Source organism: Hylobates moloch, unplaced genomic scaffold (genome assembly GCF_009828535.3).
Source record: "Hylobates moloch isolate HMO894 unplaced genomic scaffold, HMol_V3 SCAFFOLD_7, whole genome shotgun sequence".
NCBI classification, from domain to species: domain Eukaryota; kingdom Metazoa; phylum Chordata; class Mammalia; order Primates; family Hylobatidae; genus Hylobates; species Hylobates moloch.
The window spans coordinates 45,253,572-45,318,659 of NW_026652282.1; the positions used below are offsets into that span (position 1 = coordinate 45,253,572).

Below are 65,088 nucleotides of genomic sequence, written 5' to 3' on the forward strand. Positions count from 1 at the left end.
GAACCAACCGCAATTGGGTTAGACCTGCTCTGATCTTCAGGCTAGTGAGGCTGGTACAATGCCCATTTCTAAGTGCTGGGAGCAGTGAATCTTCTTACCTAGGCATGGCAAAGGAGGCACTTTTTGTCTTGGGGCTGCTAAAATCTTTAGAGATTGAGAGAGTCACAAGGGCTTCTTAATACAGGCAATATTAATTTTTTTTTCTACATGGGATTGAAAGAATTGAGGAATGTGGTTGTTTCAGACTTTCCTACACTTCAAAACTCAGAAGAGCTTTCTCTAAGGATACATTACAACATATTCAACAAGAGTCTGCCCATCAGCCTAGATTTCTGAAAGAATGATAAGCTCCTACTGCAACCATTTGTTCAACAAATATTTATTGAGCACCTACAATAATTAATAAAATAGGCATGATCTTTGACTTCACAGAACTTAGATTTTCGTGCCATGTTCAGAAATCTCTGTGGGATTATTTTACAGGGGAAATGTGTTTTCTTAAGGTGCCAAATGCTCATTGGCAGCTTATATAGCAACTAATAGGGCACAAGAAGGGTCAGCCTTCCTGGGGTCCAAATCCTAGTGGATTCTACCATTTGAGAGCTGTGCTACTACCTTGGGCAGGTTACCTTTTCTTATTTTCAATTTTCTCACCTGTAAATGAGAATAATAATTCTTTAACCTCATAGAGTTGATATAAAGATTAAACAAAGTATAATATGTAAAAGAATGTAGCCTAGTGCCAAATCAATAAATACTTTTATATAATACAACATACCCTTTTGTTTTATGGAAAATGAAAATTATTTTTAAGATAAAATTTATCTAGGAAATAGGTCCATTTCTCAGGAACTCAGAATAGTAATCAGAGGAAATGCCATGGCTATGGGAAATGTTTCCTATCTATTATGTCCTGATCCAGGTTGTTATTTTCTTGAGATAGAAACCTTTATCTTGGTGTCTGCCAACCAACCCCAGTGCCTAGCATAGTGCCTGGGAGCACTGCAGATAGAGGACTTGTCCTGTTAATTTCTGTACTCTTACGGACTGGTATAGTGTCTAGAACAAAGTATGCATATTATTCGGTTGGTGCAAAAGTAAGTGCAGTTTTTGCCATTACTTTCAATGGCAAAACTTAATAGCTATATAAGCTTACTTTTGCGCCAACTTAATAGCTGTATAAACTTATTTCATTCTCACAACAACCCTCTAAAATGATGCTATTATTATCCTTATTATCAGATGAGGAAGCTAAGACACAGACAGATTAAGTCAATTGCCCTAAATTACCAAGCTAAGAGTGATAGAGCTGGAATTTAAACCAAGCAGCCTAGCTCTTAGCCTGCATGGTACACCCAACACAATCAGATAGGAAGTGATTACTAGATATTTGTTGAAGAAATGCAATTGCAAGAAAATGTAAATTATGATCACTTAAAGGAAGAAGTCTATTATACATGTGTGCTTAATACAATAGCCATATTCTGAAAAGTTAGATAAAAATCAATTCTTTGTAAATTTCATGCATTTCACTAGTGTGCCCAGCACATTGTAGTTTGAAAAGGTAACCCATACTGAGCTTTAAGGGTTCCTGCTATTCAGAGTAAATTGTGGTGATCCATTTTGTTGTGTCCTTTTGTCAAGTCAGTAATCACCTCCTAAATTGTCTGATTTATAATTAGTTTTTTTTCACATACTGGCTTTTTCTAAAGCAGGAAGGGCTGGTATATATCCTTTTGTAGATCTTGTTCCGATCACCTATTAAACGGCCCCTCCCTACCCCCCGTCAACTGGAAGGCTAGAGAGACAGCTGGTGCCCTCTTCTGGGGGTTTAGGGCTGTTGCATACATTGGGCCCACCACGGGGCATTTCCAGAAAACAATTATGTCAACTACTTTTCAAGTCTGATGATAAGAATAGGGTTGGATTTTTATTCTTTCTTTGAAATAAGAAATTATATCTTTCCGAAAATAAGAAAGTTGACTGTAGTGTCCAGAACAAAGTATGCATATTACATGCATAAGCTTATTTCATTCTCACAACAACCCTCTAAAATGGTGCTATTAATATCCATTTTAGAAAATGAATAGATAGGAGACTCAGCCAGGCGAGTCTCCTGAAGCCCTGTTGGGTAGAGAGATGGAATTCCACTGTGGTGCTGAGAAGACGCTTCCTTCAGTCAGATATATTTTATGTATTTGTTTATTTATTCATTTATTTATTTATTTTGAGACAGAGTCTCACTCTGTCGCCCAGGCTGGAGGGAGGTGGCTCGAACTCAGCTCACTGCAACCTCCGCCTCCCAGATTCAAGCAATTCTCCTGCCTCAGCCTCCCGAGTAGCTGGGATTACAGGCATGTACCATCATGTCCGGCTAATTTTTTGTATTTTTAGTAGAGACAGGGTTTCACCATGTTGCCCAGGCTAGTCTCAAACTCCTGGCCTCAAGTGATCCACCTGCCACGGCCTCCCAAAGTGTTGGGATTACAGGCCTGAGCCACCGCACTCGGCCTCAGTCAGATATATTTTATGTATACTTTAAAATCGCATGCTATTAATGATAAAATTGAGCGCTTGAGGATTATCTACGTGCTAGATACTTTAGATACGTTATCTCATTTAACAGAAGTGCAAACAATATCCCCAATTTACAGTTAAGAAAACTGACAAGCAGAGAGGTTAAGCATTGGCCAAAAAATAACAGAACCAGGAATTTAAACCCAAATCATGCTCTTTCCAGTGTAATATGTTTTCTCTTTCTACTTCTTATGATCCTGTATCAAAATCCCACTACTAGAAGAGATGGCAAGGAAATGTCCTTGACATATGTAAACCCAAGCCAACATCACTGAAACATCAAAGAGAACCACGCCCCAAACCTCTATATGGACCTCTTGCTGGTTGTTCTGACATCTTGGTTTTTTTTATTTGTTTTTATGTAGTTGTGTTGAATTCTTTTTTAATATAGTTGTTTTGAATAGAAAGATAGGAAGTGGGCCGGGCGCGGTGGCTCACGTCTATAATCCCAGCACTTTGGGAGGCCGAGGCAGACGGATCACCTGAGGTCGGGAGGTCGAGATCAACCCGACCAACATGGAGAAACCCCGTCTCTACTAAAAATACAAAATTAGCTGGGCGTGGTGGCACGTGCCTGTAATCCCAGCTACTCGGAAGGCTGAGGCAGGACAATCGCTTGAACCAGGGAGCCAGAGGTTGCGGTGAGACGAGATCGCGCCATTGCACTCCAGCCTGGGCAACAAGAGCGAAACTCCGTCTCAAATAAAATAAATAAATAAATATAGATAGGAAGTGGTGTTCGCTCTCCAACACCACTGCCGCCTCTCGCTTGCCGAGCTCCAGCCGAAGCAGAAGGGGGATAACTAAGGAGGTCTCCATACCATGGCTCGTACAAAGCGGACTGCCCGCAAATCTACCGGTGGTATAGCACCAAGGAAGCAACTGGCTACAAAAGCCACTCGTAAGAGTGCACCCTCTACTGGAGGGGTGAAGAAACCTCATCGTTACCGACCTGGTACTGTGGCACTCCGTGAAATTAGACATTATCAGAAGTCCACTGAACTTCTGATTCGCAAACTTCCCTTCCAGCGTCTGGTGCGAGAAATTGCTCAGGACTTTAAAACAGATCTGCGCTTCCAGAGCACAGCTATCGGTACTTGTAGGAGGCAAGTGAGGCCTATCTAGTTGGCCTTTTTGAAGACACCAACCTGTGTGCTATCCATGCCACACGTGTAACAATTATGCCAAAAGACATCCAGCTAGCACACCACACACGTGGAGAACGTGTTTCAGAATACACTATGATGTGAAACATTGCATTCTCAAAAAAAAAAAAAAAAATTATCTTCTTCCTCTTATTGGTAGTTCTGAACGTTAGATATTTTTTTTCCATGGGGTCAAAATCTACCTAACTGTATGATTGCGAGTGGAAAAATAGGAGACAGAAATCAGGTATTGACAGTTTTTCCATTTTCATTTGTGTTTGAATTTTTAATATAAATGTGGAGACATAAAGCATTAATGCAAGTTAAAATGTTTCAGTGAACAAGTTTCAGCGGTTCAACTTTATAATAATTATAAATAAACCTGTTAAATTTTTCTGGACAATGCCAGCATTTGGATTTTTTTTAAACAAGTTAATTTCTTATCGACAGCAACTAAATGGTGTTTGTAGCATTTTTTATCACACAGTAGATTCCATCCATTCACTATACTTTTCTAACTGAGTTGTCCTACATGCAAGCACATGTTTTGAATGTTGTCTGTCTTCTGTGCTTTTCCTGTAAGTTAGCTATTAAAATACATTAAACTATCAAAAAAGAAAGATAGGAAGTTTAAACTGGTAACAGACAGAGGTTAAAGAACAAAGAAAATGTTGGGAAGCAGGGAAGGGGTTAGGAAAGGAGGGAGTTGTGTGGAAATAGAGTACAGCGTCTTCTTGGCTGCCGCTCTACAACTCCTGAGCCTAGAAGTGGCATATCAGGTTGAGCCCCAGCTTTCTGGGGAATTCAGCTTGCATCAAATGTAATAATAACTAACCTACATCTAGTACTTACTTTGTGCCAGGCACTCTTTTAAGTGCTTTACATCTATTAACTCATTTAATCCTCACAAAAATCCTATTTTACACGTTAGAACATTGTAGCAGAGAGAGGCTATGATTTTCATTTCACAGATGAGGAAACTGAGGCACAGAGAAGTTGAGTAGTTTATCCAAGGTCAAGCTAACAAGCGGTGGAGTTGGAGTTTAAATTTAGGATTCTGCCTCCAGAGCTGTGTTCTCACCCGCCATGATATGGAGTTAACCCTTGAACAACAAGAGTTTGAACTGCAGATATTTTTCCATAAATATATTAGAACATTTTTGGAGATTTTCAACAATTGGTAAAAATTGCAGATGAACTGTGTAGCCTAGAAATATCAAAAAACTTAAGAAAAAGTTACATATGTTATGAATGTATAAATATATGTATAGACTAGTCTATTTTATTATTTTCTAACATAAATTACACACAAATCTGTTATAAAAAGTTAAAATGTATCAAAATTTACACATCCACAGACCATACATGGTGCCATTCACAGTCAAGGGAAATATAAACAAATGTAAAGATTCAGTATCAAATCATAACTGCATGAAATTATGTACCCACCTCGTCTTGCCATGGTGGTGAGCTCAAGTGTTGAGAGTATTGGCTTAAAATGCCACCATGTGATGCTAATCATCTCCCCTTGAGTGGTCCTCTTTAACAATAAATTGCATATGGAGATAAAAAGTGATCTCTCTTGAGGCTGCAGTGAGCCGTGAGCATGCCACTGCATTCCAGCTTGGGCAAAAGAGTGAGATTCTGGCTCAAAAAAGAAAAAAAGCCACCTGTGGTAGTTCTCCTGTACGTTTCACCGTGTACGTTTCATCGTGTTTAGTGCAATACTGTAAACCATGAATAACACCATGGGACTCACATGAAGTGCCACTACTGCTTCCAGAAGTGCTCCTAAAAAGCAAAGTCATGACATTCCAACAAAAAGTTGAATTGGTTAATATGTATCATAGATTGAGATCTGCAGCTGTGGTTACCTGCCATTTCAGACAGACGATGTAAAACTTAGAGTATTGATAAATACAGTACAATACTGTAAATGTATTTTATGTTTTTAAATCATTTTTTTGAGACAGGGTCCTACTCTGTCACCCAGGCTGGCTGGAGTTCAGTGATGCCATTACAGTTCAAGCAATCCTCCCACCTCAGCCTTCTGAGTAGCTAGGACCACAGGTACATGCACCATCCTGGCTAATTTTTGTATTTTTCATAAAGACGTTTCAGCATGTTGCCCAGGCTGATCTCGAACTCCTGGGCTCAAGCAATCCTCCCTCCTTGGCCTCCCAAAGTGCTGGGATTACAGATGTGAGCCACTGCCCCTGGCCTTAAAATCATTTTCTTTTCTGTGGCTTACTTCATTGTAGGAATACAGCATATAAAACATACGACATACAAAATATGTTAATTGATTGTTATCCATAAGACTTCTAGCCAACAGTGGGCTATTAGTATAGTCATCCCTCCTCTCTGTAGACATGAGAGATTGATTCCAGGACCTCCTGCAGATACCAAAGTCTGCACATATTCAAGTCACGTGCAGTCTATTTTTCAAAACCCACACATACAAAAAGTCAGTCCTCCATGTAAGTGGGTTTTGCATCCTGAGAATACTGTATTTTTGATCCATGTTTGGTGGAAAAAAACATACGTGTTTAAGTGGGCTCGTGAAGTTCAAACCCATGTTGTTCAAGGTTGAAGTGTAGTTAAGTTTTTGGGGAGTCAAGTTATACCAAACTCTGACTGCATGGGAGATGGGGGGGATTAGCACCCCTAACCCCCATATTGTTCAAGGGTCAACTGTATTGCCTCTTCCAATATGTTGTAAGAATAAGTATTGTTTCAGAAAAGATTTACTTCAAGGTATATATGGGTGTGTGCTTGTGTTTGTAATGGGTAGCAATGTAAAATGTATTCATTTTTGTAAGTCACAGACAAAAGTATCTAAAAGCGCTACTGCTTTAGCAATAGCATTGCTGAATTGTATATCTTCAGCCTTAACAGAGATAATGCCAGATTGCTCTCCAAAATTATTATACCAAATCACACTCTCAACAGCAGTGTGAGATGTTCCATATCTCTCTATATAGATATTCTATATATTATACCTATGTTCCATATTCTCACCTGAACTTAATAGTGCCAGACTTTTAATGTGCTATCAATTCATTTAATGTGCTATCAATACTGGGTGTTGAATAGTATCTTAATGTTGTTTTCAGTTGCGTTTTTCTGATTTCCAGTACATCTTTTCATACATTTGACCATCTAAATTTTGCCTATTGTAAATCATCTGTTTATATCCCTTACTTGTATATTATACAATACAACCCTTACAACAGCTGTCTGAAGGAGCCAGCAGTATAGATGAAGAAACTAAGTCTGGGAGAAACGTTGCTTAAAGTAACCCAGCTAATGAGTTTTTGAGCTGAAATTTGAGTCCAGACGTAGAGGACCCCTAAGCCTATGCCTTTTGTTTTACACTATATGCCAGGGCCCAAGGTCATGTTAGAAAAAAAAAGAGGAAGAGAACAAATAAATTTGAACATGTAACCCTATGTCTTGCGTCTAATTAGGCTTTGTGCAATTAACGTAGATTATTTCCTTGCATCCTCACAACCTGTGAGGTAAAACGTGTTATCTCCATTCTACAGATGAGAAAACTAAGGTGTAGAGAAGTGAATAAATTTGCCTTGGAAGGGTTAAATTACAGCTAGAAATTTGCCTTGGAAAGGTTAAATTACAGCTAGGGACAGCATTGCAACTCAAACACAGATCTGCCTGATTACCAAGTCCATGCCTGTTCCACAATAATGTCTGTCCATAGATATTCCTGGTGTAAGGTAAAGGCCTGCCACAAATCAAGCCTGACTCATCATCTCCTAGAGCCAGGTCTTGACCTGCTTCCCCAGTTTCTCTCCAGATCCCCATATGTTTCTACTTCGGTACGGCCAGGACTATACCTACTATCTTTCTGCAGAATAATGGTCTGAGGCAGCCTTAAAACAGGCCGAGCCCTGCTGCTTCACATTAACCATCTGGGCTAGGTTAGCTCCCATAGATTACTCTTCCACTTCCTCAGGCTTCTCTAATGAAGCCCAATAAGGATCTCAACACCTTCCAGGGTAAACCAGAAAATTGTAAGTCAGAGTCCTTAAACGTGGCTGCACATTAAAATCACTTGTGAACTTAAAAAAATCCTGATGCACTAGTTACAACCCAGGCCCATTACATCAGAATGGTCACCCAGGCATTCAGAATAGTTAAAACTTCCCAGATGATTCCAATCTACAGCCAAGATTGAGAACCACTGTTACGGGATGTTCTTCAAGCTCCAGCAGCCATACGCAGTAGTTTCCACATTTTAGGTTTTCATAGGAACTTCTTGGAGCACTTGTAAAGACCCAGCTTTCTGGACGCCACCCCAGAGAATCCTGGTTCAGACCCAGGAGTCTACATTCTTAATAATCACCCCAGATAGTTTCAGTGCAGATTATTAGCAGACAATATTTTGAGAAATGCTGCATTAGAGGCATGGAAGTAGGATGGGAACAGGAGGCCTCTGGCCCTTTAAGGATGGATTAAGGGACTACTTTTAAGGGTGCAGGGGCAAGTAGGATCAGGCTGCTTTTTTTCATTCTAGTGGATAAGTTAAGGAAGTGGGTCCTGAAGTGGACCTCTTCTTTTAAGTTACCTGAGCCTCTCAATAGGTACTATCTTGTTCTCAGCCCGGGAGAGCGGGAGGGGCATGCTGCCTTGTCCCACCTTCTGTTTCTGTTTCTTTTGATGCAAAGAGGCCAAGTTATGAGGCAACTTTGGCCCAGGAGATCCTCTTAGAGAAAGCAACATAGGGCCTGCCTGCCTTTCTTTTTCTTGCCCCATCCTTGGTTGTGGAACCAGGATGCAGTTATCTGCATGAAAGGAAACGGTCAGAGTGACGTCCCTTGAGCTTGTGTTGGGGCCTGTTGTTGAACACTAAGCCTTTCAAGATGGTCCTCCTCAGTATTCTTAGAATTCTTTTTCTTTGTGAACTGGTGCTTTTCAGGGAACACAGGGCCCAAATGGCAGAAGGAGGGCAGTCCTCTATTGCCCTCCTGGCTGAGGCCCCTACCTTGCCCCTAATTGAGGAGCTGCTAGAAGAATCCCCTGGCGAACAGCCAAGGAAGCCCCGGCTCCTAGGGCATTCACTGCGGTACATGCTGGAGTTGTATCGGCGTTCAGCTGACTCTCATGGGCACCCTAGAGAGAATCGCACCATTGGGGCTACCATGGTGAGGCTGGTGAAGCCCTTGACCAATGTGGCAAGGCCTCGCAGAGGTGAGTTGTTATGCCCCCATACTGCCCTGGAAGGGAGAGAAGTGGAGAGGAGTGTAGAGAAAAGGGAATTGGTGGGTTTACTGTCAGGCTTTGTTGCCTTGTGGGCAGGTTGTTTCTTTAGGCTTGGTTTTCAAAAGATGGCAAGCTTGGGAGAAGCCAGCGCCAAGCCTACTTGCCTTTAGGGCATCAACTTAAGAACAGATTGCCTTGGTGCCTACTGAGAAATCTTTCCCAGGCCCCAGGACAACTGAGTGATATGCCATCACCTATCTTTCACAGAAACTTATTGCTTGTGATAGTTCTGAAAACTGTAATTGAGACATATCCAGCTATATTCTTGTGGAGGGCTATTTAAGTGGCGTTTTGCTCTTAGAGTACAGGTTGCTGATTTGGGGAAACTTATAAGGCCTCAGAAAGGACATAAATAAGCTAACATCTGAGGGTCTGTATACCTGACTCTGTAAACATCTGCTACTGTATTTAATTCTTAATGAAAGCTACTATCTTAGCTGTCTTGATGCAATTAGCCTAATTTTAAAACTAAGGCATGGAGAGGTTAAGTAACTTGCAAATGGTACACAGATAGTGGGTCGCAGAGATGGGATTTCAGCTCAAGTCTGTCTGATTCTAAAGTCTGTCGGTAACTTCTTAAGTCTTTTAATGCAGTATTCCAATATCCTTGTACCCCCAACAGTTTTTCTACTTGGGCCATATTGCTACTTTGGGATTCTGGTACTAAGTGTATTTTGGAAACTTTTTTTGTCCCCATCATGCTTGATTTTGCTTTTAACATTTGCATCAGACATTGTTCCAGGACAACAGTGGGCTATTGAAGTGTAGGACTCTCTAGGGAATGCAGGCAGTCATCAACTTCAAGGAATTCTTGGGAACCTAGTAAGATCAATCTGTGGCCTTCACTAGTCTGAGATGAGAAGAGACAGGACTTAACCCCCTCCCCAAGCAAAACAATAAATATTCTCGTACCTAACCCTTACTGTGAGATTACTGTGTGCCAGGCATTGCACAAAATGTTTTATAAACATTATCTTAATCCTCACAACTACCAGATTAGATAGGTAGTATTAACATGCCTACTTGATAGGTGAAGAAACTGAGGATCAGAGTCACTTACCCATGTCATACAACTAGTAATTGCTAGAGCCAGGTATCAAACCCAGGCTCTCAGGCCCAAAGCGTGTGTGTTAATCATCTTGCTGTTCTGACTCCCCACTGGATTTTAATTGAGTGCCAGGCAGTGTGTTTGGGTTGGGTATATAGAGGCAAATACTTTCCCGACCTCTAGAAGTTCCCAGTATAGTGGAATGGATAGATAATTACATAATAATGTTACGGTATGCCAAGTGCTTTGGAAAGGATAAACAGTAGGGTTCCCAGGACCTATGAGAAGAAATGGCTCATTGCTTGAAGTTAGGAGACTGTTGGAAGGCCTCATGGAGGAGGTAGTACTTGAAATTGACCTTGCAGAAGGAGCAAAGAGGTCATGCATTGAGGCAGATAAGTGCATTCTGATTTAGGAAAGAGAAAATGGTGTGGGTAGAGATTCATTGAACAAATATTCATTTGGCACCTACTGAGTACTAGGCATACAGATGTGATCAAGATAGGTAAAACCCCTACTCTCATGGAACATATGTTCTCATAGGGGAGACAAATAAGCACACACAGTTAAATTGTGAATTGTGGTATGTGCTATCAAAGGATTAAGTAGGTTGCTAAGATAGAGAATGGCAATGAAACCTTCCCTTTCCATGGAGTTGTCAGGGAATGTATCTTTGAAGAAGTGCCATTTGAGCTCAGGTCTATAAGATAAACTAGGCATGAGAAGAGTAGGGAGAAGCCTGATTTAGGCAGAGGAACAACAGGTGCAAATGCCTAGAGGGTGAAAACAAGTTTGTTCCAATTGAAGAACAGAGGAAAATCAGTATGGCTGGATCCTCATGAGCATTGGGATATGAGGCTAATGAGAAGCAGGGACTTGTAGGCTGTGATAAGGGATCTGGATCCTAAGTGCAGCAGAAAGTTGCAAAAAATCAAGCACTTTGGGAGGCCAATATGGGAAGATCACTTGAGCCCAGGAGACTGAGACCAGCCTGGGCAACATAGGGAGACATGCCTCTACAAAAAATAAAAATATATTAGCTGAGTGTAGTGGTGCACACCTGTGGTCCCAGCTACTCAGGAGGCTGAGACCAGAGGATCATTTGAGCCTGGGAGGTTGAGACCAGAGGATCATTTGAGCCTGGGAGGTTGAGATTGCAGTGAGTCATGATTGTGCCACTGCACTCCAGCCTGGGTGACAGTGAGGCCCTGTCTCAAGGAAAAAAAAAACCCACAAATTAAGAAAAAATTAGGCTTGTACAGATGATGTGAGGCTAGAAAGGAGGATGCCTAGAATTAGGCATGTATCCTGGTCTCACTGTGGAATATACTGGTATCTAGGGACTCTGGAAAGGATCCAGAGACAGATGACAGGTTCAATCATACAGGATGTGTGATTCAGCCCTTTCCCTGAAAAGCTTTGACCAGGCCCTTCCTGGCTCTGATTCTTAGCAACCCCATCCTGCTTCAGGAAACATGTGATGTCAAGGTCTCAAAGAAAAGGGCAGTTTCTCCCCAGACAGCCTGCTAGAGGTTTGGGTTGAGTTCCTTTATAGCCAGGGTGGAGCAGGTTTAAGGGTGGGCCCCTAAGAAAGATTACTGTAAGATGGGAGTGTGGAATAACTTGAGAAAGCAAATACAAGCCTGGCTTGGATTTGTGTGAATAACGTCTAGTGCCCCAAGCCCAAGGGTATATTAAGCATGAGTTGGAATTTGACCTTTTATTTATTTATTTTTTTGAGACGGAGTTTCGCTCTTATCATCCAGGCTGGAGTGCAGTGGCGTGAACTCAGCTCACTGCAACCTCCGCCTCCTGGGTGCACACCATTCTCCTGCCTCAGCCTCCCAAATAGCTGGGATTATAGGTGCTCGCCACCACACCTGGCTAATTTTTTGTATTTTTAGTAGAGACAGGGTGTCACCATGTTGGCCAGGCTGGTCTCAAACTCCTGACCTCAGGTGATCCGCTTGCCTCGGCCTCCCAAAGTGCTGGGATTAGAGGCGTGAGCCACCACGCCCAGCCGGAATTTGAACTTTTAAAGATATTCTGGGGCTGAGTGCAGTGGCTCAAAGGGCTGCTAATCCCAGCACTTTGGGAGGCCAAAGGGGGCAGATCGCTTGAACCCAGGAGTTCGAGACCAGCCCGGCAACATGGCAAAACCCTGTCTCTACAAAAAACAAAACAGAAAAAGCTGGGCATGGTGGCACGTACCTGTAGTCCTTGCTATCCATGGGGGCTGAGGTGAGAGGATCTCTTGAACCTGGGAAGTCAAGGCTGTAGCAAGCCATGATTGTGCCACTGTACTCCAGCCTGGGTGACAGAGGGAGACTCTGGAAAAAATAATTCTGGAACATCAAGATGTAAAAGAACTTCTATTTTAAAAATGCCACATGTAATGAAGAATTCCAGGCTTGTGGATTCAGTGGAGAAGGACTAGGTGAACAATATACAAATTAACATCGAATTATTTACTGATAAGATGTCTGAAGATGAGAGGTGGCTTTTTCCTGAGGTACCAGGCTTTTGTAATCTTTGCTCTTGACCTTCGCCGGGAGGGGGTGCAGAAGTTTGGAGCACCATGGATGTAACCTTTCAATCCTTTGGACGTTGAGTGTCAGCACTACAGTTTGGATTAAAGCTCTTATTCACGAAGCAGCATCCAGCTTTTAGTAGACTTCTCAGCAAACAAAGTATTTATGTGATTAAGACTGTGTTCAAAATAGTATTTAGAGGAATAGTGGTAAAATGAATGAGGTAAATGGAGAACAATTTCCAGCAAGGAATGGTAAAGAGAGAGATTCAGGGCCAAAGGAGGAAAAGATGCTTAAGAAGCAATTCTTGAAGTAGATAGAAGGCAGAAGTGGTAAGATAGCTGTCTGTACTAGAGGATGATAGACAAAATTATTTTGTAGTGCCTTGGTCCTGAGTTTGAAATTATAGCAGGCCATAGCACCCAATACTGAATTGTTGTCCCAAAGCTGCATCTGTATAGTGATATGACATGAGACTCTTTCTTAATCCATGTATGTTTCAACAATTCTAAATGGACACATTTAATAGTCAACTAATAATAATATTGATCTTCTCCCCTACATACAGTATGCACACAAGATAATTCTATATTTGAGTTTTTTCTCCCGAGCCCAGCACTGTAAGTAATCTAACAGTGAGACAGTTTCTCTTAAGAAAAACAGACTTGGGTTCAAATCTTAACTCTACCACATACCGGCTGTGTGTCCTTTGTCATAGCTTCTCTGAGCCTCAATTTCCTTATCTGCAAAATGGGGATAATAACTATCTCATAAGACTATTGAGAATTAAAAAGCTAATACATGTAAAGCATCTAGTGTATTAGTAAGTGCTCAATAAATGATAGTATCATTATCTTGAGTTAATTTTAGGGCCGATTATAGCTATCAGTCTATATCAAGCCAGTTTGTGAGGAAGATTCAGGTTAGGAGGTAAGAAGCTAAACCTCTGCTCTTGTTCCCTCTTACTTCTGCAGGTACCTGGCATATACAGATCCTGGGCTTTCCTCTCAGACCAAACCGAGGACTATACCAACTAGTTAGAGCCACTGTGGTTTACCGCCATCATCTCCAACTAACTCGCTTCAATCTCTCCTGCCATGTGGAGCCCTGGGTGCAGAAAAGCCCAACCAACCACTTCCCTTCCTCAGAAGGAGATTCCTCAAAACCTTCCCTGATGTCTAATGCTTGGAAAGAGATGGATATCACACAACTTGTTCAGCAAAGGTTCTGGAATAACAAGGGACACAGGATCCTACGACTCCGTTTTATGTGTCAGCAGCAAAAAGATAGTGGCGGTCTTGAGCTCTGGCATGGCACTTCATCCTTGGACACTGCCTTCTTGTTACTCTATTTTAATGATACTCATAAAAGCATTCAGAAGGCTAAATTTCTTCCCAGGGGCATGGAGGAGTTCATGGAAAGGGAATCTCTTCTCCGGAGAACCCGACAAGCAGATGGTATCTCAGCTGAGGTTACTGCCTCTTCCTCAAAACACAGTGGGCCTGAAAATAACCAGTGTTCCCTCCACCCTTTCCAGGTCAGCTTCCACCAGCTGGGTTGGGATCACTGGATCATTGCTCCCCCTTTCTACACCCCAAACTACTGTAAAGGAACTTGTCTCCGAGTACTACGCGATGGTCTCAATTCCCCCAATCACGCCATTATTCAGAACCTTATCAATCAGTTGGTGGACCAGAGTGTCCCCCGGCCCTCCTGTGTCCCGTATAAGTATATTCCAATTAGTGTCCTTATGATTGAGGCAAATGGGAGTATTTTGTACAAGGAGTATGAGGGTATGGTTGCTGAGTCTTGTACATGCAGGTGACAGCAACAGTACAGCTAGATCAGGTTTCCCAGGAAACTGGAGGAGAGTTTAAAATATCAGTGTTAAAGCTGCAAGTAGTCCTGTACCAATCTGTAGGCTGTATTTCTTGCCTTAAGTGTTACTTAAGTCTCTTCCCCCACTTGTGAGCTAGTCAGTTTATAGAAACAGTTCTGATACCAGTCCCCTAGCATGAATCAGTACAGTCTGACCACTAATCAGAGCCCTTAATGCTTGGGTAAAATGTCCTCTATTTTACTTTCCTTGGGGCTTTGTCAAAAGTCAGCAGTCAGTAGTGGTAGAACTTCAGAAATTTTCCAACTTTTCCCAGCCTGGGAAAGGTGGGTTTTTCCTAGTGTCCATATTCTGAAGCTCTAGAAGATTTGGGGTGGTGAAAATAGCTTGGGATTTTATACTCTCTTCTTGCCTCCTATGTCCTGGAAACTACTAGTAGCTAATCAGAAAAATTGCCTGCTTCTGTGTTAGTATTACCTTCTAAAACTTTTCTCAGACAGACTGGAAATTTTTCAGGTAACAGTCTATAGAAATCTTTTGAGGGAATAGAAGGAAGGAAATCTTTTTCTAAACCAGCAGGGCTTTTCCTCTTAGCCTCTGAATCTGGGAAAAGTATCTGGGATTCTTTCCTGTCCTAGGTGAGTACAGTAGCATTTAATGAAGCCCATAAGGAAACTAGAGTATGGAGCTGTCTGAGATAATCTACTTCAAACCTGCATTTATGGTGAAGAAGAGAAAACCTGTCATTGCTGATTAGTATTATGAATGGGGGAGTTATTTTAAGTATTCTATGGAACAATAGAGTTCAGAGTATTTTCCTTATGTGACACTTAAACCCCTGCAAATTACCCCACAAATTTCCCTGGTGGCTCTGAGGCTAGGAGTTGGCCTGATTAGGGGTGCAGGGGATTAGAGGGCTGTGAAGGAAGGACTACGGGATAAGGGTGAAACCTGCCAAGGCCTGGAGCTGACTTTATTCTGGGCTTGCCTGTTTCATGTGTTCAGTTTGGATCTGGACCGGAGTCTCTAAGGGAGGAGGGCTTGTTGTCTTTGGGAGACATGGAACGATGCCTTGAAATAAACGATGCTTGCAGTGTGACTCCTTTCTACTCCTATACTGTATTTAAATGATGGGACTGGGTTTTGTTGCAAATAAATCATTTCATTGTTGAAGAAAATCTTGACTGTTTTTAGAATTGGGAGAGAGTGGAAGGAATTTATTTCCTTTGTTCCCTTTAGCTATGGCTAGGAATTCAACCCTAATCCCTGAGAGGCAGGGCTGCAGCATCCTCTGAAGTTCTTCTCTCTTAAGGAAACACTGCTAGCCATCAGCCCTCGCCAAGGTGCCCCTTTAGGGAAGCCCCTAAGGGGCCAGTAAGTCTTTCCCCGCCCAATTGCTCTTGACTAGTCTTATGGCAATTCTCATGGGATGGGACTGATTTAGGATAGTTATGTGTGTTTGTCAAATCCCTACGTTTCTTATCTATTCATTGTAAACTAACTCGTTTTACCACTCCCTTCAAAAGCTGGTTCCAGCTAGGCTGAATATCTTGCAAGTGTATAAATACAAGTTTTATTCTTGTGAATGAGGAGCTATTCCTTAACATCCGTTTGCCTGTCTACCTTCTTTACTGTATCCTTAAGAATCAACTCAGGCATTTCTCATCTTCTCAATGTCCCCTTGACATACCAGCCTCAGGTGTATATTAAGTTTCCCATGTATTCAGACCTCACAAAGCTAGGAGATCATGACTTATTGAAAATCCCTAAGATCCAAGATGCTAAACTTAGGATCTGGTCTTATAACCAAGGTCCATCTTCAGCTAGACTGAATATTTTGCAAGTCTCTAAGTGTCCCTCTGTGTTCATATAGCACTTTGTACCTGCCTTTAATACGCTCTAGTATATATGTCTATTCTTGCAAAAAGATGGAGCCCCTTTTGAGTTTCAACTGCATCTTACCCTTTGCTGTATTATAAGAGTCTAGCACCTAGTAGGTCCTTAATGAATACAAACACACAATTATGACATTTTTTTTGTGAGTGATGCATTCTTCCTGGCATGGAACATCTCAGTTTTCACATATTTTATTTTTCCATGGGAATCAATGTAATATAAAATACTTTGTATATCAAGTAAGATGATTATTATATCCCACTATTTCAAAATCATGATTTAAATTACAATAGAATGTAATAGCCATGTTAAGTAAGGCAGTTCTTGTAATCATTATATATGCTGCAGATTTATCTGGGAGGGGAACTATGGGCTATCAGTCTAGCCATTTCCCCAGCCTACTTGGGGTAGGCACAAATATCTAACAGGCCTGAAGATGGACCTTGATTATAGGACCAGATCCTGAGTTCAGCATCTTGGTGCTTAGAGATTTTCAGAAAGTCATGATCTCCTAGCCTTGTGAGTGCTGAATACATAGGAAACTTAATCTGTTTATGGAGGGTTCAGGATTAATTGGCCCTATGATCTATTAAGCCCTGAGTTATCCGAATACCCAAGGAAAACACTGGCAGGATGGGGTTACTTAGGATGATGTTATGGATTTTTCCCTTGAAATATTGCTTCAGTTCAGTACTTTTTCTCAAATCCAAGGTTAGAATTCTGTACCTCAAACCTTCCTCTGAGAGGAAGAATACATGCTTGCTAGTGGAGGGGGGTGTGTGGGTGGGGGTGGGGCCTGTCTGCCCATGTAGGTGGAGAGAAATGGTTACTTGATCTGGAAAGGGAAAGTAGGAAGCAAGTCCACCTTTTCCCAACAATCCCAATGAGTAAGCTGGAACTTCATTTAATGTATGGGTGCAAAAGGAGCAGGAGCAGGCATTTAAACTTGTGTCTGATCGTGGATCTCTTTTGCATTTACCTTGGTAGTACGTCACAACCAATTCTGGGCAAAGTTGGGAAGCAGGCAGAACTTCAGTTACACAAAATATTTGGCCTAATCTTGTAAAACATTTCATGTCTTCAGTTAATTCTCCCAAGAGCACTATGAAGTAGGAGGTATTAGTCTTATTTTTTAAAAACTGCCTCATTGAGGTGTAATTTACCATAAAAGCTACTATTTAAGGTGTACAATTCAGTGGTTTTTAGTATATTCACAGACTTGTGTAAATATCACCACAATCTAATTTCACCACAAAAGAAACCTCATGCCTTTTAGTGGTCAATCCCCATTCCCCCAACCCTTACCAACAGCTCCTGACAACCACTAGTCTACTTTCTTTTTCTCTGGATTATGGACATTTAAATAAATAGAATCACATGATATTTAGTTTTTGTAACTGGCTGCTTTAGTATGTTTTCAAGATTCACCTGTGTTATAGCATATATCCATACTTTGTTTCTTTTTGTTACTGAATAATATTCTATTGTAGGATATACCAAACTTTTATCCATCAGTCTGATGGAAGTTCAAGTTTCTATGTTTTGACTATTATGAATAATCTTGCCATGAATGTTCATGAGAAGTTTTTGTGTAGACACATATTTTCATTCCTCTTGTGTATATACCTAGGAGTAGAAATGGTATGTCATATGGTATATTTAACATTTTGAGGAACTGCAAAACTATTTTCCAAAGTGGCTGCACTCTTTTATAATCCAGCAATGTATGAGAGTACCAATTTCTCTACATCCTCATCAACAGTCATTGTGTTTTATAGTCTAGCCATATGGGTGGAAATGAAATGGTGCCTCCTTGTGGTTTTGATTTGCATTTCTCTAAGGATTAATGATGTGGAGTATCTTTTCATGTGCTTATTGGCAACTGGCACATCATCTTTGGATAAATGTCTATTCAAACCATTTGCCCAGTTTAAAATTGTGTTGTCTCTTGTTGTGTTGTAAAAGTTCTTCATATGTTTTGGATATTAATCTCTTATCAGAGCTATGATATACAAATATTTTCTGATTCTGTGGATTATTTAACTTTCTTGATGGTGTTCTTTGAACACAAAAGTTTTTAATTTGGAAAAAGCCCAGTTTATCTATTTTTATCTATTGCTGCTTGTGCTTCTGGTATCACTGGAGAAAAATTGAATCATGAAAATTTACACCTATGTTTTTTTCTAAGTGTTTTCTAGGTTTAGCTGTTATATTTAGGTTTTAAATCTGTTTTAATTTTTGCATACTGTGTAAGGTAAAAGTCCAACTTCATTCTTTTGCATGTGGTTATACAGTTGTCCAGGCATCATTTATTGAAAAGATTAATCTTTCTCCATTGTCTTGGCACCTGTGTAAAAAAAGACCATAAATATAAGTTTATTTCTGCACTCTCAAGTTTATTCCATTGGTCTATATGTCTATTGTGCCAGGACAATACTGTCTTTATAACTGTAGATATGTCGTAAGTTGTGAAATTGGAAAGTGCGGACTGGGAGTGGTGGCTCATGCCTGTAATCCCAGCACTTAAGGAGGCCAAGGCAGGTGGATCACTTGAGGCCAGGAGTTCAAGACCAGCCTGGACAACATGGTGAAACCTTGTCTCTACTTAAAAAAAAAGATACAAAAATTAGCTAAGTATGGTGGCACACACCTGTAATCCCAGCTACTGGAGAGGCTGAGGCATGAGAATGGCTTAAACCTGGGAGGCAGAGGTTGCAGTGAGCTGAGATCATGCCACTGCACTCTAGCCTGGGTAATGGAGTGAGACCGTCTCAAAAACAAAAACAAAAACAAACCAAAACAAAAAAATTGGAAAGTGTGATTCTTCCAAATATTTTATTATTTAGCAAGATTGTTTTGGCTATTCTGAGTCACTTGTATTTCCATATTAATTTTAGGATCAGCTCTTCAATTTCTACAAAAATACCAGCCAGATTTCTTTGATGGGGGCTACATTGAATCTACTGACAAATTTGAATAGTATTGCCATTTTGACGTTAAGTCTTCTGATCTGTAAACATGAGACATCTTTTTATTTAGGGACTCTAACTTTTTCAATGATGTTTTAACATTTTCAGTAGATGTCTTACTTAAATTTATTCCTAAGCTTTTAAAATTATTTTTGATGATATTATAAATGGAATTGTTTTCTACATTTTGTTAAATCAGACTGTTTATTACTAATGTGTAGAAATACAATTCATTTTTTTGTGTTGAATTTATACCCTGCAGACCTGCTGAATTTATTTATTACATCTAATAGTTTGTGTAGATTTCTTAGGATTTTCTGTAAACAAGTTTATATCATCTGGGAATGTGGATAGTTTTACTTTCTTTCTTTCCAAACTAGATACCTTTTATTCTTGCCTAATTGCTTTGGCTAGAACTTCCAATACAACATTGAATAGAAGTTGTGAGAGCAGACGTTCTTTTCTTGTTCTTGATCTTGAGTGAAAGCATTCAGTCTTTCATCATTAATTATGATGTTAGCTGTGGTTTACTATAGATATGTGACTAATACTTACTTTAAAGTTACAGTAATCAAAGCATTGTAGTATTGGGGAAAGAATAAACAAATAGATCTGTGGAACAGAATAGAAAACCCAAAAAATAGATCCACACAAATGCAGTCAATTAATCTTTGACAAAGGAGCAAAGGCAATTAAACAGATAAAGAGTAATTTTTTCAACAAATGGTGCTAGAACAAAAATAAATCTAGACAAAGACCTTATACTTTCAATAAGAATTTATTGAAAATTGATCATAGATATAAATGTCAAACACAAACTATAAAACTTCTAGAAGATAACATAGGAGAAAATATAAATAACTTTGAGTTATGTGATGACTTTTCTGAGACAAAACCAAAAGCATTATCTAAAAAAGAAAAAATAGGTTGGGCTTTGTTAAAATTAAAGCTTCTGTTGTGTGAAAGACTGTTAAGAATATGAAAAGATAAGCCACAGACTGAAAAAAAATTGCAAAACATATTAGATAAGGGGATTGTATCTAAAATATACAAAGAACTCTGAAAACTCAACAGTAAGAAAATCAATTAAAAATGGGGAAAACATATGAACAAACACCTCAAAAAAAAAAAAAAAAGGCATGGGCTGGGCACAGTGGCTCACGCCTGTAATCCCAGCACTTTGGGAGGCTGAGGTGGGTGGATCACGACGTCAGGCGTTCAAGACCAGCCTGGCCAATATGGTGAAACCCTGTCTCTACTAAAAATACAAAAATTAGCCGGGCATGGTGGCACGCACCTGTAGTCCCAGCTAATCAGGAGGCTGAGGCAGAAGAATCGCTTGAACCCAGGAGGTGGAGGTGGCAGTGAGCCAAGATTGCGCCACTGCACTCCAGCCTACACGACAGAGCGAGACTCTATCTCAAAAAATAAGGCATATATGTGGCAATAAGCATATGAAAAGATGCTTAACAACATATATCATTAAAACAATGAGGTACCACTGCACACCTATTAGAATAGCTAAAACCCAAAATACTGATATCAAATGATGGTGAGGATGTGGAGAAACAGGAACTCTCATTCATTGCTGATGGGAATACAAAGTGGTGTAGCCACTTTGGCAGACAGTCTGGCAGTTTTATAGAACTACAGTCTCATCCTACAATCTGGCAATCACACTTCTTGATACTTCCATGTGTAAGTGAGATTGTGCAGTATTTGGTTTTCTTACCTGGCTTATTTCACTTAGCATAATGTCCTCCATCCTCCAGGTTCATCTGCATTATCACAAATGACGCGATTTCTTTTTTATGGCTGAATAGTATTCCACTGTGTATATATATCACATTTTCTTTTTTTTATATTATACTTTAAGTTCTGGGATACATGTGCAGAATGTGCAGGTTTGTTATATATGTATACATATGTCATGGTGGTTTGCTGCACCCATCAACCCGTCATCTACATTAGGTATTTCTCCTAATGCTATCCCTCCACTAGACCCCACCCCCCAACAGGCCTCAGTGTGTGATGTTCCCCTCCCTGTGTCCATGTGTTCTCATTGTTCAACTTCCACTTATGAGTGAGAACATGCGGTGTTTGGTTTTCTGTTCTTGTGTTAGTTTGCTGAGAATGATGGTTTCCAGCTTCATCCTCATCCCTGCGAAGGACATGAACTCATCCTTTTTTATGGCTGCATAGTATTCCATGGTGTATACGTGCCACATTTTCTTTATCCAGTCTATCACTGATGGGCATTTGGTTTGGTTCCAAGTATTTGCTATTGTGAACAGTGCCACAATAAACATATGTGTGCATGTGTCTTTATAATAGAATGATTTATAATCCTTTGGGTATATACCCAGTAATGGGATTGCTGGGTCAAATGGTATTTCTAGTTCTAGATCCTTGAGGAATTACCACACTGTCTTCTACAATGGTTGAACTAATTTACACTCCCACCAACAGTGTAAAAGCATTTCTATTTCTCCACATCCTCTCCAGCATCTGTTGTTGAAAAAAGGTTAGAGCACATACCACATTTTCTTTATCTATTCATCCATTGATGGACACTTAGGTTGATTCCATATTTTGGCTACTGTGAATAACACTGCAATAAATATGGGAGTGCAGATATCTCTTGAACATGCTGAGTTCATTTCATTTGGATATATATCCAGTAGTGGAATTTTTGGATCATATGGTAGTTCTCTTTTTAATCTTTTGAGGAACCACCATACTATTTTCCATAATGACTGTAATAATTTACATTCCCACCAACAGTGTGCAAGGGTTACTTTTTGTCCACATCCTTGTCAACACTTTATCCTTTGTCTTTTAAAAAATATTGTAAATTGAAAATTGATTGTTACATATATTTATGGGGTACAACATGGTATAATTTATAAATATAACATGAAATGATTAAATCAAGCTAATTAGCATCTCTATTATTACAAATACCACTTTTTGTGGTGAAAAAGTTACATTTACTCTCCTAGAAATTTTGAAATGTACAGTACCATGCATAGTGAATATTAACTTTATTAACTATACTTTATTAAATATATTCACCATGCTGTGCGATAGATCTCAAACACCTTATTTCTTTTGCCTGATATTTTATAGCCTTTGACTATCATCTCTCCAGCATCCCCACCTCTGAGTCTCGGTAACCACCATTCTACTTTGTATCTATGAGTTCAATTGTTTTAGATTCTACATACAAGTGAAATCATATGGTGTTTGTCTTTCTGTACCTGGCTTATTTCACTTAGCATAATTTTCTCCAACCCCATCCATATTGTTGCAAATGACAATTTCCTTATTTTTACAGACTGAATAGTATTCCATTGTGTACATATGCTACATTTTCTTTATCCATTCATCTGCTGATGGACACTTAGGTTGATTCCATAACTTGGCTATTGTAAGTAGCCAATGAACATGGGAATGCAGACATCTTCCACAAACTGATTTCAAATATTTTGGGTAAATACCCAGAAGTGGGATTGCTGGATCATACGGTGTATTAGTATGGTCTTACACTGCTATAAAGAACTACCTGAGACTGTGCAATTTATAAAAATAAAAAAAGACGTTTAATTGACTCAAAGTTCCACAGGCTGTACAGGAGGCATGGCTGGCGAGGCCTCCAGAAACTCACAATCGTGGCAGAAGGGTGAAGGGGAAGCAAGCACGTTTTCACATGGCCGCAAGAGAGAGAGCTAAGGGGGAAGTGCTACACACTTTTAAACAACCAAATCTCGTGAGAACTCACTATCACAAGAAGAACAAGGGGGAAATCTGATGCCATGATCCAATCACCTCCCACCAGGTCCCTCCCCCAACAATGGGGATTACAATTCAACATGAGATTTCGGTGGAGATGCAGAGCCAAACCATATCATATGGTACTTCTTCTACTTTTAGTTTTTCGAAGAACCTCCATACAGTTTTCCATAATGACTATACTAATTTATATTCCCACTAACCATGTACAAGTATTCTCTTTTCTTTACTCCCTTGCCAACACTCTATCTTTTGTCATTTTGATAATAGCCATCTTGACACATGTGATATCTTACTATGGTTTTTATTTGCATTTTGCTGATAATAGTGATATTGAGAATTTTTTCATATACCTTTTGGCCATTTTATGTCTTCTTTGGAGAAATGTCTGTTCAGGCTCTTTGCCCATTTTTAAATCAGGTTATTTGTTTTCTTGCTGTTGAATTGTGTTCCTTGTATATTTTGAATATTAACCTCTTATCAGATATATGGATTGGAGCAGGCCTATATCCTGGTAGTATGGGGGCTGACACAGCTCTGGGCTGGTCTAAAACATGGAACAGGCTTGTGGCCTATATGTTCAGGGGCTGGCCTGGAGGATGGGTTTATTGGTGCTGGCCTGAAGACTAGGGCTGTGGATACTGTCCTGTGCTAGGGTGCTGGGTGAAGTTTGAGGCCTAGAATCCTGGGGTTGGCTTTGGCCCTGGATGTGCCTGGAGACTGGGTCTGAGGGGGGCTTGCCTGGCACTGGTGTATGCCCAAAGCCTGGTACTGGCTTGGCACTGAGGGTGGTCCAGATCCTGGGGCCACTGAGGCTTGCCTGGCAGTAGGGAAAACCAGAGATTCAGTCTACCGTATCAGCTTGGGGTCTGGGGTTGTAGTGTCCTGCCTGGTGCTGGGGCAAGCCTAGAAACTTAGTCCATGGGTATTGGCCTGGGGCCTGGAGCTGTGGAGTCTGCCTGTTGCTGGGCTTTACTGTGGCAGATCTAGTGTTGGCATCCAAAGTTAAGTCTGATGCTCACTTTTCTCTCTTTCACCCAAGCAAAGGATATCTCTTTCCACACTCTGATGCCTGTGGTTGGGAGAGTGGTGACTCAGGTAATGTAAAACTGTCCCATTTTTAGGAATGGATATTGTGCAGTCAAAAACTTTGGGACTGAGACCATGGGGAAAGTAGACAGAACCGTGAAGGGAGATAAACCACTGTGTTGAGCAATTCATTTGTTGTCTCTTGTTTCTGTACCAGTAGGCCTAAATCAGTATTGGCATAATTGATTTTTTTTGGTTGTAGCATATTTTATTGTATGTTACTAAAAGGATATACACTTTTTATCAAGCTGGGTATGGCTGAGAATAATATGTGACCAGGAGGAGAGACAACCATCAGTGCTGTTACTATGTGTTCATTGTTCCCTAGGCCTGTCCTATATATTTCTTACTAGCAGTAGGACTTGTCAAGACAGCATTACAATAAATGGGGAATTATTTTACTTAGCCTGGGCCATACATCAGCCTTGGGGGGAATGTGATCCCATATCTACAAAATAATTTTTAAATGTTATCTCGGTGTGGTATTGCATGCCTGTAGTCACAGATATTCAGGAAGCTGAGGTGAGGAGATTGCTTGAGCCCAGAAGTTTGAGGCCGAAGTGAGCTATGATCACACCACTACACTCCAGCGTGAGTGACAGATCAAGACCCTGTCACAAAAAAGAAGAAGAAGAAAGAAGAAAGAAGAAGAAATGAAGGAGAAGGAGAAGGCTCTGACTTTGAGAAGAGTTCAGTGTAACAAGGTAGAAGAAATGCTTTTTGTTGTTGTTCCTTCATCTCACCCTTCCACTTAGTATACACACATGCATTGTGTCTGTCAACAGCTGGGCAGTGCTTCCTATGGACATTCTCTAGACCTGTACATTTAACATCAGCTCACAAATTTTCCTATCCTACAGGAATGCAGAACCCTTGCATCATATGCCGCATCTCCCTGCCTTTCTCCATTCACCACAGGTCTTACATTTTCCAAAAACATAAGGATTTTTTTTCTCTTTCTAGAGTATACACACACTGCAGTCTTCTCATCTTTTACATCCCGTCATAAACCAGGAGCGAGCGAGTTATTAGGAAGGATCCCTGTGTATGAATTCCCTGCTGCTTACTATTTTCTTATATCCCAGTGGTCCAAAACCAAAAATTATACCTTCTCTTATCATCCTCATAAGAATGATAATGGGCAGCATGTATCAAATGCTTATTAATCAGGTAATGTTTTAAATAATTTACAAGTATTTTATTGTTTATTCCCTGCAGCCACTTTATAAGGTGGCTCTTATTATTACCTCTGTTCTGCAGATGTAGAACTGAAGCCCAGAGGTCACATAGCTGGCACAAGGTCATCTAGCTGATAAGGGATGGAACCAGAATTCGAGTCCCAGTGGTCGGATTTCAGAGTCCCTGCTCTTAGCCACTATACTATTATGCCCCCCATAGCTGGACACAGAGTTGTTTTACAATTGATATCTGTTGTAAAATTGTTCCCTAAAGTGTACACTGTCTCTGACTCTATGGAATGACTGCATGCAACGATGAGATATAATCTGTGTTAGTTGTCTATTGCTGCCTAATGAATTACCCCAAGACCTAGTGGCTTAAAACAATGTTTACCATCTTAATTTCTACAGATCAAGAATCTGGGCACAGCTTAACAGGGTGCCTCTGGCTTTGGGTCCCTCACAAGGGTGCATTAAAAAATAAATTAGTTTCAAAATAATAAAAGTAACGCATATGCCTAGTTAAATATTCCAATAGTACTAAAAATATAAAATCCTACTGTCCAGAGGCAGTCTCTATTACCAATTTATTGTGTATCCTTCCAGAACTCTTGTATAAACTTACAGATATGTAGCTAAACTGTTTTTTAAATCTCTGTAATTATTAGTTTATTAGTATCATCTAGGGCTCAGATGTTCATTATCCCTCCTGAAATTACATAAACAAATGTAAATGAAAATAATCCAAGTCAAAATTATATAACAAAATAGCACTCCATCACAAAAGCATGTAAAATTACAAGAATGCTATTTTAAAATACTGACACTTTAAGAAAATGATAATATCAAAATAAACAAAATTTCCAAATTGTTCCCTAAACTGCTAAGCAGATAAACATAACTAATGAATGAGTTTGGGTTTTGTAAAGAAAAATTATTTAAATACATCAAATAATTCATACTGAGTTGCAAAGGTTGTATCTTCTTTCCTCCTATCTATTTGATTTATAAAGGGGCAAGCTGTAATATAGGAAAATGTAACCTATTTTAAACGTGGCATCTTCATTTTAAAAGCTGGTCCAATTAATTAAAAATACTTTTAATGGAGAGTTTTGAGTTTCCTGAGCAGTTCATATTTAGATAAATGGGAAAAGACATCTACAGCCAGCATTTTCATAGTCTTTACGACTATCAACCAAAAATTTAATATGGCAGTCTTATATTTTAAGCTCACACCTTTTGGGGATACAGTCTCAAGTCTTCTTTAATGTCAGAACTGCAAAATATAATTGCCGTTATATGGTAATGGGAGTTAAAGAACATAGGGCCCTCATGTAAAGATTAGAACACACTTTTCTATTTAGTGCTTCAAAGGACGGACTTTCAAAATGTTTGATCTTAATAATCCCATGCTGTGAGTAGACTGATTACTCTTCAGTTTGTAAATATAAGTGGGCTATGTGAAATTTATCAACTGATTAAGTTTTTTTTTTTTTTTTTTTTTTTGAGACGGAGTATCGCTCTGTCGCCCAGGCTGGAGTGCAGTGGCGCAATCTCGGCTCACTGCAAGCTCCGCCTCCCGGGGTTCACGCCGTTCTCCTGCCTCAGCCTCACCAAGTAGCTGGGACTACAGGCGCCCGCCACCACGCCCGGCTAATTTTTTTTGTATTTTTAGTAGAGACGGGGTTTCACCGTGGTCTCGATCTCCTGACCTCATGATCCGCCCGCCTCGGCCTCCCAAAGTGCTGGGATTACAAGCGTGAGCCACCACGCCCGGCCTGATTAAGATTTTTGAGCTTCAGTTATGGATGACAATGATCTCAATTTAACTTTATTTACCTCCATCATGATATGCAGGGTGTGTAGGCAAAAGCATTTTATCAGCTATCTATATGAAAGCATCAACACTGTAATAATTCATGTGATCCAAAATGGGCAACAGCAAAAGACTAGTTTCCCTTCAAGAAGAAAAAGGACTTTTTCAGACCTATGAAATTTCAGACCTATGGGAAGGACTACAATACTAATTTTAAAAATTGTATTAGAAGCATTCATAATGTCAGCAAAATTGCTACAACTTTTTTTGCAATTAGAGTGATATTCAGTTAACAGAACAACTATTTCATATAAGCTGCACCAGAGACAACTGAAGATAAAAAAATTACCATCCCCATATATAACTAATTTGTGCTGTGCACCAACAAGAACCTGCTTTAAATTCCCATACCAATTTACAACCCCCATACCATACCAGGCAGTTTGTGGCCATCTAAAGACACGTTTGGTAGTGGGATAACTACACACACACACACCCACATACACACACACACACACACAAAGACGCTGTAAGGTTTAAAAATGTACAGCTTATATTTTAATTTTTTTCCTTTAAAAGGAGTGAGTTGTGTACAGGGGGCTTAAATGTTTTACAGACAATAAAAAAACTGCTAGAACCGACTTATTCATCATTATTACCTTTTTAATTTTCATATTCCTCATTTTGTCCTCTTCTTTTTCTTGCTTTTTTCAGACTTGATGGCTCCCTTTTTTGCAGCATCAGGCTTTCCTTTACCTCCAAATGCAGCAATATCCTTTTCATATTTTTCCTTCAGCTTCACAGCCTTCTTTTCATAAGGGTGCTTGTCATCTTCAGCAGTGTAATTCCACATCTCTCCCAGTTTTTTTTGCAATATCACTAATTGATAGGCCAGGATGTTCTTTGATTTTTGGGCAATCCTCAGAAAAGAACATGAAAAAGGCCAAAGGAGGGCTCTTGGGTGCGTTGGGATCTTTGAACTTCATTTTGGTCTCTGTTTTTGGAGGGATATAGATTTTCATTTCTTTTTCATAATGGGCCATGTCCACCCTTTCTGAGTCTTCAAATTTTCGTTTCTTTTTAGCAGACAAGGTCTTCCACCTCTCTGAGCACTTCTTAGGAAACTCTGAGAAGTTGACTGAAGAATCTGGGTGCTGCTTCTTGTGCTCCTCCCAGGAAGTTTGCACAAAGATTGCATATGATGTGATGACATTTCGCCTTTCAGCTTGTTAGGATCTCCTTTGCCTATGTTATTTTTCCTCAGCAAGGCAGAATCACCCAGTGCCTGTTTGGCTCTCACCTGCCCTGGAGCTCAATGTACTGCAGTGGCTGTGAGAGTGGGAGCCAAATGCAGCCTCCTCACTCTCTCCACTCTGTAACCTGAACTTTTTCTTAAAACCAATGGAATCACTCATGTTGTTTTGCACAGTCTCTTCTTAACTTGTTCATTAACAACATGTTCAATACATATAGGCCCACCTCATTCCATAGTTGTTCTATTGATTGCTTTTTCCTGAGGTCTAAACAAAGAAGATAGCTAGAGTTGGAACTCACTTTCCTCATTTATACAATGAGAAAAATAACAAATCTTAAGCTTGTTAATAATACTGTTATGAATATTAAGCCAATGCTTGTAAGGTATTTAGAATGGTGTCTCACATATAGTAAGCATGAAATAAGTATTGACATTTCTTGTTAGTTTTTTCAACCTTCCAATTCAAGGAATGAGACTAACTCACATTTTAAAATAATGAGTCCAATCCAGATATTATAATAGTGATAATAGCAGCAGCTAACACTTATCTGGCACAATATATGCCATGAGTTGTTATAAAATCTTTGTGTGTGTAAACATACCTCGTTTTATAGCACTTTACTTTATTGCATGTCACAGATACTGTGTTTTTTACATATTGAAAGTTTGTGGGAACTCTGTATCAAGCAAGTATATTTGTGTCATTTTTCCAGTAGCATGTGCTTACTTCATGTCTCTGTCACAATTTGGTAATTCTTGTAATATTTCAAAGTTTTTCATTATTATGTCTGTTATGATGATGTGTTATCAGTGATCTTTGATGTTACTGTTGTAATTGATTCAGGGCACCATAAACTGTACCCATATAAGACAGTGAACTTAATAAATGTTGTATGTGTTCTGACTGCTCCAACTGATCATTTCCCCATCTCTCTTCCTCTTCTCAGGACTCCCTACTTCCTGAGACACAATGATATTAAAATTAAGCCAACGAATAACCCTACGGTGGCCCCCGAGTGTTCAAGTGGAAGGAAGAGAATCACACGTTTCTTACTTTAAATCAAAAGCTAGACATGATTAAGTTTAGTGACGGAGGCCTATCAAAAGCCAAGATAGGCCAAAAACTAGGCTGCTGGCATCAAAGAATAAGCCAAGTAGTGAATGCAAAGGAAAAGTTATTGAAGAAAATTAAAAGTGAACATATGAATGATAAAAAAGCAAAACAGCTTTATTGCTCATATGAAGAAATTTTGAGTGTCTGGATAGAAGATCAAACAAGCCACAGCATTCTCTTAAGCCGAAGCCTAATCCAGAGTAAGGCATGGACTCTATTCAATTTTAGGGAGGCTGAGAGAGGTAAGGACTCTGTAGAAGAAAAGTTTGAAGCGAGAAGAGGTTGACTCATTAGGTTTAAGGAAAGAAGCCATCTCCATAAAATAAAAGTGCAAGGTAAAGGAGTAAGTGCTGATGGAGAAGCTGCAGCAAATTATCCAAAAGATCTGGCTAAGATTATTGATGAAGATGGCTACACTAAATAACAGATTTTTAACATCGACCCAAAAGCCTTATATTGGAAGAAGATGCCATCTAGGTCTTTCATAGCTAGAGAGGAATCAATGCCTGGTTTCAAAGCTTCAAAGGACAGGCTGACTCTTTCATTAGGGGCTAATGCAGCTGGTGACTTTAAGTTGAAGCCAGTGCTTATTTACCATTCCAAAAATTCTAGGGCCCTTGAGAATTATGCAAAATCTACTTTGCCTGTGCTCTAAAAGTGGAACAACAAAGCCTTTATGATAGCACATCTGTTTATAGCATAGTTTACTGAATATTTTAAGCCTACTGTTGAGAACTACCACTCAGAAAAAAAGATTCCTTTCAAAATATTTGTGCTCATTGACAATGCACCTGGTCATGCAAGGGCTCTATGGAGATGTACAAGGGGATTCATGTTATTGTCATGCCTGCTAACACAATATGATTCTGCCGCCCATAGATCAGCAGTAATTTTGACTTTCAATCTTATCATTTAAGAAACACATATAGCTACCATAGACAGCAATTCCTCTGATGGATCTGGGCAAAGTAAATTGAAAACCTTCTGGAAAGAATTCACCATTTTAGATGCCATTAAGAACATTCATGATTTATCGGAGGAGGTCAAAATATTAACATTAATGGGAGTTTGGAAGAAGTTGATTACAATCCTTATGGATGACTTTGAGCAGTTTAAGACTTCTGTGGAGAAATTAACTGAAGATGTAGCAAAACAGCAAGAGACTAGAATTAAACGTGGAGCCTGAAGATGTCACTGAATTGCTGCAATCTCATGATCAAACTTGAATGGATGAGGAGTCACTTCTTATGGATAAGCAAATAAAGTGGTTTCTTGAGAAGTGGAATCTACTCCTGGTGAAGATCCTGTGGACATTATTAAAATAACAGAAAATGATTTAGAATATTACATAAACTTAGTTGGTATAACAATAGCAGGATTTCAGAGGATTCACTCCAAATTTTGGAAGGAATGTGGGTAAAATGCTATCAAACACCATCTCATGCTACGGAGAAATCTTCTGTGAAAGAAATAGTCGATGCGGCAAACTTCTTTATTGCTTATTGTAAGAAATTGCCACAGGCACCCCAGCCTTCAGCAACCACCACCCTGATCAGTCAGCAGCCATCAACATTGAGGCAAGACCTTTCATCTCCACAATGATTACAACTTACTGAAGGCTCAGGTGATTGTGAGCATTTTTTTAGCAATAAAGTATTTCTTAATTAAGGTATGCACATTGTTTGTTAGACATAATGCTATTGTATACTTAATTGACTACAGTATTAGTGTAAACATACCTTTCATATGGGCAGGGAAGCCAAAAAATTTGTGTGACTTGCTTTGCTGAAATATTCACTTTATTGTGGTGGTCTGGAACCAAACCTGTAATATCTCCAAGGTAGGCCTGTATTAAGACTTTAAATCCTCATAAACACCCTATGTGGTAAATTCGATCTTTCTCACTTTACAGATGAGAAAACTGAGATACGAAGTGACCAGCTGCGATCACCATGCCAAGTTGGAAGAGATGGTATTTTATTGGGCTTTCATCAAGATTCCTTCTATGTGAGCTGTTGCTGAACATGCTCTTTACATTTCTGTCTGGTAGAACATCCTCTTCCAATTCAAGGGGATTATAATATCACTTTTGGGAGGGCTGCAAGTCCCAAATGGGTACCAGAAAAGCTGAGAAATAAGTACAGGCAACCAGGTTATTGTTCAGATTCCTGTATTCCTGTTACTAGGATGCCTAGGTCCTTGAGTGATATTACTAAGAAATAAATGGCAGGCCTCCATGACTTGTTGGTTCTGAGGGAGAAAATAAGACCAAGGTAGAATTGAATTTTGTACCCTGTGTAGTACCACCTCTAAATACATGAAACCCAGAGCACAAAATGGCCCTGTGGGGTCAATGACGAATTTGTCTTTGGTTGTATGAAGTTTAAGGTACTGGTAAGATGTCTAGGAATAAAGGTATTTCTGGTGGTCAAAATACCAATCTAGGATGTAGAAGATAAGTCAGAACCGGAAATATCTAATAAATGAAGCTGTGGAGGTATATGAAACCATAGTTAAAGAGAGTTATAAGAAGGTAGCTAAATGTGAAGCAACAGAGGGGGGGTCTACATTTAAGAAGGGGGTGAGTACCAATGTTGAATGCTACTGACAGGTTGTGGAGAAGAGCTATGAGGACTGAAGAAAAATGATTATGTTTTATTAAGAAGTTTAAAATAGTGGGAATAAAACCTAGATTATGAGACATTGAAGAGTGAGGAAGTAGATGCATTGGTATGGATAATTCTTTCCTGATACTCTAATTATCTTCATAGTATTTGCCCATACCTGACAAGTTATACTTCTATTTGTTTGTTGTTTGAATCCCACTAGCAACTAAGGCAGGGAGTTTTGTCTGTTTTGTTCATAAATGTATCTGGTATATCTAGAACAGTTCCTGGCAAATAGATATAGCCCTCAACATATATCTGGTGAATGAATGTAGTAAGTTTGGTAGGTAAGAAATGGAGAAAGGTGATGTGTTAATTAAAATGTGTTACAGATAAAACAGGGTCATTTTTGGCTAACATTTTAATATGAGTATTCTTCTTTTTTGGAGACAGGGTCTCACTCTGTCATCCAGGCTGAAGTGCAGTGTCATGATCATGGCCTCAATTTCCTGGTCTCAAGCAATCCTCCTGCCTCAGCCTCCCAAGTAGCTGGGACTACACACATGTGTCACCGTGCTTGGTTAATTTTTTTTTTTTTAATTTTTGGAAGAGATGGGGTCTTGCTATGTTGCCCAGACTGGTCTTGAACTCCTGGCCTCAAATGATCCTCCTATCTTGACTAATACAAACATTCTTAAACATACAGAAAAGTTGAAAGGATGATAAATTGAATATCCATAAGCTCACTACTTAGATTCTACCAACAATGTTTTGCAATATTTGCTTTATTAGATATCCAACTCTCTATTCATCCTTCTGTCCATTCAACAGTCCAACTTATTTTAATTCATTTCAAAGAAAGTTGCATATCAGAATACTTCAACTCTGGATATTCTGGTATGCATGTAATTAACTAGAGATCAATATTTATATGTGCTTTATTCTTTCTTGTGGTAAAATTTATGTCAAGTGAGATGCGAAACCCACAACTGTACTATTGGCAAATTTTAACAAATACATACACCTCTGTAACTCAAGTCCCTATTAACATATAGAATGTACCATGATTTAGAAGGTTTTTTTTTGGTTCTTTTTTTTAATTTTTTTTTGTTATTTTATTTTATTATTATTATACTTTAAGTTTTAGGGTACATGTGCACAATGTGCAGGTTTGTTACATATGTATACATGTGCAATGTTGGTGTACTGCACCCATTAACTCATCATTTATTGGTTCTTATTTTATAAAGGTTCACGTATCTTAAAATTCATCAACACTGAAATGTATAATTTAGTGTTTTTTAGTGTATTCAAAGAGTTGCGCAACCATCACCACTATTTGCAGAACATTTTTGTTACCCCAGAAGGAAACTCATACCCATTGATAGTCAATCCCCATTTCCCCTTCCCCTCGGCCCCTGGCAAACACTATTATGCTTTTAGTCTCTATGGATTTGCCTGTTCTGGTTATTTCATATACATGGAATCATATAAAGTGTGTTGCCTTTTGTTTCTGGCTTCTTTCACTTAGCATAATATTTTTAAGGTTCATTTATGTTTAAGTGTATATCAGTACTTTCTTCCTTTTGGTTACTGAACAAGATTCGATTGTATAGATATGCCACGTTTTTTAATCCATTCATTGGTTGATGGACTTCTTTTTCTCCTTTTTGGCTATTGTAAATCATGCTGCTGTAAAAATTCATGTATTAGTATTTGTTTTAACATATACATTTATTTCTCCTGAGTATATACTATATATCTAATAACAGAGCTGCTAGGTCATATGGTAACTCTATTCTTAAATTATGAGGAACTATAAAAATGTATTCCAAAGCAGCTGCATCATTATACATTCCCAATAGAAATGCATGAAGATCCTTATTTCTCCATATCCTCACCAATTTTCTTGTTGTCTGTCTTTTTATTTTAGCTGTACTGGTGAGGTGAAGTGGTATTTTATTGTGGTTTTTGGTTCACATTTCCCAAATGAATAATGAAGCTGAGTTTCTTTCTCTGTGCTTTTGGTCATCTGTATAACTTCTTTTGAGAAAAATCTATACATTGTCCATTTTTAATTGGGTTATTTATCTTTTATTATTGAGTTGTGAGAACTCTTTACGTATTTTAGATACTAGATCATTATCAGATATTATTTATAAATATTTTCTCTCATTCCGTGGGTTTTTGTCTTGTGTATCTTTATGGCATGCACATTTTTGATGTAATGAAGTCTATCCAACTTATTTTTTCTTCTGTTGCTTGTATTTTTATGTCATATCTAAAAATCTATTACCTTATCTAAGGTTACAAAGGTTTACCACTATGTTTTCTCTAGGTTGTATAGTTTTAGGTTCAATATTTAGGTTTATGATCCACTTTCAGTTAATTTCTATACAGAGAGTAAGGTAGGGGTACAAATTCACTTTTTCCATGTGGATATCTAGTTGTCCCAGCACTATTTTTTGAAAAGACAGATCTTTCTTTCTTTCTTTTTTTTTTTTTTTGAGATGGAGTCTCGCTCTGTCGCCCAGGCTGGAGTGCAGTGGCACGATCTTGGCTCACTGCAAGCTCCGCCTCCTGGGTTCACACCATTCTCCTGCCTCAGCCTCCCGAGTAGCTGGGACTACAGGCGCCCGCCACCACATCTGGCTAATTTTTTTTGTATTTTTAGTAGAGACAGGGTTTCACTGTGTTAGCCAGGATGGTTTTGATCTCCTGACCTCATGATCTGCCCACCTCGGCCTCCCAAAATGCTGGGATTACAGGCGTGAGCCACCGCGCCCGGCGGAAAAGACAGATCTTTCACACATTGAATGGTCAGGTCACCCTGGTTGAAAATCAGTTGACTATATGGGTTTATTTCTGGACTTTCAATTGTATTACATTATCTATATGTCTATCCATATTCCATTAACATACAATCTTGAATATTGTAGCTTTGTAGTAAGTTTTAAAATTGGGAAGTGTTGTCTTCCAATTTTGTTCTTCTTTTTCATGATTTTAAAAAAATGTAGATTCCCCTGTATTTCCATAAGAGTTTTCAGAACAGGTTGACAGTTTAAAAAAAAAAAAAAAAAAAAAAAAAAAAGCCAGCTGCTATTTTGATAAGGATTGTGTTAAATCTATAGATCAATTTGAGAAGTAGCACCATCTTAACAATATTAAGTGTTCCAATCGATGAAAATAGAGTATCTTTCCATTTATTTAGATCTATATTTCAAAGTTTTTTTTTATAGTTTTCAGTGTAGAAGTCATGTGCTTTTTTTTGTTAAATTTATTCCCAATTATTTTATTTTTTTGATGGTATTGAAATGGATTCTTAAAAATTATCTTCAGATTGTTCATTGCTAGTAATAGAAAAACAATTATTTTTTTCATTTTTTTAATGTATTATTTATTTATTTTTAGATGGAGTCTTGTTCTGTCACCCAGGCTGGTGTACAGTGGCGCCATCTTGGCTTAATGAAGCCTATGCCTCCTGGATTCAAACAATTCTCCTACCTTAGCCTCTGGAGTAGCTGGGACTACAGGAACACACCACCATGTCTGGATAATTTTTTGGTACTTTTTAGTAGAGATGGGGTTTTGCTATGTTGGCCAGGCTAGTCTTGAACTCCTGACCTCAGGTGATCTGCCCGCCTCGGCCTCCCAAACTGCTCGGATTACAGGTATGAGTCACTGTGCCCAACCCTCTTCAGTTTCATAGCCTACAACTTTGTTGAACTCAATTATTAGCTCCAAATTTTTTGTGGATTTCTTAGGATTGTCTATATACAAGTTCATCTCATCTGTGAATATAGTTTTATTTCTTCATTTACAATGTGGATGTCTTTTATTTCTCTTTTCTTGACTAATTACCCTGGCTAGAACCTCCAGTACAATATTAAATAGAAGTGCTGGAGGCAGACATTCTTGTCTGTTCCTGATCTTGAGGGGAAAGTATCCAGTCTTTCACAACTAAGTAGTATGTTAGAAATACTTTTTTCATAGATGTCCTTTATTAGGGTGAGGGTATTTCCTGCTATTTCTAGTTTGATGAGTTTTTTAAAAATCATAAAAATGGGGCCGGGCATGGTGGCTCACGCCTGTAATCCCAGCACTTTGGGAGGCTGAGGCAGGCGGATTACCTGAGGTCAGGAGTTTGAGACCAGCCTGGCCAACATGGTGAAACCCCGTCTCTACTAAAAATACAAAAATTAGCTAGGCACCACGGCAGGTGCCTGTAATCTCAACTACCCGGCAGGCTGAGGCAGGAGAACTGCTTGAACTCAGGAGGCAGTAGTTGCAGTGAACTGAGATTGCACCACTGCCCTCCAGCCTGGGTGACAGAGTGAGACTCCGTCTCCAAAAAAAAAAAAATCATAAAAATAGTGATAAATTTTGTTGAAAGTGTTTTCTGTGTCTATTGAGATGTTCATGTAATTTATCATTTGTTTTATTACTGGGGTATATTATATTGAGAGTTGATTTGCTGGATTCCTTAGCTGCTTTTAGACATTCTAAAGGGCAAAAAAGAAATGCAAAAAAGTGGCTTTGGTTTTGTTTTTTTTTTTTGCTTCCAGGTGGAAGGAAAAACAGCCCAAACATTTCCAAAGGTAAGCTTTGGGTGGGTCAAAAATGTTAAAAGCTTACATTGCTCTATCCTTCAAGTGGCAGGACAAAAAGTTAAATCCATTCCCTTGGCTAGAGCAAAGCTTTAGATAAGCCAGAGAGAAAAAAAAAAGGCGGAGGGGGGGCTGGGAACCAGTGAGATATCAGAGCAGCTTCTTCCTCGACTCCCGCAAATACACACATCTTGAATCCCCGTAGTGATCTCCAAGCAACCATAGTGTTAACAATGTACATGCTGAGTTTACTGCTAGGGGTTTGCAGTGAGAAAAAAAAAGGAGAGAATTGTAAAAATTCACATTGTATTTTTGTGACTATTGCATTTAAATATGTCTCAATCAGTTTACATTGCTATGACAAAATACCATTGATTGAGATTTAACAACAAACATTAATGTCTCACAGTTTCAGAGGCTGGGAGGTTCCAGATCGAGGTGCTGGAAGATTCTGTGTCTAGTGTGGTGGGCTCACTTCCTGGTTTGCAGACAGCTACTTTTGTGCTGTATCTTCACATGGCAAGGAGAGAGAGCAAGCTCTGGTCTTTTCCTTTTCTAATTAGGGCGCTAATCTCATCATGGGGAGGGGGTTCCATCCTTATGATCTCATGTAAACCTAAGCACGTCCCAAAGGCCCCAGTTCCAAATACCATCACATTGGGAATTAGGGATTCAAAACCAGACTTTCGGGGGGTGGAGAGACATAAATATTCAGTTCATCGAAAGATGTATGATAAAATTCTTATAATTTCGTAAATTCTAGAGACATCACCTCAATATAAGAAAGTGTTAATGGGACATAATTTGCTTTCTTTTTGCCCCGGTAAGAATATTATAACTTAAATGCTTAGAGTATTGCAAACAGAATAAATCTCTCTAACTGATGCTATTTGCTATGATTTTTGTCTATTGGAACCTCTGGGAAAGGGCAAACAACACAAAATAAGAGACAATTTTTAGATAGAGATTTACTTTTGGAGTTTTAAAAAGAAATTTTTATGTTGCAAGTGGACTGTCAGAGTCTGACACTTAAAGGCTAATGATTTCCCACTGCCTGTCTTTGAATGAGTCAAATAGACGCTAAGGGCTTGTGGGATCCTTGCTTGTCCCTTGGACTTGGAACATGGCTATCTGTCTTTGCAACATTTTGACTTTGCTGCTGTTGAAGAAAAACCACTGGCTGTTTCTGGAATTCTTAATTCACAGATCTTAATTACCTGAACCTGACTCTAAGCTGATAGTGCCTTCTATGGGCAGTTTCAGTCTTGAGCAGGAGCTGTGCATAACTGAAAGCAGGCATAGGCTCAATCAGCAGAACTCTGATTCTGGGACTCTATTGCATGTTTTAAACACACTTCTGTGGGATCCTAGTCTGTAAAAACATCATTGATGCTGGATGGACTACCTGGATCACTTGCAGATGTCCATGAGAAAGGGCTTGTTCTCTGATGAAACCATCTAAGATTGAGTTGCTGATTGACTTATATTTCTGATGCAGGGGCTAATTGTGTTCCTAACCTGTGATTCCTGCCCCAAATTATAAGTTATGGATGGACATATTACAAGGAGTATGAATCTTCTGCCCACTCATGACAGATTGGACACTTGACCCATTCTTACGGGTATCTCACTGATGTTGATTTGTTTTACTTTCTTGAGTAATTACAGTTTGCAACAATAAACTGATGGCCTAACTTTACTTCCCTTACTGTTCTCCTGGTGCACACATCTCAGTAAGGCAGTTTATTTAATGCAGCTCTCCTCAGAAAGAGATTTTGCTTTTCTAGGCTGCCCACTTGGATAAGTGGTCAGGACAAAAGGGTTGTGAGGTTATGTAAAACCATCTTGAAACGTGTTGAAACTCAAAATTCTGTCATGACATGTATCTTTCTGGTTATGTTGTATAATTTTTGTCCTGTGAAAATGCTTTTGTCCCTCCTGCATACAACCTGCCCAGACGAAAATGACACAGAATTTTTCTTGATCACTTTTGCCAGCCAGAGATATCCAGCTGGCAACGCCCTTGCCCTGCCTCGATCCACAGCTTTGGGGCTGTCTCGGCCCTGCCACTGTTTCTGTCACATGAGGCAGCTGCGCTCTGCTGGTGGAGGGCAGAGGGCCACAATGTTACAGGCTTCCCTGTACCCATGTTTGGTGGTTCCTGAGCTCTCGTCGTGTGTCCAAGAAGAATGAGGATACACTGACAATCAAAGAGGGAGGAGGGCAGAGAATAATTTTATTGAGTGAGGAAATAGCTCTCAGTGGAGAGGGGACATAAGGGTGGTACCCCACCTGGAGTCAGGTGGTTTCTCTCTCACTGTGGCTGAGTGCAGAGCTTTTATGGGCTTAGAATAAGGGAGTGAGTGCTGACTTATTTGTGAGTATGCAAAAAAAGTTAAAGGTACCACTCAAAGGTGGGCATAACAGTGTAAAAAAACAATTAGGGAAGCATAGGAATAGGTAAAATAGGGGAAGGGTTGGGGAGATCAATCAGAGTAAAGTACACCAAACGGAAAGACAGGTTCTCAATCCAGTCTGTGAATTCGACTTGTAGCTTGGCTTTCAGGCTTTAAACTGTCTTTGGCTTGGAGATGGGGTTTCACCAGGGACCCTGCCCTGTCTGCCTAGGCATTTGTCTGCCTCCTGCCTCTATCAAAAAGGTCTGAGTGAGAATTAAAAATATGGTTGGGGAAAATGTAAAGTTTTGATAATTGAATGGAACACACTCATTTTGTAAAAGTGGGAGAATAATCAAAACCCTGCCACCTGTGGAGGCATGAGGAGGAGTGGGGAGGGGAGATATTAATGATCTCTCTTTTTCAGAACCATTCCTTGAAGCTTTCCCTTTGTCTTGAAGGGAAACTCCTCATGCTGTCTTTCCAAACAGCTGCAAGTGCTTTGTATGCAAACTTCACAGCCTATGATCATATCTGTTGATATGCTGACTCAGACAGCAATGGGTGGCCCCAGATCCTGTACCTTCTGTATAGAATACCTCCAAATGCTGTCCACACTTATAAAGCTGATAAACTGATGTTACGTGCAAGCAAACCTGTTTGGAACAGATTACTTTAGTCATTTTCTCTGAAATCAAGACTAATTCTAATTTTTCGGACTGGACTGGGAAACTTAGGGCAGGAGTTCCTATCATGGAGGCCACATTCGGGTCCTGATAAGCTGTACTGCCTAACGTATGTCCTACTTGGGGTACCCTAATAATTATAAACTCTTTTGTTTCTAGGGGTACATGAGCCTTCTGGGACTGTACTTCTTGTGTGTACTCATACTATCGTGACACTGCCTGAGTCCCAAAAGGATTTCAGGTCAGCTTAAACTAAGTGGCCAGAGTTGTGCTGTGCCTGAATTAGTTTTTTTAAAGTATGGAAACAAGTAAAAAGTCACATGGCTTTCTAAGATGGACCTTTGTGGTGAATGGGATTTTTTTTTAACTGGTTAAATCCAGAACCCCTAAAGGGCATAATCAAGATCAATACCGCAGGTTGGCCTCACCCTGCTACATGAGGTCCTATAGATATAATAATGTTGCTATCTAAAGGCTTGTCAATTTTCTTAAATTTTATCAAAGAACAAACTTTTGGTTTCATTTTTTTCTCTGTTGTTTTTCTGTTATCTCTTTCATTTATTTCCATTCTAATCTTTATTATTTCCTTCCATCTGCTTGCTTTGGGTTTATGGCTCCTCTTTATTTAATTTCTTAAAGATGGTATGGTATGCTATTGGTTTTGAGATTTTTCTTTTTCTCTTCTTTCCTTTTTTTGAGATGTGGGTCTCACTCTGTTGCTCAGGCTGGAGTGCAGTGGTGTGATCACAGCTCACTGTAGCCTCAGTGTCCTGGGTTCAAGGGATCCTCCTACCTCAGCCTCCTGAGTAGCTAGGACTATAAGTGTGTGCCACTATGCCTGGCTAATTTTTAAATTTTGTGTAGAGATATGGGGTCTTGCTATGTTGCTCAAGCTGGTCTGGAACCCCTGGGCTCAAGCGATCCTCCCACCTCAGCTTTCAAATTACTGGGATTACAGGCATGAGCCATTGTGCCCAGTCTCTTCTGTTTAAATATAGGCATTCAGAGTGATAAATTCATCTCTAAACTATGGTTTAGCTGCATCCCGTTCGTTTTGAAACATTGTGTTTTCATTTTCATTTATCTCAAAGTAGTTTTAAATTTCCCTTGTGATTTCTTCTTGATCCATTAGTTTTTTAGGACTGGGTTGTTTAATTTTTACGTATTTGCCAATGTCTCTAAGTTTCCTTCTGTTCTTGATATCTGATTTCATTCCATTGTGGTTAGAGACATTTTTAGTATGATTTCCTGCATTACTGCTTTTTTGTATTAAATAGATATTTTCTACCGTACCATTTTAATTTCCTTGTCATTTCCTGTGTTACATTTTTGAGTTATTTTGTTAACACTTGCTCTGGAATTTACAATTAGCATCTTAAACAAACTAATTTGGTTAATGCTAAGAAGTTCAAAGGTATACAAAAACTTTGGTTCAGTATAGATCTATTTTCTATTTTTTGTGCTACTTTTGTCATACAAAAGACATTTTTATACATTATAAAGACATGAACAGTTTTAGAATTATTACTTTACATACGCAATTGTCTCTTTAATCAGATAGGAGAAGAATAGGGTTACAAACGGAAATACATTCATACTGTGTTTTATATTTACCTACCTTTACTGGTGCTTGTCATTTCTTCTTGTCAATTTGAGTTACTATTTAGTGTTTTCCATTTTAGCCCAGAAAGATTATTTTTAGTACTTCTTATACAGCAGGTCTTCTAGTAAATAATTCTTTCAGCTTTTATCTTAGTTTCTCCATTATTTTTATTTTTACTGTGATTTTAATAACAAAACTTTAGTTTTATATAGTATTAGATTTACAGAAAACTTGTGAAGGTAGTACAAAAAGGGTTCCCATATACCCCACTTTCAGTTTTCCCTGCTATTAATATCTTACATTACTATGGTACATTTAAAAGTAATTAACCCTTATTGATACATTATTATTTACTACCATCCATACTTTATTCAGATTTTCTTAGTTTTGACTGAATGCTTTTTTTTCTGTTCCAGGATCCCATCCAAGACAACACAGTGCCTTTAGTCATCATGTCTCCTGGGGCTCCTTTTGACTGTGACAGGTTCTCAGACTTTCCTTGTTTCTGATGATGCTGACAATTTTGAGGTGCACTGGTTAGGAATTTTGGAGAATGTTCCTCAATTGGGATTTGTGTGATATACTTCTTATGATTACACTAGGGTTATGGGTTTCAGGGAGGAAGATAACAAAGGTAAAGTGCAGTTCTCATATATCAAGCATACATGCTATTAATGTGACTTATTACTGTGGTCTCCTAATTACTTGATCACCTGGCTGAGATAGCATTTGACACCTTTCTGCATGCAAAATTACTCTTCCTGCCCCATTTTCATTCTGTACTCTTTGGAAAGAATTCTCCATTTTCTTGAGAGGGTAATAACAACATAAATTATTTAGAGTTCTTCTCCACAGGGAATTTGTCTATTGTCCTCCATTTATATATTTATATATGTAAGTGTGGGCTAATAGGTATTTATTTTCTACTTGTTATATACTATGTTATTTATGTTGTTGCCCAAATTGCTTCAGATTTGGATATTGGGAACTCTTTCAGTTGGCTCCTCTGTCCCTTTGACATTCATCCACAGATATGTGGGTTTTTTTTAAAATTTTGAGCATTTCCTTGCTTTTTGGCTTTATAAGATGCTTATCTTGTATATATTCTGACCAAGACCTAGAATCAGCCATTTGTCTAAGGATCCCTGATTGAATCTTTTTATTGGAAAATGTTACTAACAACCAAGATCTTGGCACTGGGTGTGCTCAGTGTTACTGGATTTTATCGCTTCTATCTCTTTATCTGCTCATTCTTGTGCCTTATACTTTCTATGCTATTCACTTCCAGTTTATCAGCTACTTAGCACTTTAATTTATTCCTTATTTTTTTTCTGTAGAATCAGCCTCCTACTCTAATGTGACTCCTCATTGGCTTACATTTTGAATCTCATCCTAAAAAAATATAAACTTTCATACCAACTTGCCTCCTCCTTCTCCATTATCCTCTTCAAAACCAAGTTTCTTAGAGATTTCACCTCACACTGCCTCTAATTTTTTTGCCTCCCACTCAAAATCTCACAGTCAACTTTCTTCTCTCATTCCATTGACTCTGCTCTGACAGGGCCAAAAAATGACCTCCTTGTTTCTAAATCTAATGAGTGCTTTTATCTCCTCATCTGGCTGGACTAATCAATACTATTTGATCTTGTTAACTATGCAAGAAATTCTCTTCTTGAAACTCTCCTCATTCCTCTCTTCTTTTATGACACTACTTTCTTGATTACTATGTCCCTAGGATAATTTTTCTCTTTTGCAGGCTCCTCTTTCTCTGCCCCCTAGTTAATATTTCCTAGGCTGACTTTTTGTGTTTCTTTCTCTTTCTGATAGATTGGTTAAAAAATGTTTGCATAGATCTCCTGCATACGTGTTAAGAAATTTCTTCTGACTTACAACATATACAACAATGAGAGTCTTTAATTAGGCTTCTGCTACAAAAATTAATTTTCCTGGATTCTGTGGATTGGTGTTTTCATCAATTCTGGAAAATTCTCAGTAATAACCTGTTCAAATACAGTAGTCCTCCCATTATGTGCAGTTTTTCCATGGTTTCAGTCACCTGTGGTCAACCATGATCCAAAAATATTAAATGAAAAATTCCAGAAATAAACAATTCATAAATTTTAAATTGCATGCTCTTTCAAGTAGCATAATAAAATTTAATGCCATCCCATTCCATCCAACTTAGGAAGGGAACATCACTTTGTCCAGTGTATCCACATTGTACATGCTACACATTCATTACTTGCTTAATAGCCATCTTGGTTATCAGATTGACTGGCATGATACAGTGTTTGTGTTCAAGTAACACTTATTTTACTTATTAGTGGCCCCATAGTACAAGAGTAGTGATGCTGGCATGTTGTTATAGTTGTTGTATTTTATTAGTAGTTGTTGTTGTTAATCTCTTACTGTGCCTAATTTATAAATTAAACTTTGTCATAAGTATGTATATATAGACAAATACATATATATGTATATATGTGTGAATATCCATATATTCATATATACATTTATATATTATGTATAAATATATTATATATAAGTGTATATATGTATTATATATAAGTAATAGATATATAATATAAATAATATATATTTATACATGTATATAATATACATTTATATATAAATATAAATATATATTTATATATGTACATATAATATATAATATACATATATGTATAATATAGATTATTAATGTATTTTAATTAATAATACAATATATATTGCTATTTATATAGAATATAACAGAATATAATAAAGCATAATAAATAATACTCTATATAAAGACAAATATATGCATTTATATGCATATTTTGTATGTGTTATTTATACATATATAAATACATATATATTTGTATATATAGGGCTCAGTACTAGCCAGTTTCAGGCATCCACTGGCAGTCTCAGAACATATACCCCATGTACAGCCTCTGATTCTTTCCTTTTTTATTCTCTTTCTCAAACTTTGATTAAATATATTTTAGTCTTTTTATTGGACTCTTTGTCTTTTTATATCTATTACATATTTCTCATCTTTTGTTTCTCTATTCTGCATTCTAAATAGTATCTTTGACTTATCTCCTAATTCACTAATTCTTTCTTCAGCTGGGTCTAGTATCCTGTGAATGTTTTAACTCATAGTTACTGTGATTTTCATTTCTATAAATCCTATTTTGTTGTTTTTCAAATTTATTACCTCAATTTTTTATGGTTTCGTCTTCTGGGTAGAAATATTTAAGCTTAAAAATTTCTTTTCAAAAAATTAAGCATGTGTTTCGCATCTGTAAGTTCTCTTTACTCCAATTTCTAAAGCAGTCTTTGTGTATCTGGGCTTTTCTGTCTGTTGTTTTTGCTGGTTCTTTATTGTGGTATCTTGTTTCCCAGTTCTTGGTTATCTATGCTTATAGCCAATCACTGTGTTAAATATTATTTGTAGGCATAATTTAAATCCTAGAATGAAAGTATCTTCCTTCAAAAAGGATCCACATGTGCTTCTATTAGGGGGCTGGTCCTAGTTCAGGACCATGTTAATAAGGTTAAAACTTTCTAGTTCAGGACCATGTTAATAAGGTTAAAACTTTGATTTTTCCCAGATGGCCCAGTCAAGTCAAACTGGATGTGACTCCAAATGAGGTTTGACCTACTTCCACTTCATCTTCACCCAGATACTGTAGCCTTTTGAAGTCCTGGATTATTGTGCAAAAGCTCTACTGTTAGATTTTCTATCTTATGTAGGCTCTGTGTTTTGATTTACTTTACCTGAAACTTCTAAATAAAACAGTTTTCATAATCATTTACCTCTCTGAATTCTTAATTTCCCTTCAATTTTTACTGTTAATTTTCTTTCTGTATTGTCAGTTATTTATTGTGTTAATAAAACTTAAAACAATAAACCCCATTCATTTTTACAGTTGTTTTTAATGGGAAATTTTGTCCAGATTTTCCAGTTACGATCATCATAACCAGAAACAAAATTGTGACTTTCCAGTGTAGGAGACTGCCATCCTAGATTATGTAGGACTTCTTTCTTTGTAAATCTCCATTTATTAAATCTATTTTATATATTGGAATGGCAGTAAGGTATATCGGTCAGGGTTCTTGATGGCAAGCAACGGAAGTCAACTCTGGCTATTTGAATAGAAAAAAAGTTATGAAAACATACTGAACCTTATGGAATCTCAAAGAAGCCTAGAGAAACAGACTTGGGGAAAGTGGCTGAACAAAATAGATTCACAAAGCAAAGTCAAAAGTCATTCCACAGAACTAATTTTGTGCATATACTGCTGCCATCTTCACTGCTACAAAGTGATTGTCAGTGTTTCACTGCCAATACCTTTGGCCCCAGTACTGATATTCTTGCAATTGAATGTTCCTGCCATTTGTCCTACTGGCTCATGAAATAAAATGTTATTCTCTCTTCTTTCTCTTTGTGTCACTGATTTCTGATTCAGGGTCTAGAATGGGTGCATCTGATTGACCCAGTCTGGATCATGTGCCCACACCCTCAGAGGGAAGATGGGAAAGTAAATATCTCATAATTGTAACTTCCATGATAGGAGGCAAATCTTGCTTTCTATCTAGATTCAAAAGGTAGAAAATTCCCAGACCTGGTAAGTGGGCCTATTACAGAAATACTTTTTTATTATAACAATATTTTGGTAAAATTGTATAATACATGGTGTTTTGCTGGTCCAGCCCTTCCACAGTATGGAAAGATTGATGGAACCAGTAAATAACATCCCAAAGGCAATAGAACTGGGATCAACTATAGATATTGGCATCTTCTAGTCTAGACCTAGCCATTACCTCCATTGTCTTGACTGTCCCACTTGCTTATTGGACCTTCAGCAATTTCTAGATCAATAGCAAATGTGACCAGAAAGACTGAGGCCAGTAGCTACAGTAAAGGGCGTAGAAAAATCTAAAGGTACATAGTGAAGCATACAGGTATGATTCCTCTGTTTCTCCAACAATTTGACATATGATAGTCTCTGCTATACCCAAGAGGCCACTTTGCTAGGCTTGTGGCTCAGATAGGCTGCTTTCATTAGTATGTTTCACCTGCTTTATATTTCTGCTTCTTAATTCCCACCTTGTCATCATATATAGACATTCTGCTTTGTTAGTTGTTCACTTACTGCCACCTCCTCAGCTAGAATTACATTGCTGGAAATTCACTGAAGTAAAATATAGATTTCTCAGGGCAATAGTAGGCAGTTTAAAGTTCTATATCTCTCACAAAGTTCTGTGGATGACATATATGAAGCAACCAGGAAGGTCTTGAATAAGAAGAGCCTTGCCTAGCACAGTGGTTTTAAATAACATCTGTGTAACTCCACATTTTACATCCGTAGCTCTGATCTTCCACTGAACTTTAGACATAGACATGTGAGTGGAAATATCAAGTAAGCAATCGGATATATAATAAACATCAAATATGCATCATGGCCAAAGTAGACCTGTTTTTCTCCAAGTCTTCCCTCTCACAATGAAGGATGCCAGGTTAAACACCCAAAACACTGCTGTTCTCATTAAGGTTCAAAAGGTTTTCTTGAATAAATGCTTTTCAAATTGTTCCAAACCTTTTATTAACTATAAGACTTTGGAAAGTGTTGATTTTCATAAATTGGTAATGTTTTCATTGCTTTGCTAGAAGAGCAGATTTATGGAGGTTCCATTATGGAAGTTCTGCCATTGTCTATGTTGTTTGGCTGTACCTAGTACAAGAAATATGAAGAAATGAATCTATTAAAACATTGTGTGCATTAAAAAGCTTGTTAAAGTTATATTATCATTTTAATGTCGAGATTTCATTTTCTAAAAGCTCATTTAGAAAAATTTTACATTCATAAATGATATATTTTCTGAAGTTTTCTTTTCTTATAATCAATTTGATTTTGGGACTTGAGTCATGCTGGCTTCATAAAATTAGTTGAGAAGTGTTCCGTTCTCTGTTATCTGAATGATACTCTGTAGAATTGGTGTTACTTTTCTCTATAAATTTATTGAATTTGCCTGAATTTTTGTTTTCAGATTTTTAACTAAGTATTCAATTTTTAAAATAGTCACAGACTATTTCAGCTACCTATTTATTCTTGAGGGAGTTTATATAGTTTGTGTTTTTTTTGAGAAATTGGCCCATTACATCTAAGTTGTCACTTTACATGTGTATATCTGTGCATACTATTCCATTATTATCCTTTTAAACTAAAAATAGAACTACCATACAGTCCAACAATCCCGCTATGGGTTATTTATCCAAAGAAAAGGAAATCAGTGTTATCAGAGGGATACCTGCACCCCCATATTTGTTGCAGCACTATTTATAGTAGGCAAGATATGAAATCAACCTAAGTGTCCATGAATGGATGAATGGATAAAGAAAACGAGGTATATATTCTCAATGGAACAGTGTTCAGCCATAAAAAGGAACAAAATTTTGTAATTTGCAGCATCACAGATGGAACTGGAGGTCATTATGTTAAGCTAAATAAGCCAGGCACATAAAGATAAATACTGCATGTTCTCACTCTTATGTGGGGGCTAAAAAAGTTAATCTCATGGAGGTAGAGAGTGCAATGATAGTTACCAGAGGCTGGGAAGAATGTGTGGTGGGGGTGGGGCATGAAGAAAGGTTGGTTAATGGATACAAACATACAGGTAGGTAAAAGGAATATGTCCTTATGTTCCATAGCAGAGTAGAGTGACTACAGTTAACAACAATGTATTGTATATTTCAAAATAGCTAGAAGAGAGAACTTGAAATGTTGCCAACACATAGAAACGATAAGTGCTTGAGATAGGTATCCTAAATATCCTGATTTGATCATTATACATTCTATGCATGTAACAAAATATCACATGTACCCCTAAATATGTACAAATATTACATAACAATAAAACAATTAAATCTGTATGACCTAAAATAATACTCTCTCATTCTTGATGATGATAATTTGTGTTCTCTTTATTTTATTCTTGCTAATGACTTGATGATTTTATTAATCTTTTCAGAAAGACTGCTTTTGGTTTAATTGATTCTTTGTTAATTTTCTTTTCATATTTTATTGATTTCTGCTTTTACAGTTATTATTTTTTAAACTCTGCTTTAATTTTGCTTCTTGTTTTCTGCTTATGTAAGGGGGAAGCTTTAGATTACAATTTTCAGATTTTCCTTTTTTTCTAACATAGATATTTAATTCTGTAGCTTTCCATCTAAGTAATACTCTAGCTGCATGGTGCACATTTTATATGTTGTAATTTTATTTTTGTTCAATGCAAAATATTTTCTGATTTTGATTGAGACTTTCTTTTTGTCCCATATAAGTATGTCATTTAATTTCCACATGTTTGGAAATTTTTCTGTTATCATTTTGTCATTGATTTTAAATTTAACTATGTTAAATTTATACCTGAGAACATGCTTCATATATTTCAATTGCATTACGTGTGCTAAGTTTTGTCTCATTACCTAAAATGTGGTCTGTTTTGATGAGTATTGCATGTACACTTGAGTTTATATTCTATTGTTGAGTGAAAAATTCTATGAATGTTTAGATCCAGTTTGAAACATCATTCATTTATTCTACATCGTTGCTGATTTTCTGTTTATCTATCACTAAGAAAAGCATGTTGAAATTTCCAGGTATAATTGTGGATTGATTTGCCTATTTCTCCTTTTAATTCTGCTAGTTCTTGCTTTATCTGAAATTATGTTGTTACTGGCATACATATTTAATTTACTGTGTAGATTGATTTGTCTGATTCTCCTTTTAGTTCTGTTCTTGCTTTATTTGAAATTCTGTCATTATTGGCATACACATTTTATTTACCATGGCTTCTTAGTGAAAAACCATTTTATTATTGCATAATGTTCCTCTTTACTCTTGTAAAATAGTATTTGTTTTGCAGTCTACATCTACTTTGTCAGATATTACTACAGTCACTCCAGCTTTCTTGATTTTTGTTTTCATGGTATATCTTTTTCCATCCTTTTATACTTAACCTATCTATAATTGAAGTGAATTTCTTGTATATAATGTATACTTCAGTCATTTAAAGAAATCTAATCTGACAATCTTTGTCTTTTAAGGAAAAGGTGACTGAAAACCCAGTAGGAGAGCTTTGTGGCGTTTTCACTTACCCTTGCCTGATCCCCCTTTCCCTGGCTCAGTGGCAGTCTGGAAGATGTCAGCCCACATTCCTGTGGTGAGTTTCTGGTGCCAGAGGAAGCAGTATGAACTTGTTCTAAAGAACTATGGTTTTCTGTTTTGACCTGTTGGGTGATTCTCTGAAGGAGTAACACAAAGGCCTTATCTTTATGGAACCTAACCAAGAATTCTCTCAGGGAAGAGAAGCAACTATAAAAGAAGAATTTGTTTAAAGCATTTAGAAATAAATGAACTGGCTGCTGTGACCTGGGGCAAAAGACATCAATTAGGGGCAAATAATAAACATATTAAGATCCTGTGAGAACAATCTAGGAAGGAAGATGTCTTGGAGAATAAAGGCTTTGAGAAGCTTCCACACGTTCCTCAGAATTAAGGAGGTCATATACATGCCCATGGCAGACTGCTCAGAAAAAAAAAAAAAAAAAAAGGCACTAAGCTTTGAGCTCTCTCTTCAAGTTCTACACAAGCAGGAAGTGAAGGTGCGAGAATAGTTGTAAACTGCCTGGGAGAATGTGGAAAGCATGCCTCAGTGCGCTCCCGCGCGCACGTGCGCGCGCGCACACACACACACACACACACACACACACACAATCTAGCTTCAAGATTGGAAATTTGGTTTTTGGCTTCAGGAATTTAAAGAAATCTCTATCAAATCACTAGCTGATCACTAAGCTAAAAGAACAGAGAATTTAGGAAATCACACATGACAAAGACTAGAATAGTTTAGGAAACTCATCAAACGAAAAACCAGAAGCCACAAAACGCAGCAAAACTAACCCTGGTAAGGGAAGGAGAATCAGATTTTCATGTAATAATATACAAAATACCCATTTTTTGATTAAAAAAATTATGAGGTATGCAAGAAAGCAAGGCGGAATGACCCATTCACCATAAAAAAAAATAAGTGAACAGAAACTGTCCATGAGGAAACCCATACATTGAATTTACTAGACTTATACTTTAAATCAACTGTTTTAATTAAGCTCATTGAGTTAAAGGAAAGCATTGGCAAAGAACTAAAGGAAATCAGGAGGACAAGCTCTCACCAATTACAGAATTTTTAGTAAAGGGATAGAGATTATACATAGAAACTAAATAGAAATTCTGGAAAAAAAGTATAACTGAAATGAAAAATTTACTACAGGTATTCAGTACAAGATTTGAATAGTCAAATGAATCAGTGAATATGAAGATGAGTCATTTGGAATTTTCCAGTCTGGGGAGCAGAAAAAAAATAAAGAAATATGAATAGTTCTAAAGGGAACTGCAGGATAATATAAAGCATACCAACATACATACGTTTGAAGACATAATGGCCAAAAGTTTTCCAAATTTGATAAAGGACATGAATCTACACATTCAAGAAGCTCCACAAACTTCAAGTACCATAAATTTAAAGAGACCATACTAAGATACATTATAGTAAAAATGTTGAAAGCAATAGCAAAGAATCCTGAAAGCATCAAGAGAGAAGTGACTCCTTGCCTACAAGTTATCCTTAATAAGACTAACTGCCAATTTTTCTTCAGGAACCATGGAGGTCAGAAAGCAGTGGGATGATATGTTAAATTGTTAAAAGATAAGTTTGTCAACCAAGAGTTCTACATCTAGCAAAAATATCCTTCAAAAATGAGAGAGAAATTAGGACATTGCAAAATTTTTATAAAAGTTTGCCACTTGCCCTACAATAAATCATAATCTAAGTCTGTTAGGCTGAATGGAAAGGACATTAGACAGTAACTTTAAACCATAAGAAGAAATAAAGAAAACCAGTAAACGTAGCTACGTACGTATTTTGGGTTGCTGGTGTCCTCTCAAAAGTTATATTGCAGTCCTAACTCCTAATATATTAGAATGTGACCTTATTTGGAAGTAACATCATTGCAGATGTGATTAGTTAAGAAAAGATTCTACTGGTGCAGCGTGGGCTTTTAATGCAATGAGTGGTGTTCTTATAAGAAAATGTTGTGTGAGCACACAGGGAGAGTGCTATGTGAAGGTGAAGGCAGGAAATGGAGTAATGCATCTACAAGACAAGGAACACTAAGGATGACAAGCTGTCACCAGAAGCTAGAACAGAGACATCAGACAGATTCTGTCTCAGAGTCCTCAGAAGAAATCAACATGAATGACACCTAGATTTCAGATTTCTAGCCTCCAAAACTTTGAAGAAAATGAACAGAGAATAAATTTCTGTTGTTTTAAGCCACCCAGTTTATGGTAGTATGTTATGGCTACATAGTGTCTGGTAATTTGTCATAGTAACCTATCTATGTTTAATAGGTAGATATAAAAGCCAGTATTATTATATTGCTAGTTTTTTAAAATTTTGTTTTTGTTTTTTGAGACGGAGTCTCACTCTGTCACCCAGCCTGGAGTGCAGTGGTGTGATCTCTGCTCACTGCAGCCTCCAGCTACCAAGCTCAGGCAATTCTCCTGCCTCAGCCTCCTGAGTAGCTGGGATTACAGGTGCACACCACCACCACCTTGCTAATTTTTGTATTTTTAGTAAAGATGGGTTTTCACCATGTTGGCCAGGCTGGTCTTGAACTCCTGACCTCAAATGATCCACCTGCCTTGGCCTCCCAAAGTGCTGGGATTACACGCGTGAGCCACTGCACTTGGCCTATATTCTTAGCTTGTAATTCCTCTATTTTCTGTCTTATTACAAAAGTAAATGTATAAAACAATAACTATAAGTATATGTTGATAAGAATGCAATATATAAAGATGCAATTTGTGACAATAGCAACATAAAGGGGTATAGATGGAGCCCTATAGAAACAGATCTTGTGTAACAGCAAAGCTAAGTTGGTATTAATTCAAACTAAATGGTTATACATTTAAGATGTTAACTATAATCCCCAGGATATCTAAGAAAAGAACTTTAGAATGTACAGAAAAGGAAATGAGAAGAAAAATGTCACTCTATAAAAAAATCAAACACAAAAGATGGTAGTAATGGAGAAAATGAAGGGCAAAAAGTAGAAGATATGCAGAAAACAAATAGCAAAATCATAGAAATAAGTACTTATAAATAATTACTTTAAATGTAAATGCATTATTCTCCTCAATTAAAGGCAGAAATGGACAGAATGGATAAATGAAACATGATCCAACTGTGTATTGTCCATAAAATGTATACTTTAAATATAAAGGAAAAATAGGTTGAAGTAAAAGGATTGAAATAGCTATTCCATGCAAATAGTAACCAAAAGAGGGCTGGGATGGCTATAGTATTATATCAGATAAAATAGACTTTAAGTAAAAATTGTTAAAAAGACATAAAAGGATAGTATATATTTTTAAATGGGTCAATTCATCAAGAAGATGTGCAATTTGTATACTTCTCTAAGAATAGACAGTTCTACAATAATAGTTGGAGACTTCAATACCCCACTTTCAATTAAGGATAGAGCAACTGGAAAAAAGTCAATAAGGAACAGAGATTTTGAATAACACTATATACCGACTAGACCTAACAGACTATATCAAAAAACAGCTGAATACTTAAGTGCACATGAAATATTCTCCAGGATAGATAATATTGTAGAACCCAAAATTAGTTTCAACACATTTAAAATTATTGAAATCATGCAAAATATGTTTTCTAACCACAATGGAATAAAAATAGAAATCATTAACAGAAGAAAAATGGAAAAATCACAAACATGTTGAAATTAACATGTGTCTGAACAACTAATGGGTTAAAGAAATAATCACAAGAGGCATTAGAGAATTAAACATAAATGAAAATGAAAAGACAACATACCAAAACTCATGGGATCCTGCAAAAGCTGATGTTTTAATTTAGGTTCTTTAAGATGGAAAGAATCCCTTCAATGATTAGGAGAGACACAAGATGAAAATAAAGATTTTAAGAGAGACACCATGAGTGGTGGGCCAATACCTTTATTGGTCCAGGGCATTATCCAAACAGGTTTCCCCCAGGGAGTTTTAATTGGTGGGTTTAAAGCAATCAGGCATGAATTCCAATAGGTAACGCTGTGTCTGAGAGGTGGTCACTGTGGCATATCTGCACAGTGCATGCAGGGTGTGGGGGTCAGCAGAGCCAGTCAAGAGGTTGTATCTAGCTATCTTATAGAGAAGTGATCACCAAGAGGAAGTTGTCTAAGACACATATCTGGATCAACCACATTATGAAACTGGGGGTGGCCACATTATAGAACTGGAAACTGTGGCCAGGCGTGGTGGCTCACGCCTGTAATCCCAGCACTTTGGGGGGCCGAGGTGGACAGATCACGAGGTCAGGAGTTCGAGACCAGCCTGGCCAATATGATGAAACCCCGTCTCTACTAAAAATACAAAAATTAGCTGGGTGTGGTGGCACGTGCCTGTAGTCCCAGCTACTCCAGAGGCTGAGGCAGAAGATTCGCTTGAACCTGGGAGGCAGAGGATGCAGTGAGCCGAGATTGCACCACCGCACTCCAGCCTGAGTGACAGAGTGAGACTCCGTCTCAAAAAAAAAAAAAAAAAAACAAACTGGAAACTGTGTAAAGGGTGACTGAGCCCTGATTCTGGTAAGGAAAAGTTAAACTTATATTTAAAATAAATGCCCAGATGACTTAAAATGATAAGAATTCACTGAAGCAGTTCTCAATAGAAAATGTCTAGCTGTACTAATAGACATATGAAAAAATGCTCATCTTCACTGGTCATCAGAGAAATGCAAATCAAAACCACAGTGAGATACCATCTCACGCCAGTTAGAATGGCGATCATTAAAAAGTCTGGAGAGAATGTAGAGAAATAGGAACACTTTTACATTGTCAGTGGGAGTGTAAATTAGTTCAACCATTGTGGAAGACAGTGTGGCAATTCCTCAAGGATCTAGAACTAGAAATACCATTTGACCCAGTGATCCCATTACTGGGTATATACCCAAAGGATTATAAATTATGCTACTATAAAGACACATGCACATGTATGTTTATTGCGGCACTATTCACAGTAGCAAAGATTTGGAACCAACCCAAATGTCCAACAATGATAGACTGGATTAAGAAAATGTGGCACATATACACCATGGAATACTATGCAGCCATAAAAAAGGACAAGTTCATGTCCTTTGCAGGGACATGGATGAAGCTGGAGACCGTCATTCTCAGCAAACTGTGACAAGGACAGAAAACCAAACACCGCATGTTCTCACTCATAAGTGGGAGTTGAAAAACGAGAACACATGGACACAGGGTGGGGAACATCACACACCCGGGCCTGTTGGAGGATGGGAGACTGGGGGAGGGATAGCATTAGGAGAAATACCTAATGTAAATGATGAGTTGATGGATGCAGCAAACCAACATGGCACATGTATACCTATGTAACAAACCTGCACGTTCTGCCCATGTACCCTAGAACTTAAAGTATAATAAAAAAAGAAAAAGAAAAAGAAAAATAAGGTCATGTGCACTGGCCTAGATTAAAAATATTTCTAGCTGTAAACACCCTCATTCCAAAAGAAAAATGATCTCAAGTCAATAAGCTAACTTTAGATTTTGAGGAGCTAGGGAAAAAAAAGCAAACTGAGGCCACAGCTAACAGTAGAAGAAGAGATGGTTGAAATACAGAACGTAAAAATACAGGAAATCAATGAATTCAAAAGTTGGTTCTGGCCGGGCGCGGTGGCTCACGCCTGTAATCCCAGCACTTTGGGAGGCCGAGGCAGGCGGATCACGAGGTCAGGAGATCGAGACCATCCTGGCCAACACAGTGAAACCCCGTCTCTACTAAAAATACAAAAAATTAGCCGGGCGTTGTGGTGGGCGCCTGTAGTCCCAGGTACTCGGGAAGCTGAGGCAGGAGAATGGCTTGAACCCGGGAGGCGGAGCTTGCAGTGAGCCGAGATTGCGCCACTGCACTCCAGCCTGGGCGACAGAGCGAGACTCCATCTCAAAAAAAAAAAAAAAAAAAAAAAAAAAAGTTGGTTCTTTGAAAAAATCAACAAAATTTACAACTAATAATAGCTAAACTGACCAATAGAAGACACAAAGAACTAGAATCAGAAATGAAAGTGGGGTATTACAACTGAATCAACAGGAATTAAAAAGATTATAAGAGAATACTATGAAAAAATGCATGCTGATGTGACAATGCAGATGAAATGAACATATTCCTAGAAACCAACTACCAAAACTGACCCAAGAAATAGAAAGTCTGAACAGACCTATACCAAGTGAACAAACTGAATCACCAATCAAGAAGTAAAAGCCCGGAAGCAAATGGCTTCACTGGTGAGTTCTACTAAACATTTAAAGAAGAATTAACACCAATCCTTCTCTAACTCTTCCAGGACATAGAGGAGAAAACTGTTTCTTTTTTTTTTTTTTTTTTTTTTTTGAGACGGAGTCTCGCTCTGTCGCCCAGGCTGGAGTGCAGTGGCGCAGTCTCGGCTCACTGCAAGCTCCGCCTCCCGGGTTCACGCCATTCTCCTGCCTCAGCATCTCCGAGTAGCTGGGACTACAGGCGCCCGCCACCACGCCCGGCTAATTTTTTTGTATTTTTAGTAGAGACGGGGTTTCACCGTGGTCTCGATCTCCTGACCTTGTGATCCGCCCGCCTCGGCCTCCCAAAGTGCTGGGATTACAAGCGTGAGCCACCGCGCCCGGCCAGGAGAAAACTGTTTCTAATTCATTATGTGAGGCCAGCATTTGCCTGAAACCAGAACAAGACAAAGACATTATAAGAAAAAAAAAAGTGCAGGTCAATATCCCAAATCAATACAGATGCAAAACTCCTCAACAAAATACTAGCAAACCAAATCCAACAGCATATTTAAAGGATTATTACCATGACCAAGTGGGATGCATCCCACAAATGCACGGGTGGTTCAATATACAAAAATCAATGTAACCACATTAATAGAATGATGGGAGAAAAGCACATTGTTTCAATTGATGGAAAAAATGTATTTGACAAAATCCTGCACTGTTTCATGGTAAAAAACAAAACACTCAAAAAACAAGGAGGGCAATTTCCTCAACATAGAGCATTTATGAAAAACCCACAGCTAACACCAAACTCAATAGTGAAAGTATGAAAGCTTTTCCTTTAATGTTAGAGATAAGACAAGCATGCCTGCATTTGCCACTTCTATTCAACGTCATACTGGAAGTTCTAGCCAGGGCAATTAGGCAACACAGAGAAATAAAAGGCATCCAAATTGGATAGAAAAAGTTTAAACTATCTCTATTCACAGATGACATGATCTTATATATAGAAAATTGTGATGAATCCTCAAAATACGATTAGAGCTAATAAAAATACAGCAAAGTTGCAGTATAATAAATCACACTATAATCAGTGTTTCTATACTCAAGCAATGAACAATCCAAATAGTAAATTAAGAAAATAATTCCATTTGAAGTGGCATGATAAAAAATACTTAAGAATAGGTTTTAAAAGTGTACAAGGCTTGTACACAGAAAACTACAAACATTGATGAAAAATTAAAGACATACAAAAATGGAAACTAATCCTGTGTTAATGCGTTTGAAGGCTTAATATTGTTAAGATGGCAATACTCCCCAAAGTGATCTACAGATACAAGGCAATCTTATCAAAATCTCTATGACCTCTTTTGCAGCAATGGAAAATCTCATCTTAAAATTCATATGTAATTGCAAAGGACCCTAAATAGTGAAAGCAATCTTGGAAAAAAAAAAAAAAACAAAGTAGGAGGACCCACAGTTCCCAATTTCTAAACTTACTGCAGACTACAGTAATCAAAACAGTGTGATACTAGCATAAGAATAAACATATAGATAAATGGAATAGAATTGAGAGTTCAAAAATTAAACCCATACACCTATATCAATTCATTTTTCGAGAAGGATGCAGTTATCATTAAATTGAGAAAGAATGTTTTAATATATGATATATACTGTATGTATATACTAATAGGTTACACACTACTCTGAATCTCCAGAGAATTCTAAGACATATAAACGTCCAACGAGCCTATCAAAAGATACTCCACATCATTAATCATTATGGAAATGCAAATCAAAACCACAGTGAGAGACCACTTTATACTCTCTGGGATGGGTGTAATACAAAGAGGGAAATATTAAGTTTTGGCAAGGATGTGGGGTAAATTGGAACCTTTATACCACTGCCGGTGAGAATATAAAATGGTTCAACTGCTACGAGAAACAGTGTAGAGTTTTCTCAATAAGTACAACATAAAATTACCACATAATCCACAAATTCCACTCCTGGTGTTACACCCATAATACTTGAAAATAAGTATTCAAAGGAAACATGTACACAGATGTTCATGGTAGTTCTATGCGCAATAAGCAAAAGGTGGAAACAACACAAATGGCCATGAACTGATATGTGGATGAACAAAATATGGCATATCCTACAATGGGATATTCAGCCATAAACATGAAGTATAGATGCATTTACAACATGGATAAACATTGAAAACATGCTAATTGAAAGAAGCTGTACACAAAATGGGCACATAGTGTACAATTCCATTTGTACGAAACATCCAGAATAGGAGTATATAGTAGGAAAAACACAAACTATCTGTTCTACTATTCTCACAATACTCACAATAGTTTTGACACCACGTGTATGTTTCCCATACTAAGCAATTCTCCAGTGGACACCAACTGAGTGACTGCAATTCAATTCTGACATTATCTACCTGGAGTCATATTCCATCACTTAAGAGCTCATTCCCACAAAACTGTTTTCACTTTAGAGGCCAATTGCAATTCTGGGCTTCTGGAACTGCTAACATACTGGCTGTAAATTGCGGATTCCTACAATTCTCTCCTCAGGTTCAATCATTTGCTATAGTGGCTCACAGAACTTGGGGAAACACTTAATATTGCTGATTTATTACAAAGGGTATTTTAAAGGATACAAATGAATAGCTAGATGAAGAGATACATAGGGCAAGGTTCAGAAGAGTCCTGAGCACAGGATCTTCTGTCTTCATGCCACTCTTCCGGTATGTGGATGTGTTTAGGACCCCAAAATCTCCCTGAACCCAGTCCTTTTGTGTTTTTATGGGGGCCTCATTACATAGGCATGGTTGATTAAATCATTGGTCATTGGTGATCAATTCAAACTTCACCCTTCCTATCTTCCTGGGGATCACTTTGGAGATTCCAAGGATTTTAGGACCAGTGAGCCAGGAAATGGGAATGAAGACCTAATACAAATTTATTATAAATTATAATATTACAATGGGAAATCCATAGAGATATAAAGCATATTAGTGGTTGCCATGTACTGGACTGGGGCAAAAAGAGAAAGGGAAATGACTTTAATGGGTATGGGGTTTCCTTTTGGGGTAATGAAAATGCTCTGGAATGAGAGTAGTGATGGCTGCACAACATTTTGAATTTGCAAAATACCACTGAATTGTACACTTTAAAATGGTAAATTTTCTGTTATGTGTAGCTTATCACAATAAGAAAAACAGAGGGTGGTTTTGGCTTGTAGTCCCAAGCTTGACGACCCTTGCTCTAGGTATTTAAAAATGTATATTTGACTTTCACAATCTACCTAGATGCAATGTTTTACTATTCTATTTGGAATGTTGAAGCTGTCATTTTATAGGTTCCTTTACCCTGCTGTCTTTATGCTAATTGTCATATATATACATATATTGAAAACTCATCAGACATTTTTATGTTTCTTGCTGTTAAATACAATTTTTTAAAATGCAAGAAAAGTGGCCTATCATGTTTACCCAATTGATTGCTGTTTCTTTTATTCTTCCTTCATCCCTGATGTTCCACATTTCCTTCAAGGTAACATTTTCTTCCTGTCTGAAAAGGCTTTTTCACAATTCTCTTAAAGCATATCTGGTGGCTATAAGTTCTCTTAGATTTATTTTATCTGGGAACATCTTCATTTCACATCTTTCCCCCTGAACATTATTTCACTGGATATAAATTTGGAATTGATAGATCTTTTCTTCTTTCATTTGAAAAATGTTGTGCCACTTCTTTCTGGCTCCTGTGGTTTCTGCTGACAAGTCCAAAGTCATTTGAATCCTTTCTTCCCCATATGCAATGGACCATTTTTCTCTGGCTATTTTCAAGATTTTTTTGTGTGTCTTTAGTTTTTGGCAATTTGATTAGGATATTTCTTTGCATGAATTTCTCTTGGTTTATCTGTTTGAGATTTGCTCAGGTTCTTGAATGGGCAGGTTTATATCTTTGCCAAACTTGGGAAAATTTATTCCATTATTTATTCAAAAATTTTTTTTCAGCAGCACTCTCTTCTCTCTTTGTAAGGCTCTGAGAATGCAAATGTTTAAAAAGTGGGCAAAAGACATGAACATACGCTTTTCAAAAGACCTACATGCAGCCAATGAGCATATGAAAAGAATGCTCAACGTTGCTATCATTAGGGAAATGCCAATGAAAACCACAATGAGATACCATCTCACACCAGTCAGAATGGCTACTATTAAAAAGTCAGAAAATAACAGATGCCGGCAAGGTTGCAGAAAAAAGGGAACACTTATACCTTGCTGGTGGGAATTGTAAATTAGCTCAGCCACTGTGGAAAGCAGTTTAGTAATTTCTCAAAGAACTCAAAGCAGAATTACCATTCTACCCAGCAACTCCATTATTGGGCACATACCCAAAGGAATATAAATCGTTCTACCACAAAGCCACATGAATGTGCATGTTCCTTACAGCACTATTCACAATAGCAAAGATATAGAGTCAACCTAAACACCCACCAATGGTAGACTAGATAATGAAAATCTGATACATATACACCATGGAATGCTATACAGTCATTAAAAAGAACAAGATCATGTGCTTGGAAGCAACATGGCTAGAGCTGGAGGCCATCGTCCTAAGCAAACTAACACAGGCAAAGAAAATCAAATACCTCATGTTCTCACTTATAAGTGGGAGCTAAAAATTGAGTACATATGGACACAAAGAAAGGAGCAGCAGACACTGGGGCCTACTTGAGGGTGGAGGGTGGAAGTGTGGTGAGGATGGAAGAACTACTTATCGGGTACTATGCTTATTACCCAGGTAATGAAATAATCTGTACACCAAACCCCCGTGACACAAAATTTACCTTTATAACAAACCTGCACATGTACCCTTAAACCTAAAATAAACGTTAAAAAAAACCCAGCAAATATATATTGGGAAAACAATCTTTGTAAACTTGTAAGTTTATATTTCCTTATTCTTTCGTAAGTAGTGAAAGGTGAACTGTGTTTTCCTCTGGAAACAAAAAAGATGTTGGCCAGGGCCCAGTTTTCCTTTGGAGGCCTGACTGTTGTTAGGTCTGTTTCTGAGTTTACTCTAGTTGTTAGGATCTACTTCCTTGTGTCTCTTAGGCTGAGGGTCATGATTCTTACTGATTACCAGTTAGAGGACATGCTCAGCTCCTACAAGCTGCTCTGGAATTCCTTACCACATAGCCCTCTCCATAAGCTGCCTCACAACATGGAAACTTGCTTCTTCAAAGCCAGCAAGAGAGAAAGAGAGCAAATCTAGCAAGATGGGGTCTTTCATCACAGGAGTAGCATCCCATCACCTCTTTCATATAACGTAGCGTAACCATGGGAGTGACATTCCATTATCTTTGCTATATTCTATTAATTAGAAGCAAAGTCACAGATCCTTCTCACATTTAAGGGGAGTATGTTATACAAATGCATATACAACAGGAGGTGGGGATCGTAGAGTCCACCTTAAATTCTGTTTGCCACACCAACACTGTATTTTTACATTTTTTGCAAGAATAAGATGGCTTTTATGAGCACTTTTATAATAGCTGTATTTGTCAGATAATTCAAACATTTGTGTCATTTCTGTTTTCATGTTTGTTTATTTCCCACTACACTTGGAATTTCTGAGGTTTTTAATATGTCTAGTAACTTTGGATTTATCTTGTCATTTTGAAAATTGTTATGAAACTCTGGGTCTCTCCTAAACTCTATGGAGAATGTTGATGTTTTGCTATAGTAGGCAATCAACCTGATTAACTTCTGGCCCCAGGTACCAATTTGCCTTCTGTTGCTCATGGTTCCTATTGCAGTTAAGCTTTCATGGACTTTGCAGTGCTATTCAAATCTGTCTTGTGGAGTGCACCACTCTCAGTAGCCAGTCTGAGTCTTAGGGAGTGGTCTATCAGTTACTTCAGTTCTCAAAATATTTGGTAGGCTAATTAAGATCAGATTCATGCATGCACAGCTCACATGTGAGCCCTGAAACTCATATGAAAAAAACTTCATAGGGTGTTTTCCCAAGCTACTGCCTCTCTGCAACCTTTCTGCTGCTTTTTGCTTCCTTGAGTCTCCTTTATTTGGCCCTTCAGCCAGAAATGTAGTTCTCTTATAACCTCGGTTTATCATTCTCTGTCGTTCAGTTTTGTGATTGGGCTCGTTTCCTGGCCCAAGAAAGGAAGGGCAGAGAGAGGAAAAGGTTAACACATGTTTACCCCCACCCTCTTAGGACCACAGCTCCATCAAATGGAGAGGATTGGCTCCCTTCCCTCCGAGGTTTGGTTCTTGAGATTTTGTCATTTATATCACAAGATTTCTGGGGTCTGAGGCATGAGAGAACAAAAAAGAAAGAGGGGGAAAAATGGGAGTTCTGCACTCTCCCTGAGCATTAGGAGCTACCATTTTTGACCCTCGAGACAGTACTAGAGGGCTTCTCCTGGAGCTGTCTGTCTATACCGGTGCCCACTTCTGCGTTTTGGTCTGTGCTGAGTTCAGGATAGGCAATATTAAAGGGAAAAGGGGTAAAATAAAAAGTAAACTCACTGCTGATACACTGGTAATTCTACTACTGGTGTTCTTTCCTTCTCTGTCTTGCTACTGTTTACCTTTCAGACACCTCAAATAGCTGCCCATGTATTCTGTCCTGGTTTGATAGTTGTGTTCTGGGGGCAGACAGGGTGAAGCATGCTCACTCTATCTTACTCAGGACCAGAACTCCTGCAGCAGATTCTTTACTGCTCACGTTGCTTCTTCTAGTGTAGCCCTTCTTACAAACCATTCTCTACATAGCAACCGGAGTGGTCATAAAAACGCTCAATAAGATTATATCACTCCCTTACGTAAAGCCTCTGAGTGGGGGCCAGGCGCGGTGGCTCATGCCTGTAATCCCAGCACTTTGGGAGGCCGAGGCGGGCAGATCACGAGGCCAGGAGATCGAGACCATCCCGGTTAACACGGTGAAACCCCGTCTCTACTAAAAATACAAAAAATTGGCTGGGCATGGTGGCGGGCACCTGCAGTCCCAGCTACGCGGGAGGCTGAGGCAGGAGAATGGTGTGAACCCGGGAGGCAGAGCTTGCAGTGAGCCAAGATCGCGCCACCGCACTCCAGCCTGGGTGACAGAGCGAGACTGCTGTCTCAAACAAACAGACAAACAAACAAAAACTCTGAGTGGGTTTCTCATTTTACTTAAAACAAAACCAACTCCTTATGATGGCCTACAAAATCCTGCATGATCTGAGCCCTGCCTCTCTCTCCAAACTAATATCACATCTTTATCCCTCACTTGTATCATCAGCCCCATGCGTCGTCTTTCAGTTCTTAGGGTAAGGCAAGTGCAATTACTCCTTAGAGATTTGCATTTGCTGTGCTGTCTTTCTGGGATGCTCTTCTTTAAGATCTTTGCATGACTGCCCACTTTTTTTTTTAAATTTAGGTCTCAGCTCAGATGTCACTTCCTCAGATAGTCCTTTTCAGACAACTTAATCTAAAGTAGCCTAACCCTTTCCATTGCTTTGTTCTATTACCTTCAGAGAACTTACCACTTCCTATTATGTAATCCCTATATTTGTTCACTTGTTTATCTTCCTTTTACCACTGAAATTTCAGCTCTCTGAGGGCAGGCACTTTGTCTTTCTTGTTCACGACTGTATCCTCAATGTGACTAGAATAGTATTTTACACATAGTAGATGATAAAAAATAATTGTTCAATGAATATATTTCCAATCTTTTTCATATGCGTATTTTAAAACCATAAAACATTTTTGTAAAAGCTATGTTTAATAGGGTTTTATATTCTGTTTCATTATACTTCAACAACATCACCTCAAGAGTTGCTTCATTGCACTGGGTACTTTTGTGTGAAGTAGTCTAACAGTTTGCATCTCTGGTATCTGATGTGCTTTGGGCTGAAATTGTAATTTTGTCTTTGTTCACCTTGTCATTTTCTCATCCTTTTATTTCTTTTAAGATTTTAGACATTGGATTTTCATAAAGCACTTCTTCACTGCAACTATTTTATTTATTGTATTACTTATTTCCCCCTTAAGAATAGAAGTTCCAGAATAGCTGTTTTGTCCACTGCTGTATCCTCAATTTCCAGAACAGGCACTCTATAAATGTTTGTTGAGTGAACACATCATATTTAATTTATTTAATTGCCTCATTTGTAAAATGGAGATGGTGATACTTATGTCAATGAATGCTGGGAAGAGCAGTAGAGCTATATCACGGTGTGGATACTAAAGGGCAAATTAGATGCCTTGACTAGCTGCGAGTCTGAGTCCTGCACACCAGCTTCCACAATGATGCTGAATCAAATCTGTGTTTCAGAAAAATTGCAAACTACCACCTGAAGTAGAACACTGGCATTGCACTTACATAGTTCAAACTGCAAATCATTAAAAGTGCCACATTTCAACTCTATGGAAAAGTAATGAATCCCCTAAAGGAATTTTTTAGATGGGAAATAGGAGTGAAATAGATCATGAAACATCTCATTACAAAAGTTGAGGAACTGGAGAACTTGACTTGATTTGACAGGCAAAGGAACAACTTGAAATTTCTGAACAGGGAGGCAGTGTGATAAAAATGAGGTTTGCATGTGAGTCTATTTTTCACTGCAGAGAGAGACCCCCAACTATTCAATGCTATTATTTTTGGTGGTGCTTTTGGTCTGGTAAATGAGAAGGGTTGTGTTATGGATTGGATATGTGTGTCCCACTCAAATTCATAAATCGAAGCTCTAACCCCCAATGTGATTATATTTGGAGATTAGGTCTTTGAGAAGTGATTAGTGTTAGATTAGGTCATGAAGGTGAGGTCCTCGTGATGAGATTAGTGTCCTCAAAGAAGAGAGAATGGCTGGGCATAGTTGCATATGTGCATATGCATATGTGCATATGCATATGCGTATTATGTGCATAGCTCATGCACATAATCCCAGCATTTCAGGAGGCTGAGATGGGAGGATCACTTGAGCCCAGGAGTTTTGGACCAGCTTGGCAACATAGCCAGACCCTGTCTTTACAAAAAATAGAAAAAATTAGCTGGGTATTGTGGTGCATACCTGTGGTCCCAGCTACTCGGTAGGCTGAAGCAAGAGGATCGCTTGAGCCCAGGAGTTTGAGGCTGCAGTGAGCCGTGATTGTGCCATTGCACTCCAGCCTGGACAACAGAGCAAGACCCTGTCTCAAATATACATATATTTTATATATATATATAAAAAATATAT

The 65,088-nt window shown here is 38.3% G+C and overlaps 2 protein-coding genes and 1 pseudogene across 2 annotated transcripts; 2 read left to right on the forward strand and 1 right to left on the reverse strand.

Moving 5' to 3' along the window:
• Nucleotides 1-3,399: 3,399 nt before the first annotated feature.
• LOC116811694 (histone H3.3A-like) lies at nt 3,400-3,827 on the forward strand. The gene is made up of 2 exons (XM_058441314.1): nt 3,400-3,670; nt 3,718-3,827. Exons 1-2 carry the CDS (start codon nt 3,400-3,402, stop codon nt 3,825-3,827), a joined length of 381 nt encoding a protein of 126 aa, XP_058297297.1.
• A 4,729-nt stretch (nt 3,828-8,556) lies between these two features.
• On the forward strand, nt 8,557-14,443 carry BMP15 (bone morphogenetic protein 15). Its single transcript, XM_032756352.2, has 2 exons — nt 8,557-8,933; nt 13,559-14,443. Exons 1-2 carry the CDS (start codon nt 8,606-8,608, stop codon nt 14,407-14,409), a joined length of 1,179 nt encoding a protein of 392 aa, XP_032612243.1. The 5' UTR covers nt 8,557-8,605; the 3' UTR covers nt 14,410-14,443.
• A 13,397-nt stretch (nt 14,444-27,840) lies between these two features.
• On the reverse strand, nt 27,841-57,903 carry LOC116811069 (high mobility group protein B1-like; annotated as a pseudogene).
• Between the last annotated feature and the right edge of the window lie 7,185 nt (nt 57,904-65,088).

Excerpts from the sequence above, each read along its gene's own strand:
- LOC116811694 (XM_058441314.1), top strand. The coding sequence starts at position 3,400 with ATGGCTCGTACAAAGCGGACTGCCCGCAAATCTACCGGTGGTATAGCA. Across the intron at positions 3,671-3,717 it reads CTTCCAGAGCACAGCTATCG|ACACCAACCTGTGTGCTATC; the intron begins GTACTTGTAGGA and ends GCCTTTTTGAAG.
- BMP15 (XM_032756352.2), top strand. The coding sequence starts at position 8,606 with ATGGTCCTCCTCAGTATTCTTAGAATTCTTTTTCTTTGTGAACTGGTG. Across the intron at positions 8,934-13,558 it reads TGTGGCAAGGCCTCGCAGAG|GTACCTGGCATATACAGATC; the intron begins GTGAGTTGTTAT and ends TTACTTCTGCAG.